General features: G+C 31.8%; 4 protein-coding genes and 2 long non-coding RNA genes across 8 annotated transcripts; 4 read left to right on the forward strand and 2 right to left on the reverse strand.

Annotated features, from left to right (window-relative positions):
- The first annotated feature begins 8,116 nt into the window (after positions 1–8,116).
- On the forward strand, positions 8,117–11,725 carry LOC145028390 (Major facilitator superfamily protein). Its single transcript, XM_078977071.1, has 5 exons — positions 8,117–8,295; positions 8,401–8,618; positions 9,024–9,159; positions 9,320–9,740; positions 10,721–11,725. The coding sequence occupies exons 1-5, from the start codon at positions 8,193–8,195 to the stop codon at positions 11,604–11,606; spliced, it is 1,764 nt and encodes a 587-aa protein (XP_078833197.1). The 5' UTR covers positions 8,117–8,192; the 3' UTR covers positions 11,607–11,725.
- Positions 11,726–16,268: 4,543 nt separating this feature from the next.
- LOC145029398 (uncharacterized) lies at positions 16,269–17,374 on the forward strand. Its single transcript, XR_013676510.1, has 2 exons — positions 16,269–17,060; positions 17,148–17,374. It is a non-coding gene; the product is annotated as an uncharacterized LOC145029398 (long non-coding RNA).
- An 8,628-nt stretch (positions 17,375–26,002) lies between these two features.
- Positions 26,003–27,290, forward strand: LOC145029399 (uncharacterized). Of its 3 annotated transcripts, none has more exons than XR_013676512.1 (5): positions 26,003–26,187; positions 26,372–26,548; positions 26,627–26,824; positions 26,885–26,972; positions 27,055–27,290. It is a non-coding gene; the product is annotated as an uncharacterized LOC145029399 (long non-coding RNA). The 3 variants fall into 3 exon arrangements; XR_013676511.1 differs by having other exon boundaries at positions 26,627–26,752; XR_013676513.1 differs by lacking the exon at positions 26,627–26,824 and having other exon boundaries at positions 26,006–26,187.
- A 9,304-nt stretch (positions 27,291–36,594) lies between these two features.
- On the reverse strand, positions 36,595–38,724 carry LBD15 (LOB domain-containing protein 15). Its single transcript, XM_078977072.1, has 3 exons — positions 38,293–38,724; positions 37,827–38,076; positions 36,595–37,233 (listed from the first exon to the last, which is right to left on the reverse strand). The coding sequence occupies exons 1-3, from the start codon at positions 38,304–38,306 to the stop codon at positions 36,820–36,822; spliced, it is 678 nt and encodes a 225-aa protein (XP_078833198.1). The 5' UTR covers positions 38,307–38,724; the 3' UTR covers positions 36,595–36,819.
- A 3,740-nt stretch (positions 38,725–42,464) lies between these two features.
- LOC145030456 (uncharacterized) lies at positions 42,465–45,646 on the forward strand. Its single transcript, XM_078978822.1, has 5 exons — positions 42,465–43,836; positions 43,997–44,672; positions 44,756–44,822; positions 44,898–45,127; positions 45,496–45,646. Exons 1-5 carry the CDS (start codon positions 42,465–42,467, stop codon positions 45,644–45,646), a joined length of 2,496 nt encoding a protein of 831 aa, XP_078834948.1.
- Positions 45,647–52,765: 7,119 nt separating this feature from the next.
- On the reverse strand, positions 52,766–53,263 carry LOC145030458 (zinc finger BED domain-containing protein DAYSLEEPER-like). The gene has a single exon (XM_078978823.1). The coding sequence runs from the start codon at positions 53,261–53,263 to the stop codon at positions 52,766–52,768; it is 498 nt and encodes a 165-aa protein (XP_078834949.1).
- Positions 53,264–72,089: the final 18,826 nt, after the last annotated feature.

The raw sequence follows: 72,089 nt of genomic DNA on the forward strand, positions 1-72,089 counted from the left end.
AGGGTTCACAGAGTTTGGGTGCACGGACCCACAGAGTTATAGCCTTGAGTGGCTAATATGTGTTATATGTGGTATTTTGGGGAACTCACTAAGCCTGGTGCTTACAGTGTTTGATGTTATTGTTTTAGGTACTAGTGACGATCGCGGGAAGGCGCCGACTTGATCCGTACACACACACGCTCGGAGTTTGATCTTAAGAATCTTGGGATTTTGTATTGTCTTGTTTGGATAATTAAATGGTTGTTTTTATGAATATCAATGGAGTTATGTTTTATAAAAATTGAAAATTTTGTTTTGAAATTTACGGTGTTACAGTGCTTTAGCTAGTAAAAGACTGTGTACTTAATACATTCAGTTCCCTGTTGTATTGAAATGCCCTCCATTTGGAATAAACCATTTATTCCTGAACCTCCATGTATTCGATAGCAGACCATAACAGATGAAAACAAACATTTCTCTTCTCCTTGGACAACACCCCCATGTATTAGCAAACTGAAGAAGGTCCCCAATGTTCTTAATTGAAATCGAATCCGTGTTAACACCACACCAACTCAAGACATTGTTCCTGATCATGGAAGCGAACGAACACTCTACCAGGACGTGATCTACACATTCAGGTATCCCAATACAAGAACCACATAAGATTGAATTGACCTGAATACCCCTGTTTGCCAAAGCCACAGCCGATGGAATTCTACCTTGAACAACCCTCCATATAAAGCATAACACCTTGAGTGGAACCACCTTACACCACTTTATTAATGAAATTCCCGGAGTACTACCTTGATGTTTGTTAATAATCCATCTTAGTGTACCTACCGTGTACATGCCATTAGATGTAACCTTACAGTTCCAATAGTCTGCTCCCTGCCTTAGTCGGATTGCTAATATATCTCTAGTAAGAGATTTGACAGTAGGTTTTAGCCCAAGATCAAGAGACCGAGATTTCCACTTCCATTGGTGATGTACAGTCAGCATATGAATTGATGGGTTTTGAGCAAAAGAACATTCCTATGTGCACATACAAAACCCTAAAGCTTTGGATCTAGGTTTCTCTATTGTACATGCAAATTTATCCAAAGATTGTAAACCCTAATCTAGCATACTATAAAAATCGAGATCTACAACTAATACAAGTTTGGGTTATTACCTTTTGATAGTAGCAAGAATCTTCAACTTCAAGAGCTTAGTATCATAATTGTAATACCTCTAATGGCTTACAAACACCAATGCAAGAAGATGATTAAGAAGAGAGGGAATGAAGGCACAATTTCGGCTCTTAGAACTCTAAGGTGTCTACGGTAGACAAAATATGAAGCCCTAGGGGTCCTTAAATAGCTGAGCTAATAGGGTTACAGTCAAAACCCTAATTGGATAGCTTAGGCCCTAAGCAGATCCAAGAACCTTCTGGAATAGGGCCCTTGGACGATTTGAAGGTGGGATTCCACCCTAATTTTGTCCACTCCCTTAATCCACACAAGATCCACAGCCCAAATTTAATTATCTTATAATTGGGAATTCCAGTCCCCTTTATTTAATTAATCTCTTTCAGCCACAAAATTAATTCTTAATTAATTCTTGACCAATATTCATTAAACAATATGATTTCTCTTTTAATATATTATAATATATTAATAAACCATAATATCCTCTCTCTCCATAAATCATCCTGTCCAGTTGCTTTGGAGAAGGCAACCCAAAAGGACCATGCAACAACCGGGTCAAGTACATACCAAATATAGTTATGGACTTAGACACTAATCCAATAGTCTCCCACTTGGATAAGTACTCTAATAACTATAAATGTAAGTACGACTTCATGATCCAATTAGCAATCGTAGCTCTCAAAAGCCGCTGTCGAACTCTGATCTTATCAGCAACCTGTCCTTTCGATAAGGTATCATATAACCCTCCGTTCTAGATATCGTACGGACAATTACAAGGAACATATTCATACTTATTGTCTAGCAGTTTGTTTCTTGATCTTAGATTTGTCTAACATAGAACTTAATTGAACACATCAACTTAGTCCAGACCGGGCCCGACACATAAGTCAAACCAAATCATCGAGGGGCCTAGATATCGCTTTTACCCTCTTAGGATAAAAGGAACAGATAAACTTCGACTTATATGCATTTACCGTTCACTCATCAAATCATGCACAACAACGCGTTTTATAACATCAAGTTATTGATGCGTTTACACATTATCAATGCACAACCAACTTGCAAACAATAAACCATATATCTTGGTTTAAAGACTATATGATATTATCGCCTTGCGATCACTCGTGATAAATTCCATCAAGTGATACCAGCAAGCGTGGGTTTAATCTAATGTTCAAATCTTATTTCATAAGCACTCATGAACATTGAAACAAACTTTTTCTATGTCTAATACACTTTAGACAGTTTACAAACCAATTCATGATAGTATTCATTCATACCTACTTCCAAAGTATAAGCGATTGTGGACTGTTCGAATAATCTAATTATTCAGGAAGTCAAAACATGCAAAGTGAAACAATAGGTAAACAATTAACATAAGTCAATAACTTTACTCATAAATAATACTCCTTTATTTAATCATCAAATGTTAATTACAATTTATCTATTACACGTTTTGAAACTATCTAATGTAAACTAATATCGTCCTTCAGCCTAATGCTCCTAGCGTGCTGCAAGTGCTTAACCCTACTCAGTCCCTTTTTAAAGGGATCTTCTGGGTTATCCTCTAACGATACCCTCTTCACTACGAGGAGTCCCTCTTCTACTAGATGTCTAATAAAGTGATATTTCCTATTGATATGTCGAGATCTGCCATAACCCCTCGGTTCCTTGGTCAAGGCAACCACTCCTTCATTATCGCAGAAAATATCCATAGGCTCCCTTATGGCTTGCATAACTCCAAGGTCTCCGATGAAGTTCTTCAACCATATCGCCTCTTTTGACACTTCGCTCGCCGCTATGTACTCTGATTCGCACGTTGAATCAGATACGATCTCATGCTTGGAACTTTTCCAAGTCACTGCTCCTCCATTCAGGGTAAAGAACCAGCTGGACTGAGAGAGGTAGTTGTCCCGGTCGGTTTGAAAATTGACGTCACTATACCCTCATACCCTTAAGTCATCACTCCTACCGAGGACTAGAAACCATTCATTAGTCCTCCAAAGGTACTTAAGAATATTCTTGACTGCGGTCCAATGTGCTCTGCCTGGGTTCCCTTGATATCTGCTGACCATGCTCAAAGCAAAGGCCATATCAGGGTGAGTACAAGTCATCAAGCCAACTGCAGAAGTGTAAGGTACTCGGCTCATCTCTCCTTTCTCAACTTCGGTACCAAGCCAGGACTTAATTTCCTTCAGGGTCGGGATGTCATTTCCTATGAGTAGTATGTCATCGACATTCAATACGAGGAAGCTAACTATACTCCCACTGGCTTTGACATATACACATGAATTATCCTCGCTTCGCATGAAGCCAAACTCTTTGAATTTCTTGTTGAAACAAAGATTCCATTTGCGAGATACTTGTTTCAATCCATAAATGGACTTCTCAAGCTTACACACTTTATTAGGATGATTCGCATCGACAAAACCCTCTGTATGACTCATGTAAACATCCTCAGCCAACTTCCCATTAAGGAAAGTGGTTTTGACATCCATCTGCCATATTTCATAATCATGAAACATAGCTATGGCTAGCATCACCCTAATAGACTTTATCTTCGCAACTAGTGAGAAGGTCTCATCATAGTCAACTATGGGAGTTTGAGTAAATACCTTCGCAACCAATCACGCCTTATAAGTGTGTACTTTACCATCCATGTCGGTCTTCTTCTTGAAGATCCAATTGCACCCGACCGTCTTACGACCTGACACATTTTCAACCAAATTCCAAACTTGGTTGTCATACATGGACTGAATCTCGCTGTACATAACCTCTTTCCATTTTGCAGACTCCGGGCCTGCCATGGCTTCCTTGTAGCTGTTAGGTTCATCAAAATTTATTAGTGTACTGTCACTAATAAACGTATCACCTTCACTTGTTATATGAAAACCATATAACACAGGTAGAACACTAACTCTACTGGAACATCTAAGAGGTAAGGACTCATCAATTGGTTCAACATGAGTTTCCTCCTCAAGTTGAGTGCCAATGTTTGAGGTTCCTTCATCGTTCGATTCATGGAGCTCTTCAAGATCAATTTTCCTCCTACTGTCCCTTTGGCTTATGAGTTCTCACGCTCGGAAAAACCCTCTCCTCGCAACGAAGACAACATTGTCGCTCGGTCTATAAAAGAGATATCTAAAGGACTTCCATGGGTAGCCGATGAAAATACACCTCTCTCTACGAGGTTCGAGCTTGTCGTGAGTCTCTCGTCATACGAAAGCCTCGCAGTTTCATATATTCCATTACAAGGCAATGCTTCAAAATAGAAAACACCATTAAGATAAGCATTAATAGAACCCTTTTTATTATCAAACGAAAATCTAAATCCTTTTCTATACAAACCACGAAAAGAAATTATGTTTCTTGCCATTTCCGGCGAATAGCAACAATTATTTAACTCTAGTCCTAACCCACTACTAAGCACTAAAGAGTAAACTCCAATCTTGATGATAGGCGACGATCTTTTGTTCCCCATGATCAAGTTTATCTTCCCATGCTCTACATCCATATTTATTCTTAGGCCCTGAAAATTAAAAAAAAATGTGAAAACCACATCCTATATCAAGAATCCAAGAAATAGCATGCGATGAGTTATTATATTGAATAGTATAAATACATGTGAAGTACGGCTTGATCTTCCCATACTTGATATCTTGCAAATATTTCGTACAACTTCGTTTCTAATGCCCATTCTCATGACAGTAGTAGCACTATGCATCCTTTGGAATGGAGGTGGGTGCATCGGGACCAACCTTGGTTCCACTTGAAGAGGTGCCATCATGCAAATTTCCCTTATGTTGGCTCTTGGGAGGAGCCTTCCTCTTCTTACCCTTCCCCTGACCAATAGCCAAGACGGGGGCAGCTGTAGCGGGAGTTGATGCAACAGATTTATCCTTGAGGTTTCTTTCAGCAGTCCACAACAAGCCTTGAAGCTTGCTCAAGCTGACCTCCTCCTTGTTCATGTGGTAGGTCATGTGAAACTGGTTGAAACAAGGTGGTAAGGAGTGAAGAATAATATCAATCGCCAACTCTTCATCGAAGTTAACATTTAACTTCAGCAGGCGGTCGACATATCTCTGCATTTTCTGCAGATGAGTAATGACAAACTCTCCACCCCTCATCTTGGTCGTGATCATCGAAGTGATGATCTCGTACCTCTCCTTCCAGGCACTTTGGTGGTACCTATCCAACAAATCCTGGTGCATCTCATATGGATAGTAGTCCTCATAGGACTTTTGGAGTTCTGCAATCATCATCGCGAGCATGATGCAATGGACTTTCGTAGCATCTCGCTTGTGGGCCTCGAAGGCAACGATCTCCTTGTGTCGTAGTGTTTACATTCAGCTCTTTCAACTCCTTGTCGAGGACATATTCCTTGTTCTCGTAGCGGGTAACCATTCGAATATTGTAGATCCAATCATTGAAATTGGTTCCATCAAAAATCACCCTCCCACATAGATGTAACCTTACAGTTCCAATGGTCTGCTCCTTGCCTTAGTCGGATGGTTGATATATCTCTAGGAAGAGCTTTGACAGTAGGTTCTAGCCCAAGATCAAGAGGTCGAGATTTCCACTTCCATTAGTGATGTACAATCAACGTATGAATTGATGGGTTTTGAGCAAAAGAATATTCCTATGTGCACATGCAAAACCCTAAAGCTTTGGATCTAGGTTTCTCTATTGTATATGAAAATTTATCCAAAGCTTGAAAACCATAATCTATCATACTATAAAAATCGAAATCTACAACTAATACAAGTTTGGATTATTACCTTTTGATAGTAGCAAGAATCTTCAACTTCAAGAGCTTAGTATCACAATTGTAATACCTCTAATGGCTTACAAACACCAAGGCAAGAAGATGATCAAGAAGAAAGGGAATGGAGGCATAATTTCGGCTCTTAGAACTCTAGGGTTTCTAGGGTAGCCGAAATATGAAGCCCTAGGGGTCCTTAAATAGCTGAGCTGATAGGGTTACGGTCAAAACCCTAATCGGATAGCTTAGGCCCTAAGCAGCTCCAAGAACCTTCTGGAATAGGGCCCTTGGATGATTTTGCGGTGGGCTTCCACCCTAATTTCATCCACAAGATCCACAGCCCAAAGTTAATTATCTTATAATTGGCAATTCCAATCCCCTTTATTTAATTAATCTCTTTCAGCCACAAAAGTAATTCTTAATTAATTCTTGACCAATATTAATTAAACAATAGGATTTCTCTTTTAATATATTATAATATATATTAATAAACTATAATATCCTCTCTCTCCATAGATCATCCTGTCCAGTTGCTTTGGTAAAGGCAACCCAAAAGGACCATGCAACACATGGGTCAAGTACATATCAAATATAGTTATGGACTTAGATACTAATCCAACATGAATAAGATCATAAGTAAGGTACTTTCTAACCGAATAAAGTCGGTAACTGGGGGTATCATTGGTGATGTCAGTCAGCGTATGTGGAGGGGCGGTGAATATTGGATAGTCCCCTTATGATTAATGAGGTTTGTTAATGGGCAAAGAGAACTCGGAGGAAAATCCTACTCTTGAAGGTAAACTTTGACAAAGCTTTAGATTCGTTGAATTGGCAATATCTAGACTCGGTCCATTAACAGATGGGCTTTGGGAATAAATGGCGGAGGTGGATTCAGGGGTGTTTAAATTCATCCAGGGCTTTAGTCCTCATTAATGGCTCTCCAACTAAAGAATTCTCAATAACTAAAGGAGTCCGATAAGGTGACCCTCTCTCGCCATATTTATTCATTATCGTTATGGAGGGATTAAGTGTAGCTATTAAATCTGCCTGTGATAAAGGGATTTTCAAAGGAATCCAAATTCCGGGCTACTGATCATCACTATCTCATTTATTCTATGTGGACGATGTGTTGTTCATTGGTGATTGGTCTCGAGATAAATATACTATTGTTAAATAATAAATGCCCTTTCCTCACCCTACCTCATCCCACCTACATCTTCTTCATCCATCATCCTCTTGCACGTATTGACCATGCCAACCTCTCTTTCATTGTTAAACCAATACCACTACCAATTTACACAACATATTCTCTCTCCTCTCACCTAATCTTGGATCCAAAATCCACTACCACCCCTTCTCATTCTTTCCCTAACACAAGAAATTCATGTACGTTATTAGTATCTGAAAATAAATGAAAGAACATTTGTAACATATTTAAACAAATTAAATAAGAATTTCTTAGGTTTGGTTGGTGTCATCGGTGACAGATGACTACTTTCTATAGCACTTTAATGGTGATCAACAAATAAATCAAAATTGCAACTTTGAAACTCGCTATAAGGTTAACTAAAGAAATTGATAAATTATATGGACCATTTCTTTTATTTTTTATTTTTAAATAAATTCAAACGACAATCAAACGATTATAATTTTTAGTGTTTGTATATATTTTCATCTACTCTATATACTTATTGAGTTGATTGGAATACAAGAAATTAAGCATGATATGACTTATGAGTAAACAAACTTTTTAAGCTAAGACTTTTTCTTGCAAAATACTTTTTGAGGAAGGAGATGGAGACTTGTTGACAAGTGTTGAGTTTTCCAGCAAGCAGAGGCATAGGCAAGAGTAAAAATGTTTCTTTCACTAATCTATTGATAAAGAAATGATAAAAAGGTTTAGTACAACACTTAGGTTGTAGGGTGGGGTGGGGATTAAACAAATTTTCAATATAAATAAATACATAATAAATAACAAATTAATGAGAAAAGAAATATACAGGTGCAATAAAGTCATTTTAAGTATGCAAGGGATCAAACGTGCAATAAAAACATATAAAAAGGATGGTGAACCAATTGCGGAAATTACCTTAAACCACAGGGACCATTTGTGTAATTTACACAAATAAGAATCTTGGATACAGTTACCCTGGACTCCAAACATCTTCAAAAAATCTATTAAAAAAAGACTGTTAGTAAGCAAACACAAAGGCCTATTTATAGCATCACTTAGCCTCTCGTTTTCTCTCATTTTTAACAAAAAAATGGAAGAAAAAGGATACACACAAGATGGCACAGTCGATCTTCGCAGGCAACCCGTGCTCTCTTCCAAAACTGGCAAATGGAAAGCTTGTGCCTTTTTAGTTGGTAATTCACCACACCCTTTTCTTGATTTCATTTTTTCATTTCAAGATTCTTCAAACCATACAACAACTACAAGACTATCTTTTTTATGTTTTTTTCTTTCAAAAGGGTATGAAGCGTTCGAAAGAATGGCATTTTATGGGGTGGCATCAAATCTTGTGGTGTATTTGACGACACAATTGCACGAAGACAATGTTTCATCTGTTAGAAATGTCAATAATTGGTCAGGTGCAGTCTGGATGACTCCCATCTTTGGTGCATACATTGCTGATTCTTATTTGGGTCGTTTCTGGACTTTCACCTTGTCGTCTCTCATCTATGTATTGGTACGTAAGTTTTTTTTCCCCCATTTTTTCAAGAAAAAGTAGTTTTTTTGTGAGGCTATGATTTTGATGCAAAGATTGCTTTTGGATGTGTGTTTTTGTCCATGAGTTTTCTTTGAATGAATATAAAGAAAAAAAAACTATTGGCTTATATTTCTTTTGACCAACTATAGTTAATTAAGTCCAATAATTTCCATCACTTGTCAATTCACTATACTTATATAATTCAAATATTATCAAGTTAATTACCATAAATCTATCGATGACGACAAAAGCTTCGATCTTAGTTATGGTTCCCACCATTAGTCTTTTAGGGTTGTAACAATTGTTCGATATGATATAATCGTTAAACTTTATATAATATATTATTGTTTTTAACTTTTAGCGGTTAAAAATTTGTCATTTTAGGGGATGGTGCTATTGACATTGGCAGTTTCGATCAAATTCTTAAAGCCAACATGCAGAAATGGAGTATGCAATAAAGCCACCACTTCTCAAATTGCATTTTTCTATTCATCTTTATACATCATTGCCATAGGTGCAGGTAGATATGCACTAACTTAAAGCTTTCTTTACATAATTTTTATAATGTTAAAACTATAAAATAAAAAATAAAAAATGTTCTCGTACGTTGTACGTTTTAAAATTATGTTTTTACGAACCATAGTACATACTCACTGAAAATCTTGGATTCATTGGTGTAGGTGGCACGAAACCCAATATCTCAACTTTTGGTGCTGACCAATTTGACGATTTTGACCCTAGTGAAAAGAGAATGAAAGTATCGTTTTTCAACTGGTGGATGTTTAGTAGTTTTACGGGTGCACTTGTTGCCACACTTGGTCTAGTTTACATTCAAGAAAACTTGGGTTGGGGTCTTGGTTATGGCATCCCAACCATTGGTCTCATTGTGTCACTTGTTATCTTCTATATTGGCACCCCTATGTACAGACATAAAGTTAGAAGGACCAAAAGTCCCGCCGGAGAAATTTTCCGGGTAGTAAGGGCGGCATTTGCTAATCGCCACCGCGAACCACCACGTGACCTGTCAGAGCTTCATGAGTTTGATATGGAACATTATGTCAATAGTGGGAAACGTCAAGTCTATCACACTCCAATTTTCAGGTACCCTACATTTTCTTTTTACTGTTTATATATTAGGTTATATAGTATTCTTGTGAGTATGACTAGTATGAAATACTGTTAACTAAAAGGATCACGAAAAGCCAACCTTTTAGCAACAAACTTTACTCAAAACGATGTGTCTTTATCCAACTTGTTGATTGGACCATAGCTAACCATAGCTAACCCTTTTAAAGCGACACACGCGAGGAAAGCTAGGCATGATGGGCACTCGTATTCAATACCATATATATGATATCACTTTATATCATAAAATAAATTTAATATAAAGTCAAACGAAAGGGTAGAAATGGAATTCTTTTATCCGATATATTCGATATATATTGATTTGTCAGTATTTCATTTTAAATGTTAGATGTCCTTTCATCCTGTGTGTATGCACGTGTATGTGCATAAAAACGTTTTTATTAAATTTGGTATGTCCATTAAAAAAAAAGAAAAATTGTTATGTGTTTTAAATATAACCACGGTATTATATGCTCAAAATCTCAAATTGAAATTCATGAACATTAAATGGGGTGGGGATTGGGGACGTACGACTCATTCTAGTTTGTCACAAGTTACAACTGTTGCTGAATTTAATTAAAGATTCATTAAATGGCCCATAGAAACTGGTTATAAAAGTTGGCCAATGTTATTTAATTTAAGTTTTGTGGGCCCATGTAACATATTAAATATGCACACATGCAAAAATATTAAACAAATATATGAAATCACCTTCATTGGGAGGTTCACTATGATTCAAAAACCTAGGGATATATATTCTTGTCGTATGAATTATTGATTCATTAATGAAGAATACAATAATGTTTATTTATTCTTTTTTGTATTTAATAAAACACTTTTTCCATCCAAAACTCGTAAGGTCGATGAAGTTTGATTTCTATGAAAGGTTAGAACTTAATTAAATACGACGATTTGGATGGTGATGGTTAATAATGCGTAACATAAAATGAAATTAGGTTCTTGGACAAAGGTGCACTTAAAGAAGATGGCCATGTCAACTCAAGGTGGCCCCCATGCACCATTACTCAAGTGGAAGGAGCTAAGCTTGTATTGGGGATGATCATGGTATGGCTTGTAACCTTGATTCCTAGCACTATTTGGGCACAAATCAACACCTTGTTTGTGAAACAAGGCACCACTTTGGATCGACATCTTGGATCAAATTTCCAGTTACCAGCAGCTTCGTTAGGAAGCTTTGTTACACTTTCTATGTTAATATCTGTGCCAATGTATGATCGATACTTTGTGCCTTTAATGCGCAAAAGAACCAAAAACCCTAGGGGAATCACCATGCTTCAAAGGCTTGGTATTGGATTCACAATTCAAATTCTAGCCATAGCTATTGCTTATCTAGTTGAAGTCAAAAGAATGAAATCTATCGAGTCCAATCACATTCTTGATCCTAAAGAAGTAATCCCCATGAGTATTTTCTGGTTAATGCCTCAATACGTTCTGTTAGGGGTCGCTGATGTGTTTAATGCGATTGGATTGTTGGAATTCTTCTACGACCAATCCCCTGAAGACATGCAAAGTCTTGGGACCACGTTTTTCACGAGTGGAATTGGCGTTGGCAACTTCTTGAATAGCTTCTTGGTGACAATGGTGGATAAGGTAACAAGTAGGGATGGAATGAAGAGTTGGATCGGGAAAAACTTAAATGATTCCCATTTGGATTATTACTATGGTTTCCTTTTGTTCATTTCAGTATTAAATTTGGGAGCTTTCTTGTGGGCATCGAAGAAATATGTTTATAAAAGGGAGTCAAATGTAGAAGCAAAAGATGAAAGTCTAGAGATGGAATGTAAAACATTGGAAGTAATTCCATTAGGGTTGCAAGTTTAAGAAGGTTTGGAACAACTTTCAGTAATGTTACATGTTACCCAATTTGTGGTAATGCATTAGTATAAAAGAAAGTAATTTTATGGCTTATTGTATAATTTCTAATAAAAGCCCTTTGTTCATATATTTTTAGCTCAATATTAGTCAAACTTATTTTGAATTTACTGACAGATGGTACCGACTTATTTTTAGTTTAATATTTGTTTTGTTTTATGATATTGATATAAAAGTAATCAAATAATCGAGCTTCGAAACATACACGGCTATATGAAAATTTTAGTTCAATCATCTTCAAGTGTATTTTTATATGAATTCACTTTTATAGTATATTAATTTTTGCAAAATTCACAAATAATGTATTCCAATAGTATCTTCGTAAGATCATTGATTACATTTAGAGGAACTAAACTCTATATTTTTTAATTTTAACTAAATATAAAACAATAAATTCAAAGGCCTAGTCATAAATTGGGATTTAATGGGCAATAACCACGTAAAAGAACGTCTCAAAGCCCAAAAACATGCGGGCCGTTAGTATAAAAGAGCGCCTACATTGGGCGGGCCAATTAGGTTTTCGTAACTTTTTGAATAATATACGTGCTTTTTCATTTGCATAAGTAAGAAAGCATAACAAAATCACAAAATAGATATGATAATAAAAATATAAAGACAAAGAGATTGTAACGTGAGTTAAGTGGTTCTAGGGTTGAACATGAGTCAAATTTTGGGTAAAACCAACCCCAACATGTTCATTTCAGGTTTTTGTTTATAGAACCCATTGGTTTGGTTTCTAAATTTTTAGGGGTTGGTTTTTCGATTTTCCAAGTTCAACACATAGATTCATGGGTTTGGGTTTTCACCCATTATCCAACAAATGTAAACAAACTAACATAATAACTAATATTCTTTTCCAATCATTTAAAACAATCAAGAACATCAAAATCAACTGCATAGTTCAAGAAAATGTTAAAACTACCAAGTTTTAAAGTTTACAATCAAAATATGAAAAATCAAAGTAAAATATAAATCGTCCATTAACAATTGGTGGATCCGGATTAGGTTGCTTACTTCTAATTTCAGCTTCGTCAATGGTTTTTTGAGATCCTTCCATCCACATTGAACAACTAAAGATTTAACATCAATTAAACATAGATTAACCAAATTCGATTTAACAATTAGCATCAATTAAACACAAATTAACCAAACTCGGAGTTAACATCAATAAAACACATATTAAGCACACTTAAATACAGATTCATCAAATTCAGATTAAACTTAGATTTAGCTTAATTAAACTTAGGTTTAGATTATTTAACATGTCATATTAAACTCAATTTCAAATTGAACATTTCTGAGTTAAACATGAATTTTCAAATTAAGAAAATACTAACTTAAGTAACTAGTAATTACTAAAAGAAGTTAAGATTAAGCTCAAAGCACATAAGTGCACCGATGGTTGTATTTTTGAAGTCATAAATAGATTTGAACTTTTGACAGAAACATAAAGTCATAAATTGTTATTAGAGTGTGTACTGTGTAGGATTAGAGATGCACTTACGTTGTGATGCCGATGGTCGAGATAAAATCGAAATGCATTGTGAATGTTGACCGTTGAGAAAAATAGGAAAGAGATGGAGATGTTGCATACAAGACTCACTTTAGTCTTTATGTGACAACCGAGACAAAAACATCATTAACCACCGGTAAGAATCGACGTAGACAAATAAATGTCATAGGGGGTGTCGGTCCCCTTCAACATTCCCCTTATGATGCTACTAAAATCCAGTGGATCCTTGTTGTATAGTTTCAGAGAGGTTAAAGGGTGGACCTAATCTTCACCAGGTTCACCATCATACCTGGTACGAATTTATTGAAGAATCAGTGCAAACCATCGGGGATAAGGAACATAAGTGGGTCGCTTATTTCCTTTGATCACTTTAGCAAATTGATAAAAGAAAAAATAAGCTAAGCAAAATCCATGGGCTTATTTTTTATGATAGAGAAAAGAATATGTTACTCAAATGTATTCAACTGATCAAGACTATAAATCTGGTGTGAGAAACACTCTCCAAGACACTTATCGAAGAATATTATGATTCACTTGCTTCGTGTTTTAAAACCCTAATTTGTTAAGAGCAACATGAAATTCCTCGTCGATTGGAAGAGCAAAATACTCTTCATGAAATAAAATGTTCACCATTAAAATGAAATGTTTACCATATCTAATTGTACCAATAATCATTCCTAGATCATAGTAGGTAGAGGTATAGTAGAACTCACAGACATGTTGTGGGAAAAAAGGATAAACAAAATAAACAAGAGTATAGCCAAGTGGGCCCGCAACAAGATAAAACACAAAGTCTTCGAAACCCTTGTCCTTCAACTATTTAGGGATTTCAATAGAGAAGGCCACATTTTTGGCAAAATGAAGATAGGAGTGACTGGAGTGCACAAAGCCTTAATTGCATTTGGGGTGGGAACATAAGTGTAGATAGTATCAGGAGTAACCATCAAGTTTAGAATTAGGGTTCTTGAGAGTAGAAATGGACGAGAGAAATTTTTGAAGGTAATTTGATTGAATTAGAGGCTTGTGATGTAACTTATTTGTTTTTATACTCCAATAAGTGCCGTTAAAAAGTAATCATTTGGAGAGAGAAGGATCTGTGCCAAATATCAGAGGTCCCAAACAATGACTCTTATCCCTAAATTTAATTAAGTTATTTTTAAGAGTTTCCCCAGAGATAACGATAATCATACCAAATAAGCATCCAGCAAGTGAGAATCTCCAACGTGACAAAAACAATAGAATAAGTACCAACATCAATGCAATGCACTAGTGGGTGCAATTTTGGTGTATCACTATTGTTTTGTTGCAATAGAGATCATTTACACAGTGTTATGAAGTCTCGTCAGTGGATGGTATAATATGCTAAATCATTTACTACTTCCATTAAAAAAAATATTGGGTGATAGATGTATGATGCGTTCAAAAAATTTCGATACGAAATATACCCATCATCATAAATATCAAATTTTCATCAGTGTACAGCCTTTACAGTGAGAAATCAAATTATTTGTTAAAAGAATTATAGGGTAAGAGTGGGTTGGTTAATGTAATATATCACAACATATGATATACCCATTGACATAAAATTTTGAACTTTTATCAGTGTATGGTATTATACAATGAATCATTTATTAGATTAGGTGTCTAAGCCCATAACTATTTTGGTATGTACTTGACCCGATTACGAGCATGGTCCTTTTGGATTGCCTTCACTATAGCAATTGATAGGATGAACTAAGGAGAAAGAGGATCAATATGATTTATTAAATATATTATGTGAATAATATATTAAAGGAAAAATCATATTGTTTAATTAATATAGTCAAGAATTAATTAAGAATTAGTTTTATGACTAAAGAGATTAATTAAATAAAGGGGACTGATATTGTAATTATAAGATAGTTGCATAAATGCGCTAATGGACTCCATAGAAGTTGGAGTGGACGAAATCTATAGGGAAACCCATTAGAATTCGTCCAAGGCTTCTAAGGAAGGAGTCTATGGTCTGCTTGGAGCTTAAGCAGTCAAATTAGGGTTTCCTTGTTTGATAACCCTAATAGCCTAACTATATAAGGAACCCCTAAGGCCCAAAAAACGTGTGGAAGTAATCCCTAAGGGTTCTTAGACATTTTTGGTGCTCCTCCTCCTTCTCCTAAGTTATCTTGTTGCTCATGGTGTTTGTGATTCCATTAGAGGTGCAACATTTGAGGCACTAAGCTTTCAAGAGTCAAGATCAAGGAGATTTGTGATTGTTATTGCTACATAACAATCAAGGTAAGATCTAAACCCTAATTCATATGTTAATTCGATTATTGTATACTAGATCTAAGGTTTATGAGCTTCGGATGATTATTGCATGTTAATTAGACGAACTAGATCCAAAGCTTTATGGTTTGCATGCACACCATAGGATTGATGTTTTGCTCAAAACCCATCAGTGGTATCAGAGCCTAGGTTATTTATTTGATGTATTTGATGCTTTTTTAATCATTCATTGCCTAAAAATCAAAGTTTTTGGTCCTCTGCCTGACCGACTCGGTGAGTCAGTTGATGTACTCGGCAAGTCTAGTCCCTGACTCGGCGAGTCCAAGGGTCAGACAGAGGATACTTTGGGATTCTTTTGCTGTTTTGGCTTGGGAAAGTTACCAAAAACGTTTTTAACACTTAAAATTCGATTTTTTATATTTGGTATTGATTATCCTAATCCAAATAGTAGATAATTGTCAAAATTGAGATAATTACTTGTTTTATAAGATAAATATTAATTATTTTTGGTTTTGATTTGAATTATCTTCCAAGTAATTGAACTAGGTCAAAATTAGATAATCACAAATTATTTGATTAATTGAATTATTTGTAATTTGATCTAGATAGTTTTGAAAAGTTTCAAAACTTTCCTTCGAGTTTTGGAATTTAAATTTTTGATTCAAAGTTTAATTTTGAAATTTTTTAAATTCTAAAACCCTAGTTGTTTGAAAAGTTCAAATTACACCCTTATGGTTTTATTAAGTTAATTAAATGTATAATTAAAAGAGATTTAATAAATCCATAATGATATGGTTTATATTTAATTAAATTAAAAGTATAATTTTATTAAATTAGACCACCTAGTATTTTAAAAGAGTAAAATACACCATTATACTATATATAAAATTAAAAGTCTAATATTATATATGTATGAGTAAAATGTATGTCTTACCGTTAGTAGGCCTCATTCAGGAAGCTGGTCTCTAAGGGGTGTTTAAGGAAATTACATATAAAATGGCGATTGAATGGGTATCCACTCTTACCCACCGCACTCTTGACTAGTGGAGGGTCGTTAGCCGAACGGGTAGAATAGGGTGCAACCTTCCATTATAAGTATAATGAAATACGAAGTAACTAAACACTTTTATAAATTCCCAAATCTTAGTAACTTTAGGAAAAATGTAGAATTGGTGCTAATCCATGAAATTGCACATTGCACATTTATTGATCGTTAGTGGAGCGTGTGTGGTTAACCGACACATTGATTCGGTGATTTGTAACATCGAGTGTACCAAACTAATTTGCATGGTTATCCACACCTTTTTTGTGATCCTCGGCATCCCAGTCACAAATGAAGGGCACAATCGAGATTTAAACATGCCATTGAAAAGTTCAGTGAATCTCAAAAGATCTAGGAGTTTCAATTCATTTAAAACTTAAATTTCTTTTTTTTTTCATGATGGAAATTGGTAAATCGTCATTTACCTACTTTCAAATGTTCTGCAATTTGGATTACAACATCCCTCTTCCAGAAGAATCCATATGTTTCTACTGCTATAAAAGGGGGCATTGGTTATGAAGCTGCCCTGACTACCTGAGAGATCCAAGAGATGGGAGAGTCAAGATGTATGACTCTGCTTCAGGTAACATCCACTATCTAACTCTATTAAGTTTTATATTTTAGATTCTTAATACATAATGTGATAAGATTGCATTTTGATGTGTTGTAGGATCGAAGAAAATAAAGGAAGCTTAAAGGAAGAAGTGAGCTGAGTCTGATCGCGAAGAAATGTATTTCGATCGCATGATTCGATGATCGGATTTTTGGAGATGCTACTTTTAGAGTTATGATAGATTGCTTAGGAATATGTACTAGTGTAGTTTTCATTTGAATTGCATTATAAGGACAAGTTTTTCCGCACATTTTATAAATAAAAATAAATTTTGGTTTTTGTCTTATTTATATATTTCCTTACAATGGCATGTATGAAAATTGATGTTTGTGTATTTCTATTTTTAGCAATGTTGAAATGGATGTGATTCTTAGTTATGTTATTTGTGGTAATGTTGAGAATGTACCAAATAAGGAAAAATTCTTGTCGCCTGAGTTTCAATTGGACAAAAACTTGGAATCATACAAGTTGTATTGTATTATGATTGAGAACCTTCATATTTGGAAAATTAAGACTAATTCCTTGACAAAGAATCAAGTGAAGGACTAGGAGAACTGGTATACAATGTTGTGCACTAGTCAAGTCCACCATAAAGAACAATAATATTATTCGTCATGATTTATTAAAAGTCTAGTAAATTTGGTTATGCTTACAAGATTAAGTATAATTCTGAATCACTGAAAAGTTTCAACGAATGGCAGAACGAATAAGAAGAATCAAATAGGCAGAAAGATAAAAGTTTCTCTAATTTGAAAAGATGGGAGAGTACTTTAGTATCGTGTTGTATGATCGTCTTGTTGATTATGAAACCATATCACAATTAATCCTATAAGGACACCTTAGTGCATTAGTATGGCTAAGAAGAGGAATCGGAAACAGTTGAAATGGTTAAATCAAAAGGGATGAGTCATACTTCATTCCAATATCAAGTCTTAGAGTCATACTCCAAGATTGTGACTTGAGTGACACATCTTAAGAAGTTTTTAACACACTAAGACAAAGACCACCTAAGACCACCTAACACCAATTGTGTATAGTGTTTATCTTGGATAAGACAAAGACCACCTAAGACCAATTGTGTATAGTGTTTATCTTGATAAGAATCTGCACTAACTCTTGAATATTTTTTTTGTCAAGAAATGTTTCTTGATAAGAGAATCTTATATGTCAAGAGGTCAGTAGGAGTCTAAATGATCTTGAAAATTTTCAAGAGCTAATCAAGAGTAAACCTATTATTAAACACTAGCACACGACTTGAGCTTTGTAACCTATCGTGTTAACATATTCTTGTTTTTGTGCCATTCCATTTTGGTCAACTATGCATGTGAGTTTTGTGAGTTCTAAATTGATTGCATACAGGCAAGACACCCTAATCAATGGAAAGTACATTGATAGGTATGGGTGATCTGCTCAATAACTTGGAAGCAATGATGGGACCCTTGATAGCAAGAAATTAAGAATGAACAAGTTTAGTCCATATGAGTTTAGATTTGTCACAAAAATTATCTTATGATTATGGTTATGACAAATTCATATGGATAGAAACACATACACCATAAAATCTAAGTGTCATAAGGTTTCTCTCCTTTATGAAAATGATATTGAGGAAATGCTTTCACTAGGGAGATTTTAAGGAGATAACGTTTGTGTAAATTGCATTCTCAAATTCAATTATGATTACGACATCCCTCTTCATAGTTCAAATTGTGAGGTTTGACAATTAGTATAAACATTTAAGACTTATTGGTATAAGTGCTGAAATTGTTTAGAAACACATATGAGTTATCTAAGGAAACGCTTTCAGACCCTTTGGAGGTATAAAGCTTATACCTTGTCTTCTTTTCACTTAGATCTTCTTCTAGGCTTGCATGTTGTCATTTTTTGACCATTTTCAAGGTCATTTTTGATATTTGAACTCTGGGTGATGTAAGGACTTCAGATCTGGGCACTATTGATCTCTAGAAGCTCAAAGTTGCCACCTTTATTCAGCTATGGCCCTATTGTATGATGTAGACCTCCATTTTTGCTTGGTATTGGTGTTTTAGCTCCATAATACCATGCATGCACGTAAAGTTAGCAACTTTACATGTAATGCTAGCCTAAGGAGTCCAGATCTATGAGTTGGAAGCATTGGAACTAATTAGAGTTGACTGTATGGATTTGTCATATGGGAGACTTGACGAGTTGTTTATGCGACTCAACGAGTCAAGTTGTGGCTCCCCAACCTTATCTAATTTTGAGTGAACCCATTGAGTTTATGAAGTGAGTCAGCTAGATGACGTGATTAAGACTAGGAAACTGAAGAAATCGACGAGTCTATGAAGGGACTCGACGAGTTGTCTCGTTTTATCCTAATTCTGTACAAGATATAACTTGACGAGTCTGTGAAGGGACTCGATGAGTTGGCTCAGTTTACAAAGAGATAGGATAGCATAGAACTCGACGAGTTAGGGGATAACTCGATGAGTTGGGTTGAGTGGGAGTTGACATTGACGTTGAGTTTAACCAAGGGTAAAATTTTCATTTTACCCTAAGAAGGATTATCAGATCTTGACTAAGTATTATTGTGATATTGATAGCTGGGGAGTCGTTGGAGCAGCTACCACATATTCCTCACCGCGAGATTTTGCAGACAGCTTTGCAAGGTGAGTTTTCTCCTGTAGGAACGGGTCTAAGGCACCAAGGACGACCTATTTAGATAGTAGTAGTTTTGGACTACGGTTCGATGTCGGGTAAGGCCTGATGTAGATTTATATGCTTTTTCGGATCTCGATCCGATACCGGGGTGGTCCCGAGGAATTCTTGTATGCTTGATGTCTTTATTATTCTTACATGTGTTTGTTATGTGTTAGGTGTTCCAGACTTAGGTTCGATTTTGGGGTAATCCTGAGGAATGTTTAGTTAATATGTTATGGTAGTATGATTCTGGACCCCGATCCGATGTCGCGATAGTTCCCTAGGATTATTAGTATGCTTCCGGATCTCGGTCCGATGCCAAGCGGGGCCCGAGAAGTGTTTACATGTTAGTATATGTGCTATGTTATATGTTACTTGATATATTCATATGTATGCCGAGATCTGCTCGATGCGGGGCTGGGCCCGATACCGAATAGGGTTCGATGCTGGAAAAGTCGATGCCGAGCTAGACTCGAAGTAGTAGGGGCGGGCCCCAAGATATGATTATATGTTATGTGTATGGTATGTGGTAGTTTGGGGGAGCTCACTAAGCTTCGTGCTTACAGTTTTCTGTTTTGGTTTCAGGTACTTCCATTAGCAAGGGGAAGGGCTCAAGATGATCGCATGACACACACCACAGTTTAGCATGGGATGTTTCAAACTTTGATATTTTTACATGATTTTGATACAGTATTTGATATGATGTTTTGAGATACACGATTTATGATTTTTATATATGATGATGGTTGAATTATGGTTTTTCATAAATGATTTAAAAACAAAATTTTTGGTCTTGGATTTTGGGATGTTACATTTTCCGCCTCATGCATAGATTTATAACCTATAAAACCCATCAAATTTGTGACTAGATGTGGTTTTAGAGTGATTGGATGAAGATGAAGAAGAAGAAGAAGAAGAAGAAGAAGAAGAAGACATTGTAACTACAAAAGACAAAGAACATGGTTTATCACAAAGGCTTTTAACTAAGAAAGTTCTCATCAATAGAACACACACAAAGCTCGGGCTTATGAATCAAAGAATGAAACGAACCCTGGATACATGATTTTATAGTAAAAGCTAAGAGATATGAATCCCCAAAAATCAAGGATTTCACCTAGTCTATGTAAATACATAGTATAAATCTGATATCCCTAAGATATCGAAACTGCTAACTAAGTATGCGTATATCCGTATATCCAAAACATTATAATATTGATGTTGGCCTTGTAGATTAAGTATTCACGTTGATGCTGGTGAGACATTGGCACTGATGAAAGTCAGCATGACCTGGTTTTACTTCATCAAATTCTAAGGTTCAACCTTATATAGGACCAGAAGGAAATTAAGGTTACCTAGTCGACGTTGTGGTGCCGACGAAAAGCTAATTGCCCGATATATATATATATATATATATATATATATATATATATATATATATATATATAGGGAGGGAGAGAGAGCGAGAGAGAGAGAATAGATCGATCAGATTTATCGACAATTCGTCTCTATAACCTCAAATAAAACGATGTTGTCACCTATTTTGCAGTTAAATAGATTCAAGAATATATATATACATATATATATATATATATATATATATATATATATATATGTGTGTGTGTGTGTGTGTGTGTGTATGTGTGTGTGTGTATATATATGTATTTTTTTTATGATATTGATGGGTTTTTAGGTTACAAAACAAAAGATTTAAGCAATGGAATCTTAAAACTGTTTTATAGGCACATACGACCTAGAGATTCATGACATTTTCTCATAATAGCAGCATACTATGAAAACTAATGTAACCTATGTATTACCGATAATTACAAAGATTAAAATACATACCTTTGAGTACTATTAGAAATACTCAACCTTTGATCCTTAAGTGTTCCTTGAAAAGCTAGCACCAATAGTGTGGATGCCTTTAATGGCTCACACTCGATATCCTAGAAACCTTAGGAATGATTTGGAGAGAGGATAAAGGAAGGAATTTTGATTTCTTGCTTGTGTATACTAAGGTTCGAAAATGGTTAACAAGGGTCCCTATTTATAGCTGCTGGATCTCTATGATAAACTCTAATTAGAATAATTAAATAATATAATTTAATCTATTCAAGGTAGTTATCTTTATAAGCTATTGGAGGTTTCCAAAATCCTTCTGGACCCCATCTAAAATCGTCCAATCCACGAAGGGTTCTAGAATGCCTGTCTTACTTAACAATTAAATAATTACAATTTACCCCTTTTGTACCTTTAATTAATTCTAATTAATCCGAAATTAATTTCCAATTGATTATGATTAATTCTAAATTAAATTTTAACAATTTGTAATTAATTTATTAATTATATAATAAATTAACAAATCACTTCCTCACTTTCCTAAAGTTGTTCCTAGCTATTTCTAGTTATTAAGGACAACCCAAAAAGAACTTTGTTTTAATTCCAAAAAGTTATACCGATTTAGTTATGACCTTAGACACCTAATCTAATAAATATGTCGTCCCTATCGCTTTTCAGAAACCTGCCAACCTTGTTTCGTTCCTGCCTAACTAAGAGAGACGATATGTCGTCACTATAGCTTAAGAAGTCAAAGTTTATTTCCTAACCCTATAACGACAACACGTCATCCCTATATGGTCCTCTATATTGACAATTTGTTTTATCCCTATAAGCTTCTTCTCTATAAAGTTTATTCTTATAGTTTTAACCAATTCATCCACTGATCTTCAAAGTCTCATTATCAGTTTATTGGGCATATAGTTTGTCATGACTTATGTAGGCAATCTTTCTTATTTTGTTGGGTATTTCGGTTACACGTAATAAAGTCGGGTTATTTATAACTCTATGAAAATATGCTCTTCATATTTATGAATGAGTAAACATGCTAAATTGCAACCCAAATCATACTCTTGTTGATACTTAATCAAAATTGGATGATACTTGCTCACTTGTTAGCGACCAACTCTATACCACAATCATGCATGTGGTCTTAAGTACTTAACATTTACTCGATTCGATTTCACTTATAAAGTGTAATAAATTTAGTTATAGATGTATGATCTAGGGGAACAAAACTTACATGCTCTAAATCGTTTCCTTTGATATGTATATGGGACAAAAAAAGCCTCCAGCTTTACCATTTGACCATTACATGTGTCATTTCCTACTCAAATGCTGATTGGAGGTATGTTCATGTTGCTCCACTAGTGGTTGGCTACTATGTGTTCTTCAGTGACAACTTAATATCTTAGTCTTCTAAATGGAAACCTATAATTTCTTGATAAAGCGTCCAAGTCGAGTAAAGAGTTTTTGCTTATGCAGTTGCATGCTAAAAGTTGTTGGTTACATAATCTCCTCTGTGAGCTATATTCCCGTCTCTGGAAAGCCAATATAGTCTATTATGATAACACTAATGAAATTTATTAACACTACTAGAAAATAGGGGGTTTTCCTATAGAAAATAGCTACGAAAAATTTTCATAGCTAATTAGCTACAAAATCGCTACAGATCAGCTACAGAATGAGACACCCTAATATAGTAATGGAATAGCTACGGAGACTATTCTGTAGCTAATTAGCTACAGATTATCTACGAAATGACTACAACATAGCGACATATACTAATCTGTAGCCATTCCGTAGCTAATTAATTACAGAATAGCTACGAGCTAGCAACAAAAGAAAATAGCTACAGAATAGCTATGAAATAACGACGAAGTTATAATTTCCATTATTATTATTATTACTCCCATTATTATTATTTTTCATTATTTGACTCTTAATTTTTTTAATCATTTTTCTTAAATATTTAAGACACGAACAATTAAAAATCATACTAATATTACTATTAATAATAATATTTATAAACATCATAATAATTGTAACAAATGTGTTTAACATACAAACAAACTGTTAAACGAAAAAAAAACTATATTTAACACATCAATAAGGTAAAATAATCTATGTATAATTTATAAATAATGAAAAATGATTATAAGAAAGGGAAATACGTATATTTGTATGTGTATGTATGTATTTATGTATGTATGTATGTGTATGTACGTGAATGTGGGTGCATATGTAAATGTACGTGTGTATGTGTATGTGTGTATAAATATGTATGTGTATGTGTGTATTTGAATCTGTATGTGTATGGTTATGTCTATGTATATGTGTATGCTTGTGTGTATTTGAATGTGTATGTAAGTACATATGCGTATGTGTGTGTATTTGAACATGTATGTGTATGTTTATGTTTATCTATGTGTGTATGTGTGTACATGTATGCGTATCAAAAATCGCAAATATTAATAAGTATTACAGTATTAAACCACTAAATTAGTAAGAGATCCCGAAGGTGCATACGACTTTATGAATAATATTAATAACTACAAGTTGGTGAATATACATATACATATACATATATATAATAATAATAATAATAATAATAATAATAATAATAATAATAATGTAAAATAAAAGTGTGAAAAAAACGAAGCGAGAAAAACAACGTTTGGTGTTCGAAAAATCGAAAATAAGAAAAATTTGTAGCTATAAGTTGGTGAAAATATAGATAATAGATCCCGTATGTGCATACGACTTTATGAACGATATTAATAGCTATAAGTTGGTGAAAACATAGATAATCATGTATAATAGAGGTGTGAGAAAATGTAGCAAAAAAAAAAAGACGTTTGGTGCCCTAAAAATCGAAAATAAGAAAACTCCGTAGCTAATTAGCTACATATTTTTCTTATTTTCGGTTTTTCAGACACCAAGCATCATTTTTTTCGCTTCGTTTTTTCACATATTTGTTATTCATGATTATCCATATTTTCACTAACTTACAACTATTAATATCGTTCATAAAGTCGTGTGTACCTTCGGGATCAAGTACTTGTTCCATAGTTTAACATTGTAATGCTTATACTTTTCACCAACTTGTGATGAATTATGTTTGTATATGTATATTTATATACATGAATGAGTTGTGGTATATGTATATGTGTATATATGTATGTATATGTGTTTGTAAGTATTTGTATGTGGATGTATTGATAAGCATTATAATGTTAAACCATTAAACGAATAATGGATCTCATATGTGTAAACGACTTTATGAATGATATTAATAGCTATAAGTTGGTGGAAATATAGATAATCATGTATAATAAAGATATGAAAATACAGATCATCATCATCGTCGTCGTCGTCGCCATTACCACTGCCACCAAAATAATTGTAATAATAATAATGGAAATAATAATAATAATAATAAAATAATAATAATTATTATTACTAATAATAATAATAATAATAATAATAATAATAATAATAAAGGAATTCAAGTCGGTATTGTATAAAAGCACTTATGGTAGCCTTTATATGTGGATGTGGTATGCTCGACCTGTTGGTTAAATCGTTAACATTGTACATATAGTATCCGAGTTCGAATCCTGATGTCCTCATTTTTTTGCGTTTTTTAGCCTCCGTTTTTTTAATCTCTCAAATATTGCTAGATTTTGTTTACCTGCTTCCTCCCCCCCCCCCCCCCCCCCCCCCCTAAATATTTTGAGGTTTCATTTCCCTCCTGAATCCGGCCACCTCCAATGTCGCACCTTTTCATCTTCAACCTTTTCGTCTTCAATCTCATCTGTAATCGACATCGCCATCACCGCTTTAGCATCCACCATTGGTCGACCTTGCTGTCACTGCTCCACGAAATGTATGCCTTGCAGTGAGTTTTCGATTTTTACTTCCTCAGTCGCATATCTCCAACGGTCGATTTTTACTGCTTGATTTCTTCTTTGCCGCTCGATTTCATCTCCAAGCTTTTTTATTTTGATATTTACTTCATGTATAAAACCGCAATGTGAGTTTTCGATTTCTAATGCTTGATTACTCCATTTTTTTTTTCGATTTCTACTGCTCTATTACTTCATGCTCGATTTTTTTTTCTTATGAAGTGTTTGTTTCATAAGTTCATAGAATCTTAATTTCTATTTATCAAAGTTGTGCTTCTTGTTCTACTTTGATTTGTATACCTCCATAATTTGGAGCAGTTACAAACATTTGTTTTGTTGCTTTCACTTTGGTCATATTCCTATTTGTTTTGTTGCTTCTTGTTCTACTTTGATTTGGATACCTCCATGATTTGGAGCAGTTACAGACATTTATTTTGTTGCTTTTGTTGCATTCACTTTGGCCCTATTCCTATTTGCCCTCTTTATCTTCGTTCTTGATTTTCTTCCGTTTTCACATCTTTTGCAAATTGTATCAACAACTTTTTTATGTGGTGTTTAATTTGATATTGTTGAGCAAATTCTTGTTGTTTATTCTCCTACAGGGTTTCATAGCTGACTTGTGTAATAGTTGTTGGTTGGTTGTCCTTCATGAAGCTTTTTGGTTTTGTATATTCTAGGTATGAGGTGGCTTCCTCCTTCCAAGTCATATTTTTCCTATTTTTCTCCTTATATTGCTTTGGTGAGATTTAATATTTATGAGTGTTGCTACATTCATTTCTGAAATAGATTTCTCACTTTTAATTTAGCGAATGAACATTTTCCATTTTAATTCTTACAAGATCTCTGTGGTTGTGATTGCAGTTGTTGATGGTGCTGTCAAAACACAATAGCTTTCCTTTGGTTCTCGTTCCATTATTTAGCGATCACCTTGAAATACAGGTTGTTGCAACGAGTTGTATTAAAGGTCCAACCAATCAGTCTTTCGAGAAGACTGAGGACGATATCAATGTTAACCTGGAATTATGAGGAAGAGGAAAGGTAAATCCAAACATGTAAAATTTTGATAAATCTTTTTTTTTGGAAATGGAACTTCCCTAACGAGGGTTTCCGGACCAGCTTTCGCGCACCGACTAATCCCCCACTGCAAACATAAAGCTTTGCCTCATGCACTGGAGTCACTGCAAACGAACCTCCATGGCCACAATGGCTGAGTGGTGCCAGGATTTGAACATGGATCAATAGGTTATCCACTATATCTTCCACATGCCTTACCAAATCACGACAACCCAAGTGGTTAAATCTTGTCATTTAGAAGTAAGAGCATTATTTTCCATTTAATCTTTTGCATCTAAATATGTTATGTTTGTTTTAAAGGTGGTGGTTATAAGCATTGATCCTTGTAGACAATATTTGATACGTGAAGATGAGGTTGGATTCAAGGCTATTAAACTAGAAAACCTGGGTGAGTAAGAGTAGAATTATCAATTATGTATTTTATGTTATACAATAAATTTGAATAACTTATAAATTTTTTGTTTTGTTAGACCCAAATGAGGAAGAGTATGCCTGGTATCACTGCATCAATGCACTGTAAGTGTTGTAAATAACAACATATTTTTAAGTTTGATCAAATTTTTTATTTTGTTGTATAGATGATGTTTATTGTAATATTTATTATTTGTTTTTTATTGTAATGTGTAAATAGCCCTTACATTTTGTTGTGTAGATGATGTTTTCGTAATGTGTTAATGTAATGAATTTTTATTTCATTTTAGCCAAATTAATTGTTTTTTATTTAAAAAAATTATTGTTTAAAAAAAATAGAAAGTAATTAGCTACGGATTAACTATAAAAAATCTATAGCTATTACTTCCGCATCTATTTCGTAACTATCCACTTCCGTAGCTATTTAGTTATGTAACTATTCCGTAGCTATCAAATTCCGTAGATATTCTGTAGGAAATCCGTAGCTATTTACTTCCGTAACTATTTCGTAACTATGGTAGCTACGAAAAATTCCGTAGCTAATCCGTAACTATAATTTAACCACAGGCTATTATGCTACAAACATTTTTCCGTAGTAATTCCATAGCTATTAAATCAGTTTTCTAGTAATGTAAACCAACAATCCGATTCAACATTAACGGACAAAGCACATTGATTTAAATACACTTTGTCCCCAACAAAGTTACAACCAACCAAATATGTGTCCTCTATGTTCCATCAACCCTCCAATATGCTGACCATATTCACCAAATGATCAACTTTTATCGTCTCTATTCTTGGATTTCTATTCACCACAAGGAAAAAGGCCCTTACCGGCGACAAAAGTCGCCGGTAAAAGTCCCAAATGTCGCCGGTAATGATAATAGCGGCGACGCGTCGCCGGTAATGAGTCGCCGGTACTGACTCGTCGCTATTGATCAATTTGTCGCCGCTAAAGATAATAGTCGCCGCTACTGACAATTGTCGCCGCTAATAATATTGTCGCCGGGAATGACATATGTCGCCGCTAATAGTGTCGCCGGCAAAAGTGTCGCCGGTAATGATAACTGTCGCCGGTAATTTGTTTTTCAATTTTTTTTTAAATAACGATTTTCGTTGCCGGTGATAATATCGCAGGTAAAAGTGTCGCTGGTAATAACAATATTCGATTAAATATCAAAACCAATAGTGTCGACGCTAATTACAAAACAAACATCCTATTAAATATCAAACATAATAGTGTCAAACAAACATCCTATTACAAACAAACATCCAATATACAATTAAATATCAAAAGTCATACTATCCGAGTAGCAAAACAACAAAATTTTTACATTCTACTAAGTAGCAAAACGAGACAACATATGCAAATAAAACCCATTCTTTACATACCCTCATCGCTGTTCCCATCGTTTCCTTGATTGTTTTGGGATTGAAAAAACGAATAAAGCTCATCCCTACATGCCGGGTCGGCGAGCATTGCACGAAGATTTTCCAACTACATAATTAATAACAATATATATAAAATTATAAGTTAGATCGTCAAACATAAACAAAGTACATTGCTATATTTTCCAACTACATAATTAATAACATAAACTATCAAAATACATTGTTATTTTTAAAGTAAGATAGAAAACCAAAGTACATTGCTATATTTTGCACTTGGGACAAAAACTAAATTACCAAACTTTTTAGCAAATAACCACCACAAAACCAAAACTACCAAATCAACATGCATTTTACGATGCTAAAGTAGATTGCTATTTTACCTGTGATGGTTGTGATGGTGGTTGTGATGGTTGCGAAGGCTGTGGAATCGTCGGGAGACCAGAAGGTTTGCGGCCAATGCCTCTAATGTGGCCACGTCGCTCTCCTAATACTTTCTCGAACGTAGCTCTTTCTTGAGTTGGCGTAAACTCACTTTCACCTTGAGTTTGTTCTAGCAGCTCTTCAACTAACCGATTCTGTAACTCCCAAAAGTGAGTAACAATTAAGTATAAATAAACATTTAAATATATGATAAAATTATAATTAAATACTTACATATTGTTGTTCCGATTCAGCAGTAACAAATACACCATTCTTATCGGTATGAGCTTTGCGAAATGTTTCCACTCTCTTAAGGTTCTGTTTAAGTTTAAAAATTAGATTATATTTTAAATAAATAATTACATGTATCGTATAGTACCTTCTTATAGCAAGTACTGCTATACGAGCTCGAACCCCCACGATTCACAATTGTTTGCTTTTCACGGATTTTTTTGTTCCTTTCTGAAGCAATTTTGTGTTCGTCAGTTTGAAAATACCCAACTGTCTTCTCCCAGTTATCAACAAGCATACCATCCGGAGGATTTGCCAATGCTCTCGGGATATCTTCATACCCTCCGACCATGTTGAAATATTCTTTTGCGTCGGCTTTACGCTCTCGAAAACCTCTTAACAAGGCTGCTTGAAAACTCTCTGTCAATAAAGTAGCTTGTGCATCCTGGTACATTTGATTGAGATCAAACTTTGTCTACAATAAAAAAAAAAAGTTAACCAAGTAAGAAACAATTATAGTTAAACCTATAAAATATATTTAAATAAATAATTACCGCTAAATGTTGTAATACAGTGTCCTTTATTTCAGGGGAAACTCTTTTCCAACTCCATTTGTCGAAAGGGACCATCTGCCACATTGTTTTCCCAACTTCTCGGGAAAACATGTCTCCCGCCTCTCCTACGGGATTAAATGTGATATCTCTATCAAATTGCATGGCTATTGGTTTCCCCTGGTTCTGCAAGATTGCTTTTTCAAGCTTTATATTTTTTGCTTTTCCTCGAGCTTTCCTTCGGGCACGTCCCTCAACTACAAATGTAATTAAAAATTATTAGAAACGACATTTAATTTATGATAATTGAACAAAAATAGTAAATAAAAATTCATGATAAGACTTACCGTCCTGCTCGTGCTGGCCAGGACCTCTACCACCTGGGAAAGGTGGGTCCTCAGCTCCGTCTCCCCCATGTCCACGACCCATGACAGCAGCCATGGTAAACATAAACAACAGCCACACTCTCATCATTTCCTGAAAAATTATAAGATATACAAATACAATTTTTATTATAGATACACATTACATAGAAATAAACATTTAGATAGGAATAAACATTTAGATAGGAATAAACATTTCCATTTAAACTAGAAATCCAAATACAGTTCATATTACAAACACATATTACAAATACATATTACATAAGAACTATTCTAATCAGAATCTTTCTCATATCCTTCAGTGTCTTCTTCGGTATCATATTCAGAATCGGTGTCATCGTAATCAGTATCGCAATCAGAAACATCATTGACTCTACCAGTTGGCGGAGGAACTTCAGATGCACTTTCTACATCAACAATGACTCTAGGAATGTTTTGAAAGTACATGCTGAAATCGATAAAAAGTGGAGCATCAGATGAAGAGATATTTTGAAGTACATCGACATCGTCTACATTTTCGTGTGAGACATTGTCAACATTTTGAACAAGGTCATCGTTCGATGGTAGATCCCAAATACTTCGATGATTAACATGCTCGACAACACACCGATGGTTATTGTTTGGCTCTCTGATGTAGAACACTTGTTTGGCTTGTGACGCATATATGAGTTGATCATCTTTGTATGCTTCGCGTCGTGTGTCGATACTGGTGAAACTATCACTAGAAATAACTCCTATTCGAGTATCAAACCACTTGCAACGAAATAGTACAGTTGAATAATCATGTGTATACCTCAACTATATAATCTCTTCTAACTGGCCATAATACTTCTCGCCTTTCTCACCCACCGCTAAAACCCCAGAGTTTTGTGTTGTACGTTGTGTGTCACGACTAAGTACCATAAACCTAACACCATTGGTATCGTTCACTTTCTTACTAATGTTAGAACCAAACCCATCCGGCAACTTAACCTCTTTTATAAATTGACAAAAGAGTTGTCGACTAGATTTCGTGAAAGAGTATCTTGCCTGGGGTCTATGAAACTTGTCACCATTTTTTTGCAACCATTCATTTCTCCGAATGTTTAGAATTCTCAAGTCCTCTCGTGCATTTGATGTGTCTTTGCTTTTATCGTTCATTAGGAGAGTACCTAACAAACTCTCATCCACATTTTTTTGGACATGCATGACATCTATGTTGTGTTTCAACTGTAGAGAAGACCAATACTCTAGTTCGAAGAAAATGCTTCGCTTCGACCAGTTCAACTCATAATCTTGCCGCTTTGGCTCCCCGCCTCCATGCTCAGGATGTTTACCCGGTTTACGAGTTAGTAGACGACCTAGTTGCTCTTGTATGTCATCATTATTAAAGTGTCTCGGAGCGGGTCTTGTCTCTTCCATCCCATTAAAGTCCAACCTCTTTCTTAACGGATCATTAGCATCTAGGAAACGACGATGACCGATGTATACGACTTTGTTTGTTGCACGGTACGAAGGAGTGTCTTCATTGCAAGTAGCACATGCTCTATACCCTTGCCCACTCCAACCCGATAAACTACTACGAGCTGGCCAATCGTTTATTGTCCACAACAACATAGCTCTCATCGTGAAGAATGTGTTTGTCGCTGCATCTTTAATACGTACGCCTGAGTTCCACAAATGTTTAAGCTCTTCCACCAACAGTCTAAGGAAAACATCCATATCCTTACCTGGAGCTTTCGGTCCTGGAATCAACAAAGTCAACATGAATGATGACTCTTTCATACAAAGCCAGGGTGGCAGATTGTATGTGGTGAGTATGACCGGCCATGTGCTATGTGGATTACACATGTTTCCAAATGGATTGAAACCGTCAGCTGAAAGACCTAGGCGTACGTTACGGGGTTCACTCGAGAAGTCGGGGTATTTTTTATCAAAATCTAGCCAATGTTCCCCATCAACAGGATGAATCATCACACCATCTTCTGAACGTCTGGTACTATGCCAAATCATATTTTTGGCAGTGTGCCTCGAACAATATAAACGTCGTAGTCTAGGGGTCACAGGAAAGTACCGTAACACCTTATGAGGTACTTTCTTACCCTTGGTGTTTTTATCGATCCATCGACTCTCTTTACAAACGGGACAAACTTGCAATGAATCATGTTCTTTCCAAAAGAAACAACAATCGTTTTTACACACATGTATCGACTCATACCCCAGGCCAATAGACTTTAGTTTCTTCTTGGCTAGATAATGTGAAAGGGGAACCTTGTTGCCTTTGGGAAATGCTAATTACAATAGCTCAAGGAGTTGATCAAATGAACTATCAGTCCATTTGTTGTTCACCTTGATATGCATTAACTTTGCTAGAAACTCAAGGGAAGAAAAGATGCAACCAGTATACAATTGAGTTTCCATTTCCTCCAACAACTGTGCAAAATCATCATCCACACCGCTACCCCTTGTATTCGAGGTTCCTTCATCGAGGTTGGTATCATTTTCTCTCGACTCCCACATCACATCGTCGATTAAATCGGCCATTTCGTTACTTGGCAAAACGACGGGAGGAATAAAAGATTCACCATGATAGATCCAAATTTTGTACGCCTTACTGAAACCATTTATAAATATATGGCGTTCAACTACAGTCGGGTACTTGAAGTAACGGTTATCACATTTTTCACACGCACATCTGATTTTACCATTACCATTAACGTGCAACTTCGACTTCTCAATAAAAGCTTTGAGTCCTGCTTGGAACTCGGGATGGTTTCGATATGGATTAGTAGTCCAGCTTTTATCAATAGACATGATGTTGCTGAAACATAATTTTGGGTTTAGAGTTTAGTATACAGAATTAGCATTGTTTTTTTTCAATCCACATTTTTTTACATCTAAAATAATACAAAAATTAAGTAATAAAGAAATGAAAATAATAAATTAAAAATTTTTATTTATGCATTTTTTTAATTAATTTTAATTAAAATTACTTGTAAGTTAGCTTGGGTAAAAACTAGAAGCTTTCTAGTTTTTGTATATAAGTTTTTAAACAATTTTATAGTTTTTTTTTGTGTTTTTTTTTCAATTTATAAAAATAATGTATTTTTTTTTCAATTATAGCATCCTACTTATAAGAAAACCACATACTTTTACATACGTATTATGTTGTTGTGTTGTATTTTTTACCGTCGAGATTAAAATGTATATAAGTTTTTAAAGATTTTTATAATTTTTTTTGTGTTTTTTTTTCCAATTATAAGTTAACTATATAACTTATTGGTTAATTAATTTGGAGTTAGCTTGGGTAAAAACTAGAAGCTTTCTAGTTTTTGTATATAAGTTTTTAAACAATTTTATAGTTTTTTTTTTGTGTTTTTTTTTTTTCAATTTATAAAAATAATGTATATTTTTTTCAATTATAGCATCCTACTTATAAGAAAACCACATACTTTTAAATACGTATTATGTTGTTGTGTTGTATTTTTTACCGTCGAGATTAAAATGTATATAAGTTTTTAAAGATTTTTATAATTTTTTTTGTGTTTTTTTTTTCCAATTATAAGTTAACTATATAACTTATTGGTTAATTAATTTGAAGTTAGCTTGGGTAAAAACTAGAAGCTTTCTAGTTTTTGTATATAAGTTTTTAAACAATTTTATAGTTTTTTTTGTGTTTTTTTTTCAATTTATAAAAATAATGTATTTTTTTTTTCAATTATAGCATCCTACTTATAAGAAAACCACATACTTTTACATACGTATTATGTTGTTGTGTTGTATTTTTTACCCTCGAGATTAAAATGTATATAAGTTTTTAAAGATTTTTATAATTTTTTTTGTGTTTTTTTTTCCAATTATAAGTTAACTATATAACTTATTGGTTAATTAATTTGGAGTTAGCTTGGGTAAAAACTAGAAGCTTTCTAGTTTTTGTATATAAGTTTTTAAACAATTTTATAGTTTTTTTTTGTGTTTTTTTTTTCAAATTATAAAAATAATGTATTTTTTTTTTATTTCAATTATAGCATCCTACTTATACCAAAACCACATAGTTTTACATAATACATAAGAAGGTGAAATTCACATACTTTTACATACATATACCACATATACATCAAATACAAATACACACAAAATAACATCCTATTTAAACCAAATACACATAATTTCACATATATATACATAATAACATCCTATTTATACCAAATACAAAAGTTTCATAATCATATATCACATTTACAACAAACATACATACATTCACATACACACAATAACATTCTACTTATAACAAATACATATAACTTCTACTAATATACCACATATACATCAAACACACATACATTGGAATATATATACCAAATTCACATATATTCAAACAAATACAAAATATACAATCCAATTTTCACATATGACAATTATCACATAATTTCACATATAAATACAACTTGAAGCTATACAACTAATTGCAATTAAATAACCACAAACAAAAAATTGAATAACTTGCTTCTAATCCAAAACAATACCACCAAAAACAAAAATATGAACAATTTATTATCATTCAATCACTACATAAAGCTACAAATCAAAATTCATACAAAATAAAAAAGAAATCATAAAAAAAAACTTACCTTTCTTCAACAAATGGAGGCACCTACAAATTGATCACAAAGCTTTAACCACTTGCTTGGAACAATGCTTCTAATCCAAAACAACACCACCAAAAATAAAGAACATGAGCAATTTATTATCATTCATACAACACAAAAATGAAATCATCAAAATAAAACTTACCTTTCTTCAAGAAATGGAGGTAGAAATTGATCCCAAAGCTTTAACCACACCTAGGGACACTTGCTTGGAACAATGAGGGGAGAAATTTGCTAGAAAGAAGGAGATTGAAGAAGAAATCGGAAAAATGGTGAAGGAACTCAAAGCAAACAGAAAGGGAAATGAAGAAGGTACTGTAATCTGCGTGCGTTTTTTTTTTATCTGGGATCATCAATAGCGGCGACACCTTTAGCGGCGACGCGAGGTCAATACCGGCGACAATTGTTAATAGCGGCGACAAACTGGAGGGAAGGGTACCGCGTCATTTTTAGCACACAATTAGCGGCGACTTTTTTAGAGTTTTAGCGGCGACATGCGTGTCGCCGGTATTAGGTTAGACCGGATAAGGCACCCCACCCGTTGGATTGGATATCTCATCGAATGGTTGAGATGCAATGTAGGGGGAAAGTGCGGATTCGGGTGACAACCGTTTAGCGGCGACTATTGGCTTTACCGGCGACTCTAGCTATAGTCGCCGGTAAAGCCAATAGTCGCCGCTAAAAGTGTCGCCGCTAAAGGATATATTTCTTGTAGTGATTGTAGTTTAAACGTTCAGTTTATTCCTACCTATCAAACTGTGGGGGCGTATTCAAGTTATTATATTATTATTAGTTTCATTAACCCAATTTATACCCATGTATAGTGTTATGTTTAGCTTAATGTACCATGTATATATTGTGAATGGTTTAATGAAATCAACATGGGAAATTATGGGCTCTAATAGTTTTAATAGTTTTAGGGTAAATGAACGTAGTACTTAGTTCAATTATTATATTTGTTTGCACATGATGATCAAATTCCTTTGAAGTAGAATACACTCATCATAGTTCATGGAATCAAGAAAATACTAGTAAATGTTGTTATCAAGACGAAATCGATAGTGATGCCATGCCAACCTCGACACACCCCTTTATAGTTCTTCTACATACATTCCCCTTTCCAGCAATTCATTTTAATATTTGCATCATTACTTCATAAATAACACATTAAAGATCCAGTAATCCTTGTCACTGCAGAACCTCAAAGGTCACTGAGTGGGCCGGCGTTTAACCTTTTAAACTCCATAATTAGATGAACTGTTCAACAGGTGACGTTTTGCATAAGCTTAATGTGATGTATCGACTTGGATGGTGATCAAATTAAAGTATTGTTTTGAATAAATAAGGATATAATGGAAAACTTGTTTGGTGAAAGATGATGTTTTTGGGGGTAGGAAAAAGTTGGCAATGTAGTCTGCAATTATATTCCTACAGAAATCAGAAAAAACGTTTGAATATAGACAAGTAAGATGCCACCATTTCAAGCAATCATGACCTTAGACCAAATTCAGTCACATCTCATAGCTTCTGAAAGAGAGAACACGTTAAAATAATGCAAACAGATGGAATTCGATACGTCGCAATCGTTAGGGTTTTCTGAAAGAGAGGAGACAATGCTCTAATGAAGACAAAACAGAAGATAGGGTAGATAGAGAAGAAAATTAAATTTATCTTTTGTTTTCATTTTTTTATAAGATCTTAATCAACATGAAAACAAATCAAGATTGTATCTTTATGATTCAAGTTGAAGGGTACACGTTATGTCATTCATTTATATGGACCGAGTGACGGAGCCAAAAAAAAAAAGGATATTCAAGAAGTCTCTTAATTTTACTATTTTTGATTAATGAAATTATTTAAATTTTGATATAACATCACTAACTATTAATTAAACGTTTCTGAACCCATTTGTATCCGATTTGTAGATTTTCGAGGCATATATAAAAGCAAAAGAAAATTAATTATAGAAGTCTACAGAATTAAAAATGACGATATACACAGAAATTAAGTCAGATTTATTATTTATAAAATGCGAAGTCATACGTTTAACAGAATCTAAAGATGATACAGATGGATTAATCTGTCATAAATATTTGATAATTAAATATACTCAACATCGTCTCACCAGTTTTTCACTAATGGAGAAGAATCTAGTCTTATTTGTCGTCAATCATATATTAAATTGAAGAGAAAAAAAAAAGCATAAAAAATTAAATCTATTAACCGAAATAGGAGACATTATCGTTGGTGATGGTGCTGTAATCTGTGGTGGTGGACGGTGGGGTGTACATGGAAGAAGAGGAGGAAGCAGGAGGAGGTGGAGGAGGAGGCGGCGGTGGTAGAGGTGATGGTGGAGGCGGCGGAGGTGGTGGTGGAGTTGTTACAGGGACAGCGCCAGTAGAAAACAAAGCTAAATGATGAGAAGGAATAATATGATGATCATGGTGGGTTTCAGTATACTTGTATCTTAGAATCTCAGCTCTTACTGCATTCAACTCAGCTTGTAGAGATTGTACTTGATGTTGTAAAGCAGAAATGGCACCCATGCATCCGTAAACCGGATCTCTTAGCCTTACATTTGCTTCGTAAACAAGACTATTGGCTGCATCGGCTCTTTGATTTTCCGGTACTTCCTAAATTAAATATCGTCACAAGATAAACATTCAAAACCAATATTAGATCTATATTAATTATTAATTAACCAGAAATTAAATATATATATTTTTTATCTTTTTCCTACCCACATAAAATGTGACAAGTGTTATATTTAAATAAACTTAAGGACGTTTTAAGGCACTTATTTCAAATATATAAGAAGATAATTTGGAAGAAAAGTAGAAGTATGTTTAATTTCTCATAATTAATAGCTTCCAAAATTATCATCACAATTTGAACAATATGTTGGCCATAAAAAGATATTTATTATCAAGAAATTAATATTAGCTTGAAACTGCCACATACGATTAAAACATAAACTAACATATGAAGACAACATATTTCACCAACTTAGAAATTAATCTCTTTGCACAACATTAATTCACACTCAGAAAGGTTACCATGACACATATTTAATCCTTTGAAAAAAAAATATTTAGTCGGTGTGTGGAATATATGGAAGTTAGTGCTACACATCTTAGAGAAATTAGGGTTTTAGTATAGAACAGTCGACTTGTATAAATATGTTACAAGTTAGTGATGCATAAAGATCAAGCTACATCGATCATACCATGAGCAACTTGGAGACATTGCTGGCTCCGAAAACTTTGTGAACAGATGCAAACTTTTGAGGTTCATGAGGGGAAAAATAAGGTGAAAACGGGCACTCTTGAGCACATCTACGGCGTAATAGCTTACACGCAGCACAAGGAGTGATGGTGTTTAGGGTTCCAGGAAGCCCTAACATATGTCTCCTTCCCAATTGATATGATGCATCGATGTCTCTCTTGATCTTCTTCCCTATCTCATCAAATCTCTCCCTACAAAAACATATGTATAACAAACCCAGAAAATATCATATTAATAAAAAAAAACCAATATACCATGACAATAAATGTGATTAGGGGTTCTTGTTCCTATCACATAAGCGTTTATCATGAAATTTGTAGATCAAAGGAAACAACTTTAAAGACTACCAGAAGAGCTATTGTTCAATATTCATATAAGAGAGCTTGTATAGAGAGTAAGAGCTAGACCTTTCTCTGGACATTCAGGCATGCTATCTGCAGATGTAGCTAGAGAGAGATATATGGGTAGAGAGAGAGAGAGAGAGAGGGAAGGAAGGAAGAAAGGAAAGAGGGAGAGAGATTGTGAAGGGGAGAAGGCTAGAAAGAAATACTAGTTTTTGAAGAGGGTGGGTTTAAGGGGTGCTTAAAAGGCAAGAAAACCAGAAAAAGGGAAAATTAATGGAGGTGTAAAACAATATATAAAAGCCAAAAACAACCAATACATAGTACTGCTAGCTGTTACTGATGTACGAATGATAGGATTCAGTCCCACATAGTATCATTCAACTCTCTGCAAACATATCAAGCTTCAGTCTGAGTTATATGGAGGAGCATCATGAATCATTCATCATATCAATGGCTACTGATCAAGAAACTGGTTTGTAGAGAGAGAAAGAGAAAGAAATAGTATGATATAGTAATAAGGTGATCAGATACTTTCATCACTGTCACATCAGTGCGAGCTGCCCCCCCCCCCCCCCCCCCCCCCTCTCTCTCTCTCTCGTTGCTCACGTGTGGATCGGAGCCATTTTATAATAAATTAACTGTTTTTTAACTTTATAATAACATAATTTAGCTTATCTTAGCTTCATTGACAAATTCCTTTTCTTTTCTTTTTTGGTTTTCTTTCATTGACCAAGAAGAATGAACGAATATGACCTTGTGTCGCTATTTATAGAATCCGTCCAATTCTAATTACATGGCATCGTAAGATCTCGATAATATGTCTCTTCTGATTCGAAAACCAACAATTGATAAACGACTCCCATACTTTAATTCCGTGCAGCTGACTTGATTCTATATGACATGGTATTTCAACCACGTCTAGCGATAGGTTTATTCAAGACACTTAAACCTTTAATTTACTCTTTTGCATTAAAAGATAGAATGAATAAACATGAGCATCAACTGGATACCAAGTTTCTTGTAAACTTCAAAGAGCACTTATTTTAATAATGAGTACATATTTTGGATCCAACCAAAATTAAATACTCCGTGTGGATTCCGCCATCGTTTTGACATCAATCATTCCTTTCCTCATTTACTATTGAGTAATATGAAATCCATACATTTTCAATAATAATCATTAAAAATGTATCCTCATTTACTATTGAGTAATATGAAATCCATACATTTTCAATAATAATCATTAAAAATGTATCTTAAAAAGTATATCATATGAAAAAACGTGTTTTATAATGTACACAACGATCTTTCTCCTCAAACAATAGAAAGTTGAAACAACATCCATTGTGACAAAATATGTATCTTTATTTCAAAGCTTACCCAATTACCCTTGAATATGATTCTCATTATAATTTTTTATTTTTTATTTTATTATTTTTTTTAGGGCAATGTAATCCACTCTCAAACTATTCCTTAATATCACCTATGTTCCCGATAAAACTTAAACCCTCGATCTCAAGAAAAAAAAAAAAAAAAAAAACAACAACATTTGATACAGTTGGGCTACAAAAACATGACACTTTTCTTTAGAAACTACACATGAAATTTTTTCGTGGTTATATTCACACAGAATATGAGAATACCGACCGGTAACACTACAAGAAAATCACCCTTTAGCAGAGACGCTATTACCGATGACGGAGGCCTTTAGTGGCGACTCTAGAGATTGTCGCTCCTAAAAGCCCATATCACCAGTAATAGCGTCGCCGCTAAAGGGTGATCACCCGAATCCGTGTTTTCCCCTTCCGTTAAATCTAAACTGTTCGATCAAATATTCAATCCAACGGTTGGGGTCCCTTATCCAAACTAACCTAATACCGGCGACATATGTGTCGCCGCTAAAGGTTGAAATTGTCGCCGCTAATAATTCATTAAAAAATGACGCGGTACCCTTCCCTTCAGATTGTCGCCGCTATTGATAAGTGTCGCCTGTAATACCCTATTTGTCGCCGCTAAAGGTGTCGATCGTAAAGCCTCTCGCAGATCAAAATACGTACGCAGTAGACTTCATTCTTCCATATTCTGCTTTCTGTTTACCTTTGCCCCTTCCAACTTCTTCCGAGTTCATCTTCAATTTGCTTGTTCCATCCCGATTTCTTCCACATTGTGTCTTATTAAGGATATTAAGGATGAAGGTGTGATTTGGGACTGATTTTTAACTCAATTTCTTGAAGAAAGGTAATTTGATTTGATAATTTCCTTGTTAATTTGTATGTTAACACTGAAAAAGTGTTGATTAAATTTCTAAGATTTGGTAATTTAATTTGTATCTTACCCTTGCAAATATTGTTGAAGAAATTTGTGACATCTTGGATGGCTCCCATGTTTTGTTGGAGGATATTTGACCTTACAAGCAAGGAAACATCATCTTTACTGTCGATTTGTAGCTTCATCGGGTGAATAACAGTTTTTCCGGCTACATATCCATTGATTTCCGCCACTACAGGTTTTATTATTTCATTCTTTTGTAAATTTGGTATTTGTATGTGAAAATTGTCATATGTGAAAATTGTGTGTATATTTAATATGTGATGTTTGTGGTATATGAGTATTTGGTAGAACTATATATATGATATGTGAAATTATATATATTTGTTATAAGTAGGATGTTATTGTGTGTATGTGAATGTATGCATGTTTGTTGTAAATGTGGTATATGATTGTGAAATTTTTGTATTTGGTATAAATAGGATCTTATTATCTATATATGTGAAATTATGTGTATTTGGTTTAAGTAGGATGCTATTTTGTGTGTATGTGAATGTATTTGCATTTGGTGTATATGTGGTATATGTATGTAAAAGTATATGAATTTCATGTTCTTATGTATTATGTAAAAGTTTATGGTTTTGGTATAAGTAGGATGTTATAGTTGGAAAAAAATTATTGTTATAATTGCAAAAAAAAAAAAAAACTAAAAAAAAAAAGTTATAAAATTTTTATGATCCTATACACATATTCATGTGTGTATTGGATATTTTTTGGGGGTTTGAACTTTGAATGATTATCCCTTTTTTAAATCATGTCATTTTAATTATTATGGTAAAGTGTTAAGAATCACGTTTTAATGTTTGAATAAATGTGAATATAATAAAATTATAATGATTATTTAAAAACCAAATTGTCAATATGTACTAAAACAAATATGATTTTTAGGAAAACGATAAAAATTACTTATCAAACATGTCTTAAATACTTTTAAGTCATATTTCTTCTTATTAATAATTTTATTAATAATAAAAAAATAAGAATAAAAAATTGCAAAATAATATTAGTAACAACTTTACACAATAAGATTATTATAACTGACAAAAATAAATCAGCACTCTAAAACCAAAAATTATTGCTACAAACTCTTTTTAGTAATTAATTTTTTAGTGATTAACTTTTCCAAAATCATCCAACCCTGAAATAACGTATTTATATATGTTATAAATAAAAAATATATTTTTTTTAATCTCGACGGTAAATTACAAATACTAGAAAGAACAACATATTTATAATGTTATAAATTATATATATATATATATATATATATATATATATATATATATATATATATATATATATCGACGGTAAATTTAAAATATATATATTTCAAGTTTCTACCCAAGCTGACCCCAAATTAACCAATAAGTTATATAGTTAACTTATAATATTCAAATTAACTTCTAATGTTATATTTCGATAGTTTGATATTTATATTTAATACTTACAACTTTTTCCTATATAAATTACAAGTAATTATAATTAAAATTAATTAAAAAAAAGCATAAATAAAAAATTTTAATTTAATTTTTAATTTTTTTTATTCTTTTAATTGTAAAAAATGTGGATTGGAAAAAAAAAACAATGCTAATTTTGTATACTAAACTCTAAACTCAAAATTATATTTCAGCAACATCATGTCTATTGATAAAAGTTGGACTACTAATTCATATTGAAACCATCTTGAGTCCCAAGCAGGACTCAAATCTTTTATCGAGAAGTCCAAGTCACACCTTGATAGTAATGGTAAAATCAGATGTGCGTGTGAAAAATTTGATAACCGTTACTTCAAGTACCCGACTGCAGTTGAACGCCATATATTTATAAATGGTTTCAGTAAGTCGTATAAAATTTGGATCTATCATGGTGAATCTTTTATTCCTTGACTCATCTTGCCAAGTAACAAAATGGTCCATTTAATCGACGATGTGATGTGGGAGTCGAGAGAAAATGATACCAACCTTGATGAAGTAACCTCAAATACAAGGGGTAGCAGTGTGGATGATGATTTTGCACAGTTGTTGGAAGAAATGGAAACTAAATTGTATCCTGGTTGCATCTTTTCTTCCCTTGAGTTTCTAGCAAAGTTAATGCATATCAAGGTGAACAACAAATGGACTGATAGTTCATTTGATCAACTCCTTGAGTTGTTGCAATTAGCATTTCCCAAAGGTAATAAGGTTCCCCTTTCACATTATCTAGCCAAAAAGAAACTAAAGTATATTGGCATGGGGTATGAGTCGATACATGTGTGTAAAAACGATTGTTGTCTCTTTTGGAAAGAACACGATTCAATGCAAGTTTGTCCCGTTTGTAAAGAGAGCCGATGGATCGATAAAAACACCATGGGTAAGAAAGTACCTCATAAGGTGTTACGGTACTTTCCTGTGACCCCTAGACTACGATCTTTATATTGTTCGAGGCACATTGCTAAAAATATGATTTGGCATAGTACCAAACGTTCAGAAGATGGCGAGATGCTTCATCCTGTTGACGGGGAACATTGGCAAGATTTTGATAAAAAATACCCCGACTTCTCGAGTGAAACCCGTAATGTACGCCTAGGTCTTTCAACTGACGGTTTCAATCCATTTGGAAACATGTGTAATCCACATAGCACATGGCCGATCATACTCACCACATACAATCTGCCACCCTGGCTTTGTATGAAAGAATCATCATTCATGTTGACTTTGTTGATTCTACGACCGAAAGCTCCTGGCAAGGATATGGATGTTTTCCTTAGGCCGTTGGTGGAAGAGCTTAAAGATTTGTGGAACTCAGGCGTACGTATTAAAGATGCGACAAGAAACACATTCTTCACGATGAGAGCTATGTTGTTGTGGACAATAAACGATTGGCCAGCTCATAGTAGTCTATCAGGTAGGAGTGGGCAAGGGTATAAAGCATGTGCTACTTGCAATGAAGACACTCCTTCGTACCGTGAAACAAACAAAGTCGTATATATCAGTCATCGTCGTTTCCTAGATGCTAATGATCCGTTAAGAAAGAGGTTTGACTTTAACGGGATGGAAGAGACAAGACTCGCTCCGAGACACTTTAGTAATGATGACATACAAGAGCAACTAGGTCGCCTACTAACTCCTAAACCGGGTAAACATCCTGAGCATGTAGGCGGAGAGCCAAAGCGACAAGATTACAAGTTAAACTGGTTGAAACGAAGCATTTTCTACGAACTCGAATATTGGTATTCTCCACAGTTGAAACACCACTTAGATCTCATGCATGTCCAGAAAAATGTGGACGAGAGTTTGTTAGGTACTCTTCTAATGAACGATAAAAGCAAAGACACATAAAATGCACGAGAGGATTTGAGAATTCTAAACATTGCAAAAAAATGGTGATAAGTTTCATAGACCCCAAGCAAGATACTCTTTCACGAAATCTAGTCGACAACTCTTTTGTCAATTTATAAAAGAGGTTAAACTGTTGGATGGGTTTGGTTCTAACATCAGTAAGAAAGTGAACGATATCAATACTAACATTATTGGGTTGAAATCGCATGACCACCACATTCTTATGCAACGTTTGAAACCGATTGGAGTAATAGGGTTCTTAGATAAAGATACGTATACACCTATTGTAGACCTTTGTACGTTTTTCAAGCAACTTTGTTCCAGAACATTGAAGGTGGAGGATATGAGGAAAGGAAAAGTAGACATTATTGCAATCTTGTGCAACATAGAACTGATTTATCCTCCAACGTTTTTTGACATAATGGTTCATTTACTTTTGCATTTACCTGATGAAGTGATTGCCGGAGGCCCGATATGTATGAGATGGATGTATCCCTTCGAAAGGTATATGAAAAGATTAAAAAACTATTTCAGGAACAAGGCGAAGCCGGAAGGTTCTATAGTTGAGGGTTATGTTGCTGAAAAAGCTTTATCATTTTGTTCGATGTACCTTCAAGATGTAAAGAATCGTCTGGAAAGAAATGAAGATGTTGTCATTGAAAAAACAAAGTTTTGGATGTTTGAGTCTAAATGTCGACCGACCAGTACAACTCAAATCAAAACTCTTAATTTAACGGAAATGCATAACATGGAATGGTTGGTATTGAATAGCTATGAAGAAGTCAGACAATATATCAAGTAATTAATCTTATCTCTAACTTTCATCCTTAATTTTTTTTTTTTTATCTTTTTAAATCTATATCTTTTGGTCATTAACATAGGAAATTCAAATCTAAGCATCCCCAAAGTGATGAAAAGAGAGAATTTTATAATTGGTTTCGTGAAAAGGTAATATAAATTAATAAACAAATTTGTTTCATTAATCTAACGAATACATAATACATATTAATTTATAATTACTAGGTTCATCAAATGAAAATAGTAAACTCTCCAGAATTCTACAAAGAGTTGTCGACTCTTGCAATGGGTCCGCAAATGAATGTTTATTCTTACACCGCATGCATAGTCAATGGTGTTAGGTTTATGGTACTTAGTCGTGACACGCAACGTACAACACAAAACTCTGGGGTTTTAGCGGTGGGTGAGAAAGGCGAGAAATATTATGGCCAGTTAGAAGAGATTATAGAGTTGAGGTATACACATAATTATTCAACTGTACTATTTCGTTGCAAGTGGTTTGATAATCGAACATGAGTTATTTCTAGTGATAATTTCACCAGTATCGACACACGACACGAAGCATACAAAGATGATCAACTCATATATGCTTCACAAGCCAAACAAGTGTTCTACATCAGAGAGCCAAACAATAACCATCAGTGTGTTGTCAAGCATGTTAATCATCGAAGTATTTGGGATCTACCATCGAACGATGACCTTGTTCAAAATGTTGACAATGCCTCACACGAAAATGTAGACAATGTCGATGTACTTCAGAATATCTCTTCATCCGATGCTGCACTTTTATCGAATTTATCATGTACTTTCAAAACATTCCTAGAGTCATTGTTGATGTAGAAAGTGCAACTGAAGTTCCTCCGCCAACTGGTAGATTCAATGATGTTTCTGATTGCGAGATTGATTACGATGAGACCGATTATGATTATGATACCGAAGAAGACACTAAAGGATATGAGGAAGATTCTGATTAGAATAGTTCTTATGTAATGTGTATTTGTAATATGTGTTTGTAATATGAACTTTATTTGGATTTCTAGTTTAAATAGAAATATGTATTCCTATGTAAATGTTTATTTCTATGTAATGTGTATCTGTAATAAAAATTGTATTTGTATATCTTATAATTTTTCAGGAAATGATGAGAATATGGATTTTATTTATGTATACCATGGATGCTGTCATGGGTCGTGGACACGAAGAATATGGCTTTTTGTTCAATTATTATAAATTAAAATCGTTTCTAATAATTTTTAATTATATTTGTAGTTGAGGAACGTGCCCGAAGGAAAGTTCGAGGCAAAGCGAAAAATATAAAACTTGAAAAAACAATCTTACGGAACCAGGGGAAACCAATTAGCATGCAATATGATAGGGATATAACATTTGATCCCATAGGAGAGCCGAAAGACATGTTTTCCCGAGAAGTTGGAAAAACAATGTGGCAGATGATTCCTTTTGACAAATGGACTTGGAAAAGAGTTTCCCCTTCAATACGGGACACCGTATTACAACATTTAGCGGTAATTATTTATTTAAATATATTTTATATGGTTAACTATAATTTTTTTTACTTGGTTAACCTTTTTTTGTAGACAGAGTTTGATTTGGATCAGATGTACTAGGATGTACAAGCTAATATGTTGATAGAGGGTTTTCAAGCAGCTTTGTTAAAAGGTTATTGAGAACATAAAGCTGATACAAAAGAATATTTTATGTTAGTTAGAGGGTATGATGATATCCCGAGAACATTAGCCAATCCTCCAGAGGGTATGCTAGTTGATAGCTGGACGAAGGCAGTTGAGTATTTCCAAACGACGAACACATAATTGATTCAGAAAGGAACAAAAAAGTCCGTGAAATGCAAACAAATGTGAATCGTGAGGGTTCGAGCTCGTATAGCAGTACTTGCTATAAGAAGGTACCGTACGATACATGTAATTATTTATTTAAAATATAATCTAATTTTTAAAGTTAAAAAGAACCTTATGAGAGTGGAAACGTTTCGCAAAGCTCATACCGATAAGAATGATGTATTTGTTACTGCTGAGGCGGAACAACAATATGTAAGTATTTAATTATAATTTTATCATATAATTAAATGTTTATTTATACTTAATTGTTACTCACTTTTGGTACTTACATAATCGGTTAGTTGAAGAGCTATTAGAACAAACTCAAGGTGAAAATGAGTTAACACCCGCTCAAGAAAGAGTTGCATTCAAGAAAGTATTAGGAGAGCGACGTGGCCATATTAGAGGCATTGGCCATAAACCTTTTGCTCTCCCGCCGATTCAACAACCTTCACAACCATCACAACAATCATCATAACCATCACAGGTACAACAATCTACTTTGGTTTTTATCCCAAGTGCAAGAAATAACAATGTACTTTGGTTTTCTATCTTTGTTTAAAAATAGCAATCTACGTTAGCACTGTAAAATGCATGTTGATTTGGTAATTTTGGTTTTGTGGTGATTATTTGCTAAAAAGTTTGGTAATTGGGTTTTTGTCCCAAGTGCAAGAAATAGCAATGTACTTTGGTTTTTCTATCTTTGTTTAAAAATAGCAATCTACTTTAGCATTGTAAAATGCATGTTGATTTGGTAATTTTGGTTTTGTGGTGATTATTTGCTAAAAAGTTTGGTAATTAGGTTTTTATCCCAAGTGTAAGAAATAGCAATGTACTTTGGTTTTCTATCTTTGTTTAAAAATAGCAATCTACGTTAGCATTGTAAAATGCATGTTGATTTGGTAATTTTGGTTTTGTGGTGATTATTTGCTAAAAAGTTTGGTAATTGGGTTTTTGTCTCAAGTGCAAGAAATAGCAATGTACTTTGGTTTTCTATCTTTGTTTAAAAATAGCAATCTTCTTTAGCATCGTAAAATGTATGTTGATTTGGTAAATTTGGTTTTGTGGTGATTATTTGTTAAAAAGTTTGGTAATTGAGTTTTTGTCCCAAGTGCAACAAATAGCAATGTACTTTGGTGTTCTATCTTTGTTTAAAAATAGCAATGCATTTTGATAGTTTTTGTTTATGTTTGACAATCTAACTTATACGTTTATATATGTTGTTATTAATTATGTAGTTGGAAAATCTTCGTGCAATGCTGAGCGACCCGACATGTAGGGATGAGCTTTATTCGTTTTTATTTGCATATGTTGTCACGCTTTAATTGCTACTTGGTAGATTGTAATCTTTTGGTTGTTTTTTGTAAGTATCGGACGACATTATTACTTTTTATATTTAATCGCATATTATGATTTTTGATATTTAATTGTAATCAGATGTTTGTTTTGTAATTAGCGTTAACACTATTATTTTTGATATTTAATTGAATGTTTGTTTAGTAATTAACGTCGACATTATTATTTTTGATATTTAATCGAATATTGTTATGTAATTACCGACGATATTATTACCGGCAACAAAAATCATTAATTAAAAAAAATTAAAAAATGAAAATTGTTATTACCGGCGACAAAGTTATTAGCTGCGACAAAGTGAACAATAGCGACGAAGCAGTAACGGCGACTCAATATCGGCGATATTTTGGACTTTGACCGGTAACTTTTGTCGCCGGTAATGACATTTTTCCTTGTGGTGTAAATACCCTAATTTAGTGATAGAATTTTCCACGGATTGCAATGAAAAAAAATCAATGGTTAATTATCCATGAATTTACGGAATACGTTTTTCGTTAAATAAATTCACTCGTGGGAATTCCGTAGGTAACGGGTGTGTTTGTGATGGAAATGAAATAAAGGGTGGAATACAAGATTTTTGAAGTAATATACTAAATGCAATAAAATAGCAATGCACTGTGACTCTCCTAAAGTCTGCTTTTTAACTCATAAAATAAAAGGTTAAATGCAAGAATTATGAAGGTATTCCATTTATTTGGATTGCATTTTTACATATGTAACAATTGCCACAAAGAAACAACGACGAATAATCGATTAAATTGAAGCGAATGAAAAAGTGTTAATCGACAAAAATGAATTTAAGACTATTTTCTCTATCAAATTTAGTGGCAAATTATTGTAGCTTTGTTATAAAATTACATGAAAAACATACTTAGAGATCACAAATCTTTTTTTTTTTTTGATTTTATATTATGAAAAATCATAGTTTTTTACTTTTTTATATAATTTCGTTGAAATTCTTTTTGAAAAAAAAACCGAAAAAAAAATCAAAATATTGCAGCTTTTTATATAAATTTGTTGAATTTTTTTCTTTTGAAAATAGACCAAAAAATAAGTTTTAAATTTTTTTCCAGTGATTTTATTAAAAAACGCTGTGATTTTTCATAATTGAAAGTAAAAAAAAATTGTGATATTTAAGTATTTTTTATGCATTTATTATGATTTTTTGTTTCCATATAACCTTCCACATATATATATATATATATATATATATATATATATATATATATATATATATATATATATATATATATATATATATATATATATATAGGGTTAGGTTAATGTGAGACAACCTAATTTTGAGACCGTAATACACATTTTCTATTTTTTTTTTTTAAATTTTTTTAGTTAATTCAAGTTCCGAAAATAATATTTTAAAAAAAAAACTTTTGGATTTTTCCATTTATTTTGCATTTTAAAATTATTTTTTAGAATATGTCAGTGTAATATTCTATTAGAATATTTCACGTATTTTTCAAAAAAAAAATATGGAATTTATTTTTATTTTTTTAATTTTTTTTTAGTTAATTCAAGTTTCGAAAATAATATTTAAAAAAAGAATTTTTAGATTTTTCCATTTATTCTGCATTTTAAAATTATATTTTAGAATATGTCAGTGTAATATTATATTAGAATATTTCACTTATTTTTCAAAAAAAACGGAATTTTTTTTTATTTAATTCAAGTACCGAAAATAATATTTAAAAAAGAATTTTTGGATTTTTTCATTTATTTTGCATTTTAAAATTATGTTTAGATTTGGTCTCACGGTCTCACAAAATTAGAATGGTTTCAAATGAACCTGAACCATATATATATATATATATATATATATATATATATATATATATATATATATAGAGAGAGAGAGAGAGAGAGAGATAGAGAGAGAGAGAGATAGATGGGGTTCAATAAATAACCATTATTAACAAGTACTAATGAACCAATCGTGAGTGTCATAAATTATAATAATCAACGGCCAAAGGAATGGATATACACTTGTATATTGGACACACTTACACTGGATTATACCAAATAACATTTTTCTTTTTTTTCTTTTTACCAAAAACCATGTTTTTTTCGTTTAAGTTTTTATGCCATGTTTTTTATGGAGAAAAAAACAATATATCACCGTTCACGTTTTTTCGTCGTCTTTCAAATATAAAAAAAACTTTATTTGTTTTTGAAAAAAACCCAGTTGTTTTTTTTTTCAATATTAAAATTTATTTTTATTAAAAAAACTAACCATATCAACAACATCAATTTTTTTGTCATCTATTAATTAAAATCAACACCGATTAAAAAAAAATTTGATCAGTTTAGATTCACACTGTGAATCTGAATTATCATATTTCAATTTTAACATCCACAATGTAAATCCGACTTACTATTTCAACTATTTGATCATTTACAAATTAATTTAATAATATTTACATATGAATCGTAACATATTTTCATGCAATTTTATAATATTTTAACTTTTTGATTGCTAATAAATTAGTTTAATAAAATTAACAAATGAATTTTTTTTACATTGTGAATATGAATTGTATATAATATAGTTTCAGAATTTACAATGTAAATCTGACTTACTATTATTTACACTGTGAATCTGAGTAGATTCACAATGTAAATCTGAGTAGATTCGCAATTTGAATCTGAGCAGATTCATAATTTGAATTTGAACTGAAAAATCATTTTTTTACATCAATATAAATTTATGTTTAAAGGATAACAAAAAAAAATGAATTTTGATATACTTATTAATTTTTTTTCGATAAAAAGTAGACCTTAAATTGTCAAAAAAACAAAGAAATAAAGTGGGTTTTTTTTTTGGAAAAAACATTTATTTTTTGTATATCAATATCGATCTCTATGAAAAAATGACGAAAAATCATAAACAATGGTATATTCGGTTTTTTTTTTTCGATAAAAAACATGTCTAAAAAAAATAAATGAAAAAAAGAAGCGAACTTTATTATAATCTGGTGCATGTGCATCTATTATAAAAATTTACAACTTCATTTTGCCGTTGATCACTTTAAATTCTGACGTTTTAGATTGATTCATTAATTAATAATGGTTCTCTATTTAACTTTTCCCGATATATATATATATATATATATATATATATATATATATATATATATATATATATATATATATATATATAAAAGGTTAGGTTGTTGTATTTTAACTATTTATATATTGTGTGGATGTATGGTTGATTGTTGACCATTCATTTTAGTTATATGAAAATGACTGATTAATAAATATTATTGATTTAAAAATAATTGAAAAATACTATTTAATTTGATTATAAAAGTATTTTAGTCAACTGAAATAAATTTAAAAAAGAAGAATTCCAAATTCTTGGAGATAATTATGTATTGATTTTTTTAATTAATTTAGTTTTAATTCTAACGTAATTTTTAATTATACATGATTTCATTATGTCAGATTGACTGTTTGTTAGAATAATATTGTATAAGAATGTCAGGTATATATTTCCAACATAATACATACTTTTATTAAATGAACTTCTTGAAAAAAAAAACAACATTCTTAAACCATTAGTTGAAAAATAGCAAGATATTTGTATATTCATGAACATCTGAATATAGATTGATACATACTCTTACATAATAATAGTCTTATACATTTTCATATAATTATACATATTCCAACAAAATGTAATAAAAATGAAATAAGTTTTTAAAAAACATAGCATGCTTAAATATACAATTCTTGAACGAATGCACTTGATTTTCTTCAGTGGTCCAAAGTTGACATTGATTTTAACCATGCTTATGAGAATGCCATTATATGGGACTAACATCAGACGAGAATTATATTATTTAAGAATATCATTCTGTGAGAACACATTTATCTTCATTGTCTAACATATGTAATGCTCATGTCTAGGGATGAGCAAAAGAACCGGTCGGAACCGAACCGGACCGGGGAACCGGCTTCGGCCAAAATGAAGAACCGAACTGGCCCGGCGGTTCTACCGGTTCCGGTTTCGGGTCCGGTTTTTGCCGGTTTTTCGAGTTTGGAACCGGCTAAATTTTGATGTATCCAACGACTAAATTACTTTGCGTTTTATTGGTTTTTCGGGTCCGATTTTTGCCGGTTTTTCGAGTGATTCCAACGACTAAATTACTTTGCGTTTTATTGGTTTTTTTTATGTAGAAGTGGATGTTTAAATACTAGTAAATAATCAAAATTATAATAATCAACATTTTAATAAATGATTCAACATTCAAGCAAATTAACCATGAATCTTTTATTTAAATTATTACAAGCAAATTAAACATGGATGTCGTCAAAGTTATGTTATTAAGTATCCAACATTCAACATTCAAAATACACTTTCGACATTCAAAATATACTTCCAAGTTTCACCAAAAAAAAAAAAAAAAAAAAAAAAGGGTCTAATATGTGGATTCCAACATTTCTTTGATATTTTGACTAATTCCCTGATCTTTTCCCCGTTAGCTTCAAGTTGTGTATAGCATCCACAATGTCTATATATAATACAAAAGAAAAATGTTATTACTTACTAAAATGTAACAAATACTAATAAGAAGTTAAAAATAAGATGTAACAAGTATTAGTGTATTACCGATAGCGAGGTCATCGTCAGCTAACACGTCGTGCACTTCGTCGTAGTCATATATAGGCAAGCTACTCTTTCTTAGCCAATCTTGAGTGCATATCAATGCCTCCACAATCACAACGAACAAATTAGTACGGTAGTCGGTAATTACTCGACGACCGTTACTAAATGTGGATTCGGATGCTACGGTGGAAATTTGCATCCCCAAAATATCTATTAATAAACAAATTAGTGTATAATACACGACACAAATTTATAAATTAATTTGAAGTTGTTAATCTTGCCATTCGAGCAACGATCGGGAACCGCACCGCATTATTTTTCCACCATGTGAGGATATCATATCCTTTGTCAAATCCGATTGGGTCATCGTTTAAGTATCGTTGCAATTGACTTTCTAACGAAGTCGAGGGGAAACTTCCCGAAGTCATATAGCTTCTAAAGAATTCGTTTTCGTCATCAAAATTAACAACTTCTTCGGGAGTTTCTTGTTGAGACGATGAGGTCATGTTTGACCTTTCCAAGTATGTCTTGAAAAACTTGTCCAATTTGCATTCGATATCAATAACCTTTGCATGTGCTTTGGATTCTATCTCATCAGCGAACATCTTTTTATCTTTGTTCTTGGCTTTAAGCATTTGGGTAAAAACAACTTTCATAAACTTTGACTTGCATTGAGGATCTAACAATGTCGCAAAGAAGACATAATCACTTATAGTATCATAGTCACCCCAATATTTGTCATATTTATTTTTCATATTTGGTACCATAAACATAAAATCCGGGTTGGTTTCATGTTTCCTAAGATGTTGCTCTATATCTAAGATGTTGCTCTATATCTAGGATCTCCCGCATCCTTCATGGCTTGTTTAAACGTCTTGATCCGTTCCGGGGAGGCTCTAATATATTTCACCGCATCTTGTAGGTTTTTTACATGATAAACTTCGTGTTTTAACCCCATTTTCACAACTAGGTTTATGATATGAGCCATACACCTAATGTGAAAATGTTTGTCATTCTCGTAAATACCCAGTAGTTCTTTCACAATGATGTTGATTGCCGCGTCATTTGTCTTGGCATTATCAACGGTCATCGTCATGACATTCTTCATCCCCACTCGTTTATGCAAATTAGCAACTCCCGGGCCATGTCTTCAGCTTTGTGAGTATCAATCTCTCTAAAGTTTGCTACCCTTTTGTGCATGACAAAATCTTCGGTAATGAAGTGGGCCGTGACAACCATATAATTTATCTTTTGACACGAGGATGTCCACGTGTCGGTTGTCAAGTGGATGGCTGTTTTAGGGTTGCTCAAATGTTTGTACAACTTCTGCCTCTCCATTAAATAGAATGACACAACATCACGAGAAATTTTATGCCTTGAAGGCAATTTCACCCTACCATTGAGGGCGTTTACAAATTCTATGAATGCCTCGTTTTCAATGAATTTAAATGGTAGTTCCCCGATTGTGAAAAGTCCTAGCAAGGCAAGTTGGATCCTAGTATCATCATGTTTCCATGTGTATACATGACCCTCACCATTAGGAGCTTTTGTAAATGACAACTTTTGTTGTTTGTCATCAACTTGTTTCGGTATGTTGTCTGGATTTAACTTACACTCATTAAAATGCTTGCTTATTGAAGTTGTCCCATTCCGGTTTGGATCTGCAGCTAGTAAATGTAAACAATAATTACACTCGGCCCACTTTCTTTCAATTCCATCATCCTCCTTTATCCATTCGATCTCGAAGTATTTCCAAACAGGAGCGATACAATTATCTCTACCCTCACCTCGTCTGGTTGGGTTAATCCGGTCCCTTAACTCCTTTTGAGTCTTTTTTTTTGTTTTTGGGTTTTGGTTTTATTGGGTATTTTTCTTGTGTTCGTTTTTGTGTTGGTGGTGGTTTTTTTGTTTGAGTTGATTTTTTTGGTTGTCTTTGTTTTTGTGTGGTTGCAAATTTTCGTTTTTTTTTTAAGGTTGTTGTTCTTGTGGCTCCTCTTATTGGTTTGATTCATCACTTGGTATAACATTCCATGCTAGTGTTTCTTCTATATAATCTTCTTCTGAATCTTCTCCACAATCCTATATTCTCAAAATAAAACATATAATAAGTCATATTACGTTTAAATGTTGAAAAAAAAAAATCAGATTTGACACCCTTCTTTGCGTGGCTTGTAACTCATTTAATTTTTAACCAAATCAAGCATTTTTATAATCTAAATTCAACTACAAATTCTAATCTACATGTAGGAAAAAGATTCAGGTCAAAATAAGTTATATTGAATGAGTTATGCACATTTGAACAGCAAAATCAAATCACGTTTTATTGCTGTTAGAAAAAAAAAATCAGATTTGACACCCTTCCTTGCGGGGATTGTAACTCATTCTATTTTTAACCAAATCAAGCGTTTTCATAGTCTAAATTCAACTACAAATCCTAATCTACATGTAGGAAAAAGATTCAGGTCAAAACAAGTTAAATTGAATGAATTATACACATTTGAACAACAAAATCAGATCACGTTTTATTGCTGTTACAAAAAAAAAAAAAAAAAAAAAGAATCATATTTGACACCCTTCCTTATGGGGCTTGTAACTCATTCAATTTTTAACCAAATCAAACGTTTTTATAGTCTAAATTCAACTACAAATCATAATCTACATGTAGGAAAAAGATTCAGGTCAAAACAAGTTAAATTGAACTAGTTATGCACAATTTAATATTTGGACAGATTGCTAAAGAAATAAATATTGCTAATGAGCTAAATGCTAATCTTACTTGGTCATCAAAGTCTTTTCCAATCCAATTAGCCGGATTACCATCTTCAATATTGGCATCATGAGCATCCGAGTTTCGGTATCTTGATGATGATACATTTGGTAGGCCATCCAAATCCTACAATGTCAATTTTACACATTAATTATATAACAAAAGTACTATACAAATTCGTAGTTTTGACAATCTTACATTCATACTATAAACAATAAACTAATCTAACAAAAATCTTGCATGTATGTCTACAAAGTACATTATTAAATGGAGCTTAAAACATGAAACATATATTATATGTACAACCTTTCATCCGTAAAGGAGTACTCCACTATGAGACTATGATCAAGAATCAAGATCTTTTAATTAAGTAGGGATAACAATGCATATATTTGGAATGGAGACAACAAAACCAAAGAAAAAAAACTTGCATGCATGCCATTATTTGGCGAATCATTAAAGCATTGAAGCAAATATTGAAATATATAATCTTAAAACATGAAATATAAATATATGCTCTTACTTGATCTTCATGAACATCCATAGTTTGAATCATTGAAGCAATTGAAGATGAAAATCAATGAATGATGATAAAGAATTGAAGATCGATTGAAACTTGGAGATGGAAACTTGTAATCGATGGAAACTTGGAGATGAAGAATTGAATGATGATGAAGTGATGCTGATTGCCGATTGTTGAAGAGAGTAGGGTTCGTGACTTGGGGAGTTGGGATTGTGGCCGTGACTCACAAGACCGATTGTGTTTTTTTTTTTTTTGGTTATGAGACCGATTGCGATTTGAGACTAGATGGGAAGAAGAGGTTTTTTTTTTTTTTTTTTTTTTTTTTTTTTTTTTTTTTTTTTTTATGTGTGTATCGCAAGCAGGAGGTGCCGAGGTGGGATCGATCGTGATTCGTGAACGTCATTACGTGACATGGTTTTCTAGCCGGGCCGGTTCCAATAGCCGGTTCTTTCCGGGTCCCGGTTCCAAATAATCACGAATTTATAGTATAGGTCCCGGCCCGACCGGTTCCATCGGGTGCCGGTTCCCCGGTCCTTTTGCTCTTCCCTAAATATATTACATGGTTTATGTGTACCTTTTTATTTGTTTATTTGTTACAAGCCATTATCATTTAAAATGCAAAAGTGGTGGGAAGTCGATTACAAAATCAAAAGCCATTATTTTTTCAAAATAAAGATCATTTACGTGTTCTACATAAAGATGCATTTGGAAAACAAATTTATTCACGTTAGTTTCTTGTTTTTTAAGTGAAATGGTGTGTAATTATAATAAATATTATCAAAATAATCAGGGGATATACTATATAAATAATTAATACTAATATTAACAATAATAATAAAAAAGTTGCTTAGAATGAAAGAAAATGAAAACATACGGTGGCTTCTTGTTTGACCCGTATCTTAAGGCAAATAAGTCGCCCCTTTGTTTGTTCTTTCCCAATCAAAGTGCCAACGTCACCATTCTTCTTATTAAAAAAAAAAAATTATTATTTAATTTATTTAATAAATAAAACCAAATATTCTTAATTTTTTTTTCTATTCTATGATGCTTATTTGCCACCTTCCAAAATTTTCTAATAAATATTAAAATATTTGATTACTAAATCTCAAAATATTAATTCTAAAAATTTCAAAATCCACCTTTTTTGGAAACAATATCAAGATTTGTTTAATATTTCAAACACAAATCATATCATATTTCAATAACCTTTTAAATCATTTATGATTTTATTCTCGTAAAATTATGATTATATTATTTTTCTTACCAACTATACAAATCAATCTTATACCACATTTGTTTTTGTCATATTTTATTTTATTTTTGTCTGTATAATATTTATAATAATACTAATTGTGGTTTTCACGAGTTATAATCTAGTATCTTTCTACACTAATAAAAGAATATATTTATTAGTATCACTTGTCATTTTCTTATAATTTACGTTTTTTTTTTTTCAAATGTCTATAAAAATAACACTTGTTATTTTCTCATCATTTTTTATTTTTTAAAAAGTATTGATGTCGATAATAAATTAGTTAATTATTTATTTGATCCTTAATTTTTAGGAAAATTTAAAATCATTTTGAATAAGTTTCGATTATGATTGTCGAGAATTAATTGTATTTTCATATTGTAGATCGTACAAAATGATGTTTAATTGATAATTTATTAAAAAAAACATGATTAATAATTATGAGTTTTTACTATAAAAAAAACTAATTACTTATATAATCGCAGTTTCCATGGTTCATAGACCAATCTTCTAATAAAAGAGTATAAAATTTATCATTTATCATTTTTTGATAATATTTTTTTATTTTATTTTTCTTCTATTCTTTAAAAATGACACACACATCTTTTTCTATGATTTTATATTAAAATTTATATCTCTAAGTCTCTTAAAATTAGCATTATTAATAGAGATTTTAAAATTTAAAATATTTGGTATTTAACTACGTGATCCTTAATAGAATAGATAATTTTATATTCCAATCATTTATTTCTCATTTTTTAGATTTTTAAAAATACACTTTTATAAATTTGCTTAAAATATTTTTTTTTTATAATTATTATATATATTGTTTTAACTTATCAACAGTGTATTACACGGGTTATAATATAATATCTTCTAATAAAAAAATATATATGTGCCACATTTTATTTTTTTTAATATTTAATTTCTTTTCTCTTACTTTATAAGAATGACACATTTATTTTTCTATATTTTTATATTTAAATTCAAATCTTCTTTTAAGATCCTTCAAACTAGTATTATTATTAGAAATTTTGAAATTCAAAATGTTTGGTAATAAAATATGCGATCCTTAGTAAAAAGAAATAATTAATTATAAAAAATCTTCTATTTCACTCATTTTGTTCTTTATGTTTAGATTTTTATAAATACCTTTTTATAAATTTATTTAAAATGTTTTCGTTCTATTTATTATCTATATTATTTTAATTTATCAACCATGTATTACACTAGTTATAACCTTGTTATACATACAAACACTAATGGTTAAAATAACAATTTTATATATATATATATATATATATATATATATATATATATATATATATATATATATATATATATATATATATATATATATATGGAAAAATGAATATGTGGTTGTTGGGTAACTAAAATTGGTATAGAACCATTAAAAACGCCATCGTTTTGTAGCAAATCATTTAATACGTCCATTTTTTTTCTAAATACTTGAATTATTCTAAATTGTTTTCATGTTTATATGATACAAGATCTCAAATTCTATTAATACGATTTCTTTTTTCTCTCTGACTCTAATTTCGTTAATACTTTTCGACGCTTTGGGGAAACTAATTAAAAACTTAATCTACTTCATTGTTGCAAGGCGTCGTCTCCATTGCTAGTACGTTCTCATATATATTTCTTTATTTTCCTTCATCACAACCCCAATCACTAGTTTCATTGGCATTTAAGCAACTTGATTATTTTATTTTGTTTTTTGTAAGCGGGTATCACCTTTAGGTATTCATTCCGTGTTCAATATTGATGTTTGATTTTATTTAACATTTAATAATCTATATTATTTTTTGGTATTGTTATAGGATTCGATCTACTTTCTTTTACATGTAATTCAAATTTGAAGTTTTTTTTTGCCATAATTTGTTGGTATGTATCACAATTAGCTAAATCGTGTACTTTTCAATTTTAAAGTTTGAGTTTTTGTAACATTTAATAATCTATATCATTTCTTGGTGTTGCTATAGAATTCGATATACAAAAGTACTACAATTTTGCTGCTAAAGTTCTCAAGAACCATTTTAATTCAGTGCAATATTTGGATGTTGTCCCAAGTAAATCCAATTTGAAAGACTGATGGTTGTTGGGATGCCTTCGAGATTCAAACCCATGAGGGCTTAATCCTCTGGACAAATGTTTAAGAAACTAGGAAGTAGAACAAGAATGTCCTAAAAAATCACACCGATTGAGAGATTTGCATAAATTTTGAGATAAAACTGTTTTGGGCTAATTTTATACAACGATATAACCCAACATCCCAAATAGCCAAGCAGATAAAACTTTTCTGACTTGGTTAGGTCAATTACTTCATATATCGAGATGAATATTGTTTAACGAGATGGAAGTAAAAAATCTCCATATGGAGAATCCTAGGCCAAATTCAGTTGCATAAACACTTTACGTCCACTACTCCATTAAGACAACCAATTTAGGGCAGAGCTGGGAAGAACACGATGATCTTGGAAACATAATTTTACGGAAAAAAAAAAAAAAAAACTGTCAAGATCCAACACGAAGAATGATTATCTAAAAAAAAAATAAGTTGAAATAGAATGAATGAGGAGTTTGGAGAAAAACACAATGATGGATAAGGAATGAAACCAGTATCAGAGAAGAGGGAAGAGAAGCAAATTTTGAGAAGTTGATTTGGATGGAACAAATATGTGATTCGTAACAAGAAAAAAACATATTTAATTGATTTTTTCCCAATAAAGATGTAGTTTTGGGAGTTCCACACCTAAACTTACATACCCAACAATCATATATTCCATAACCCATATATATATATATATATATATATATATATATATATATATATATATATATATATATATATATATATATATATATATATATATATATACTAGCCGTGTACCCGCACAAAGCGGCGGGCGGCAAATAATTTGATCTCTTTAGAGTTAAAACCATTTTGCGTTCACTTCGATAAATGAATATTAAATGACATCTATTTTTCAAGAGTATTACCATACCATATTAAGGGGGTGTTTGGTTAAGCTTTTTTTAAAACAACTTATTAGCTTCCACATCACTATAAGTTAAAAAAATGTTTGGATTAAAATAACTTATTCCCGTGGGGAACCTCTAATACGTCATTTTTTCATAAGTTACCCCACACTTACTTATTAACTTATAAGCAATAAGCTTTTTTGTCAAACAAGCCCTAAATGGTTATTACTTCCATTTATACATAACCAAACCACTTGTACTGTTTATCGTCATCTTTTTTTTTTTTTTTTTTTTCGTTTTCCTTAATTACTTTATTAATTTAATGTCCTACTAAGTAAAATGCTAAAATATATAAATAATAGTTTATAAAAATAAACTTTTAGAATATCAGGTGTTGTGATTCAAAAGTCGATAAATAGGCCTTTTGAGAAGGCCAAAATACTCAGGTGTCAACTTGTTCGTTGTGATTTTAAAACAAGTTTGGTCACATATTAAAACATTTTCAACGATGGTATGTAATTCAAGGATTCATATTGATTTAGGTTCTCAAAACCTTAAAATATTGAACAAAATCTATATAGAACCTTATAATAAGGATAATAATCACCGTAATCAGGAAGTCCATGTGATGAAACTTGATATTTTAAGGACCAATGATGAAAAAGGTTTCATTTTTAGACTAAACAAGATGAAAAATATACAAACTACCTTAATCATGTCAAATCTTGTGTTTAACTGTTCTTTATTGCAAAAGTAAGATGCCAAAATATACAAACTAATGATAATACAATGCTCTAACTGGCCCTCTTGGTTGAGTTCTTTGAACCTGCAAAACCAACACATTAAATAAACATAGTAAAAACCTTTTTAAGAACAAACATGATATAATAAAGCCTTCATCCAATATATTTATAAGATAAAAATACAAAAAGTTAAAAATGATGAACTTAATTACAAGTAAAGATTAAAATAAAAACCTATTAAGAGAGAGTCATCTGCAGGAGTGATATTTGAATCAACATTTATTTTCTGATGGTTTCAAATGTTAAATTATCCGAAATTCAGGGAAAAAGATAGAATTTGTTGAGAAATATAATGATTCAAAACACAGGTTAAAATTTAATATTATTTTATTGATAATTTTGTACTATTAGCTTAATGATTTGAACGTCTTAAAAAAATAATATTATTATATTCAATCTATTTTTAGAAATAGTGAGATTTCTTTTATAAGATAGTAAATATATATATATATATATATATATATATATATATATATATATATATATATATATATATATAATATGACTATAAATTCTGCCAATTAAAATGCACACCATATTGTAAGTTTAGACATTTTTCATATATATATATATATATATATATATATATATATATATATATATATATATATATATATATATATATATATATATATGGGTCTTATTCGGTTTGGTTTTTCGGTTTTTGGTTAAAATGGTTCGGTTTATTAGTTTTTTTTACATTTGAATTCTAACCATAACCAAACAAAATAAATTTCGGTTTATTTTGTTATGGTTTATTCAGTTCGGTTTAAGAGTAAACCTGAATAAAATTCAGCACGTAAAAATAAATATTAAACTAAAAGAAAAAAAAAACTTACTAAAATATTACCAAAAAAAGAAATTATATTATATATAAAATATTATATTTAAGTTATGGAGATAGGTACATGTAATTTTAATCGTATATGAAAATGAAAGAAATGACTAAAGATCATTTGGTTATTGTGTTTTTACTTTTTAATACAAAATATAAAATAATTATAACTTTAAAATAGTTAACAACGAAAAAAAGTCATGAAAATCTTAGTAGCTAATCAATATATATATATATATATATATATATATATATATATATATATATATAATAATAATAATAATAATAATAATAATAATAATAATATCATTATTCGGTTAACCAAACCAGATAACCCGAACCAAATAAACCAAACACAATTTGGTTCGGTTTGGTTATTTATGACACCCCTATATCTATATATATATATATATATATATATATATATATATATATATATATATATATATATATATAGAGAGAGAGAGAGAGAGAGAGAGAGAGGTGGATTCAATTAAACAATAAAAAAGGTTGAGATTGGAGAATCATTCTCAGCCACTCATTTAATATAAGCATAAAAGACACGGTGGTAAACTTGTAAATATTGTAATAACATTCAATCTCAAATATGTAACTATAGAGAATTCGATAACAGTTCGTTCATCATCAAAAAATTTCCTCCAACCTTCAATAATCATCCAGATTTCTTCAATTAAACCGGAATTTCTTCGCTGTTAACGAAATTGAAATCGATGTTCTGGACTCGCAGTCACAGTCGACATTGAAGGACTCAGAATCGGTACTCGCAGGTTCCAATTAGATTTTCGGAAATCATAATCAAAATGAGAAATCGATCAGACATAGGATGTCGCATCTAAAGTCGAAATCAGAAGTATATGATGATTTGGAATTGATAATTTGATGTTTTTAACATTTTTAAAATAGTTAACTTGTTTGCACTCCAACTGTTTGATGAAATGCATAAACTAAATTACCACGTTATATTCACATATGAATATGTTTTCTCACCTGAATCAGTATATAATTATTAAAAACACAAAACAAATATGCAAGTCTTTATGTTATTCATATGTGAATAACATATAAAAATTATATATATTTGTCAAAATACCTTCAAATAATCATAAGTGAATATACCTTGTCATATTCATATGTGAATATACTGTGTAATATTCATAAGTAAATATATCATCTAATATTCATAAGTGAATATACTATGTAATATCCACATTTAATATACCATGTAATATTATGTAATATTCACATATAAAATATTATTTAATACTCATAAGTGAATATATTATATAATATTCACAAGTGAATATACTATGTTAATATTCACAAGTGAAAGCATCGTCCAATATTAAAATATGAATATACTATGTTTATTATATGTTATATTTATATATGAATGATACTTAAATTGTAAAAAAAAAAAAAAAAATCATACTTTTTATTCATAAGTGGATAACGAATATACTGTAATAAAATCTGATACATTTTTATTCACTTATGAATAACGATAGCTGAAAATATAAAAAAAAATATTTTATCTTAAAACTATATCAATATGGATGTCTATTTGTAGAGAATAAAAAATCATTAATTTTGGTATATTTAAAATCATTTTTTGATAAAAATACCTTATAAAAATTTAAAATAAAAATGAAAAAATGAAAAAAAAAAAAAAAACTATGTTTTTGTATATATATATTAAGGTAATGATTAGCATAGTTTAAGAAAATATGTTTTGTTGGAAAACACATGTGCGTTCCTTTCTCATTTCGGTCGTTACATTGGAGGCTTTTGCGTCAAAAAAAAATGATTGACTGAGAGTGATTCCCCCATTCTCAATCTTTTTTTTTTCTCAATTGAACCCTCCTATATATATATATATATATATATATATATATATATATATATATATATATATATATATACTAGCAGTGTACTCGCGCAAAGCGGCGGGGTGTGTAAATTCTTTCGGTGATATGTTTCCTCTATAAAAATGTTATGTTACAAAAGAAAGTACATGTCGAAGACAAACAAATCAAACTATGGTGTTATTTGGAAGATGAAGTCATTTTTTGTTCCTGAACGGTGGACTTTATAGCAGAGGAAGGAACAAAGAGGTATATGCGATTGGAGGGATATTTGAATCAACATGCTAAATTTAAGAATATCTAAAAGGGTTCAAAATTTGAATGAATCCGGGATTTGAGGGAACCATATCAAATTGCTGAGAAATATAAGGAAATTTGATGATAAATATTTGAATTCAAAATTTGTTTAAAATTTAATATTATTTTATTAATAGTTACTTGTACTATCAGTTTTATCATTTGGACGTCTTAAAAAAATATTATTATTATAATCAATCTATTTTTAGAAATAGTTAGATTTCTTTTATAAAATAGTAAGATATACATATTGACAACTAGGTGTGAGACCAATGTATTACATAAGTTTAATTAAAAAAAACAAATATAAAATTTTAACAATTTGAAAAGTTTGAATTTATAAGAAAAATGAGAAAATTTTGAATTATTAAAATTAATGAGATTTTAATGTATTGAATACATTACATATATAAACTCTTTCTAATAAATAATTTACATATATATTACCTTACACATGGAATTTTGAATTTAATAAAATGAAAAATACAATAAAATGACAAGTGAAAAATAGAAAATTTAAAAAATCTAGAAAATGCCATGTGTTCAAATAAATAAGAAGAGGACAAGTGGCAAAAAAAACCTTCATTTATTAAGAAGGACTTAAAACTATATCAATATGGATGTCTATTTGTAGAGAATAAAAAATCATTAATTTTGGTATATTTAAAATCATTTTTTGATAAAAATACCTTATAAAAATTTTAAAAAAAAATGAAAAAATAAAAAAACTATGTTTTTGTATATATACTAAGGTAATGATTAGCATAGTTTAAGGAAATATGTTTTGTTGGAAAACACATGTGCGTTCCTATCACATTTTGGTTGTTACATTGGAGGCTTTTGCGTCAAAAATAAATGATTGACTGAGAGTGATTCCCCCATTCTCAATCTTTTTTTTTTCTCAATTGAACACTCCTATATATATATATATATATATATATATATATATATATATATATATATATATATATATATATATATATATATATATACTAGCAGTGTACTCGCGCAAAATGGCAGGGTGTGTAAATTCTTTCGGTGATATGTTTCCTCTATAAAAATGTTATGTTACAAAAGAAAGTATATGTCGAAGACAAACTAATCAAACTATGGTGTTATTTGGGAGATGAAGTCATTTTTTGTTCCTGAACGGTGGACTTTATAGCAGAGGAAGGAACAAAGAGGTATATGCGATTGGAGGGATATTTGAATCAACATGCTAAATTTAAGGATATCTAAAAGCGTTCAAAATTTGAATGAATCCGGGATTAGAGGGAAGCATATCAAATTGTTGAGAAATATAAGGAGATTTGATGATAAATATTTGAATTCAAAATTTGTTTAAAATTTAATATTATTTTATTAATAGTTACTTGTACTATCAGTTTCATCATTTGAACGTTTTAAAAAAATATTATTATTATAATTAATCTATTTTTAGAAACAGTTAGATTTCTTTTATAAAATAGTAATATATATATATATATATATATATATATATATATATATATATATATATATATATATATATATATATATATATTGACAACTAGGTGTGAGACTCATATATTACATGTGTTTAATTAAAAAAAAACAAATATAAAATTTTAACAATTTGAAAAGTTTGAATTTATAAGAAAAATAAGAAAAATTTGAATTATTAAAATTAATGAGATTTTAATGTATTGAATACATTACATATATAAACTCTTTCAAATAAATAATCTCCCTATTCTAATAAAAGAATAGGTTTAATCTCATATTGACAAGTGTCATTCAATTAGAACCCCCTCATTAATGTTATATATCATTTATCATACCACTTGTCAATCTATTAATTATTCATTTCAAATTTCAAATTTTAAATTTCTCACTCTAATTTTATTAAATTAATAATTTATTCTTCATTTTAAATTTCAAACTTCTCATTTTAATTATATTAAATTAATAGCATTAGATTAAAAACTAATTAAAATAAAATCAATATAAATTATAAAGTGATATAACTCCACATATTTATTTAAATCAACGATTATAATTTTATATAATTAAAAAAATATCTCTTAAGAAATAATTTATTTAAAATAATTTATTAATGATTTTGATTTTTTAATACGAAAATTTAATTAATTTTATAATCGTGGTTATCACGGGTTATAAACTAGTTTACATATATATTACCTTATACATGGAATTTTAATTTAATAAAATGAAAAATACAATAAAATGACAAGTGGAAAATAAAAAATTTAAAAAATCTAGAAAATACTATATATCCAAATAAATAAGAAGAGAACAAGTGGAAAAAAACCTTCATTTACATTAAAAATGATTAAAATGCACACCATATTGTAATGTTTGATATACACCTTTTTACAACCAAAAGCCGCACATGCTTTTTTTTCGTTTTTTTTTTTTCTTTTGACTCATATTAATTTTCTGCCTCTCAACTTACGTTCGCTTTAGGGTGTGTTTTCTCTTTTCTTTCTTTTTTTTTTTTTTTTTTTTTCTTTTTTAAAAAACACTTAATTGGTAATTGGACTCCTTAAAAGAACATGTAAATCTCTCTCGTTCTTACTCTTTTTTTTTTTCAAATATTTTCTAAGCATCCACTCATCTTATATACAAGGTTTTCCAAATCATCAGCAAGCATCAAGCAACAAAAAAATACACGATAATCTTGGTATATAAATCAAATAAATGTACCGAGTCTTTAGCTACGGCGCAATTTTGATGGGTGTCGAATACATGAAACAATAAATCATATTTGTATTTATATGATTTAAAAATAATAATAATAATAATAATAATAATAATAATAATAATAATAATAATAGTGGCAAACATGATGACCATGAGCACTTGGTTTTAATCAATAAACAAATCAAAATGGTCATGATTTTATTCAAATGCATAAAAAGTAAATATTATGAGGATTTTGAAAACGAGTAAAACTAAAATGAAATACGGTTAAAGAAATACTAGAAAAAAAACAATCTGGTTTCAAGTTCGATTCACCTAATTAATGCAAATTAATGATGAATCAATGTCAAACTAAATTCTAGTCAAAGTTGTTACTTAGAAGATACTAACAAGCTCTAGCATCCTCCATTCATCAAATTGTTTAATCAAAACAAGCTCTTCGAATTAAACATAACCTAACAAACATACTTTAAAAAAGCTCTTAGAAATGGATTGAAAAATCGTATTACGTTTTGTGTGAATATTCTCAACAACATCCAATACTTCTCAGAAGCTCGGAAATGTGAAAACGTGCAATCTTACTTTACACCGAAGTTAATCCCACCACATAATCAATTAGATGTGTGTCACTTAGCATCAATTCATAAAATAATTATAGATTTTATAGATCGAATAACGAGAATGAACTAACCTTAATTCAAGCGGCCAACATGAAGCGGGTTAAGAATCAAACGTTGGGTTATAGCAAAACTAAAATGGTTAGAAAGAATAACAACGTAACATCAAATTATATAATTAACTATATAAAAAGAAAGTTCAAACCACAAAACCGGATGCATTAATTTAATTAAAAATAATAAAAATAAACTACAAATAACTTAATCGACGTTCGTATTATAAACATGTAATTGTTGGAAAATCATGATCATAAGTTGTGATTGTACAATACTTTCTTAAACACTTTTTAGGTTGATCGGACTCATTAATGAGCTTATCGAATAATGAATCCTCTATGTCTAGCACTTGATTACAAGCTTTTAAACCAAGTAACAAGATCATCCAATTAAATGAAGTTCTTCAATCGGAACTAATTCACTACATAAAAATCAATCAATTAAATGAAGTTCTTCAACTAGAACTAATTCACTACATAATTACTAAACAAGCTCTCTATAATTATGTGAAAATTACATTAATGTTCAAACAAATATACCAACCACAAGTGATTTTCTCTTAAACTTTGAAAACTAACAATTGTACAAATTGATTTCTTAACGTCAATCAACATCTTACGAAGTCAATAACATTATTTGCTATTTAATTTAATTAAATGGTCGATTACGTAACCAAACAATCAACATAACAATTCAATCATACAAACCCTAGTTGAGGTGATCAAGTTCAAAAAGAATCAAGATAATGAATTTTATTTTTAACAGAAATCATATGGATAAAAAGGAAACAAGAAACATAATCAACAACTTCACTAGCAAATCCAAAGTCATTTAGCCGTTTAAGACGGCTATACCACTGGAAACTACAAAACAATCAAAAAAAAAATCTTATAAATAAAAAATAGAAGATTGTTTTGATGCCAAAAACTAAAAGAAACCTTCAGTCGATCAGTTGCTTTCTTTTTTTTCTTCTTCGTGCCTCAAGATGAACTCATCCCCAAAAATATATGAGTGCCTCCCTTTTTAATAACCGATCACTCTCATTTTTTCTTTGCATCTAAATTCTCACGTGGCCTTATCAAACAAGACTAGTGGACTATTAAGTGGTAACTTGGGCTGCTGCAATAAGATGTGGCCTGCTGGAATAAAATGTTGGGCTGCCAAGTGACAATAATCACACAAATGGGCTGTTGGAATTTTAATTTTGGACAGATTTCCCTGTTACCGTTCACAAGGCCCAAACGTCCATCAAACTTTGTCCAAATCCGATCTCCACCGTTCAAATTAAATATCTATGGGTTAGGTAGACCCATGTAAAATTTTAGCTCGATCAAACTACATTTACCCCTTGATCCAATCACTTTACGAAGGTAACGCATTGCTGCCAAATTTCTAAGCAATCACTTAAATCACTTTGTTTATTGTTTTGTCGTGGATGTTGGTACAAGACTTCAAATGCAGTTGCAAAGCTTTCCATGTGATTTCTATCAGCACACAAAGATTTCATTACTCATTACTTGCTTACATAAATCTGCACAAATTAATCTCAAACAAGTAAAATTGTCCAAACAAACAATGTAATAAAACATATGAAATGCATGCTAAATAATAAATATACACAATATGTCGCGAAAAGGATTAAAAAAATATACTTAAATGATACATGAAAATCAACATAACATCAATACTTTATGACTTTTATCGATGATTACTCAAAGAAGACCTGGGTGTACTTTCTAAAGACGAATGACGAAGATCAAGTGTTTGGGTGGTTCAAAGTTTGGATGTAACATCCCAAAAATATAGTTCAAAATTTTCGTTTTTAAAATCATTAATTAATCCAGAATTACTAAAAATCATTATTCGAATCATAAACCATGATATCTCAAATGTCAAAATAGTGTATCCATATCAATCACATGCCAAATAAATCAGAGTAAAATATTCCAGACTAAAAGTTGTGGTGTGTGTCATATAGTCATCCTGAGCTCTTCCCTTTTCTAGTGGAAGTACTTGAAACCAAAACTGAAAACTGTAAGCACGAAGCTTAGTGAGTCTCCCAAACTACCACATACCATACATATAATCACATAATAGCATACATTGGGCATCGCCACTACATCGATCCCCACCCGGCATCGGACGAATCCAGCATTATGTCACGCCCGGCATCGGACCGAAGTTTGGTATACATATAACATATCAACAAGCATATAACATAAACACATAACATATAAGCTAAATCCTTCCTCGGGCTTGCCCCAACATCGGACTGAAGTCCGTAACATATGACACATAACATATAACTAAACATTCCTCGGGCTTGCCCCGACATCAGACTGAAGTCCGAAACATATAAACAAACACATGCAACAATAAAGTAAGCTGAATATCGAACACAAAGAACAATATTAGCTAATAAAATAACTACTAAAAATTAATCTAAAAACAATAACTGAAAAGGGTTTTTTTATATGATTTTTCAAGTTTAACTTAACTATTCAATTAACTAAAAACTAGCAAACAACTTAACTAAGATGATTTTTATCAGCATTATGAAGACACTTTTGTTTGGCTTTGAATCCCCCTTTTTCATATGGTTAGTTTCTAAACATAGATTAATTCATTGGTTACCGATATAAATATAATTAGTTTCTAAACACTTTTGTTTGGCTTTGAAAAATATCTAAGATTATTATCTATGATCAAGACAAATAACCAAACACACTTATGATCAAATTATGTTCTTAAAACAGATAAAGTCATTACCTTTATTACCCAATCTAAGATTTGGTAAATCCTAGCTCCAATAATTTATGATCATACACTACTAAGTAATCAAGTTCATGCAATCAAAGTGGCCATTCAACTACACTTAGCTTGAATCAAAGCAACAAAGATTAGAACTGTAACATGCTAGATATGATAAATCAAATACAAGCTAAGTCAACTTTATAAAATCCATGAAAAGAAAGAAACTAACACGTAGTGTTAGGGTTCATCCAGACTAAACGAAAGCCTAATGATTTAGCTACTCATGGTAGAAAATAATCACAAAACAAATTTAAGCTAGACATGTTCAATCTAATGCAAACTGAATGTGTAACGTGAATTCTTGCTAAGAATCTTCAAATCTATATTCTTCAATCGATCTCCCCTTCCAAAGTTTTTTTTTTTTTTTTTTGTTCTATGGCTTCTAAAATCAACTAGATCTGAAGCATATGTCTCCCCATCCTTTTCTTGTCGATCTAGTAAAGGATATATATAGTTTTCTTATAAACCTTCTCACATCGTGAGCTTTATAGTCTTACGTCGTGAGATCAATCAAAAATCCGTGTTTAAGAAGGAAACTGCTTTTTCACGTAGCAATCTTCTAGAACTTTCATTCTCATGATGTGAATGGTCATAATTCACGTGGTGAGCTTCTATCTTGTGCATATCATCGAGATTCTTCCATACACAACACTTTGGTACTCTGAAGCCACATTGTGGGAAGTGTATTTTCATAGGTTCTCCCTTTTAAGCTCCATTAAGCTCTCAACTTCAGCTCCAATCCTTCCAGGTTCTAGCTTTTGTTGTTTTTGGTCCTTTTTCTTCAAGAGTGTCCTTTTTGGTTGCAAAATGTAATTTAACAATAAGTGTCAAAATCTTTTCATTTAACCAAAATAAAGCTTAAAATGTATTAAAATAATGCCTAAACATATGTATAAATATGACAATATCAAAATACCCCTTACTCGTCTTTTGCTTGCCCTCAAACACAACTTATCTTTTAATGCATCATATAGAACCTTGCCCACCAATATCACACAAGACAATCCGAATTAAACCGACTAACTATGCATTACCTTAATTCATGTATTTATGTCTAAATCCTAATTACCTCCCAACCCTAATGTAACGCCCGTAGATCAGGGCTAGTCAATTTAGAGACAATGAGCATCAAAAATTACTTTTTGATAGAAGATTATTTGGAATGAATAATCTTAACGAAGTTGTAGTGGTCGTGACAAGGATTCCGGATATATAAAGAATGATGAAATCCGAGTTATAACGAAGAAGTTACGACCTGTCGAAGTTTCGTGACAGAACCGGCACGACACAGCGCGACATAAATAGTGAATATATGATAGAGCAATATTTGGCCTTAGCGGTCTAAACAAAAGTTGTAAAATACATTAAACCGAGAGCGTGCATTAAAAGAACTTCTAAATTTGACTTCATATGATGAAGTTATGATTTTTCAAAGTTTCAGCTTAGCAGTATGCAGCCCGAAGTTCGAATATGAGATCGAGTGGTTTCTGGTCGAAAAATCTAATCAAGAATCAAAGATCTCGTTAATAATAGTTTAACGGTATAAAGACAGACGAAAATGGACGTTGGATGAAGAATTTATGATTTAGTAGCAGATTTTTCCTATCCCGGCCTACTAAAAATAATATAAAAATAATAATGTAAAAATTAGTCAATGGAGTCTAAACGAGAGTCTTAGAGCATAATCTCACCTACGCGTGGATATAAAGAACATCGAAAACGGAGCTCGTATGCGAAAGATATTAATTTCTGAAGTTCGGGGTGCGGACACCAATACTGTGTCAGAGTTCACGATGTGAAAAGGGGTTCATGACGTGAACTTAGTAATGTGACCCTTCTGAGCCTGTCAGAACCAAGTTGCGACTACACACCTGATGAGGTCCAAGGTCACGACGTGAAATGATGGTTCACGACTTGAAAACTGAATTCTCAGCCCTATAAATAGAAACCGAAGGCAGCCAATTTTGGTTGCTAATTACTCAACCTCTCTCCTACTCTACTCATCTTTAAGCCTTCTTTTAACCCCC

Source organism: Lactuca saligna, chromosome 2 (genome assembly GCF_052625555.1).
Source record: "Lactuca saligna cultivar CGN05327 chromosome 2, ASM5262555v1, whole genome shotgun sequence".
Taxonomy (NCBI): domain Eukaryota; kingdom Viridiplantae; phylum Streptophyta; class Magnoliopsida; order Asterales; family Asteraceae; genus Lactuca; species Lactuca saligna.

Coding starts and splice junctions, on each gene's coding strand:
- LBD15 (XM_078977072.1), bottom strand. Junction 37,234..37,826: donor ATGTCTCCAAGTTGCTCATG/GTATGATCGATG, acceptor TATTTAATTTAG/GAAGTACCGGAAAATCAAAG.
- LOC145030458 (XM_078978823.1), bottom strand. CDS start 53,263: ATGAAAAATAAATATGACAAATATTGGGGTGACTATGATACTATAAGT.
- LOC145030456 (XM_078978822.1), top strand. CDS start 42,465: ATGGTCCATTTAATCGACGATGTGATGTGGGAGTCGAGAGAAAATGAT. Junction 43,837..43,996: donor TGTGGACGAGAGTTTGTTAG/GTACTCTTCTAA, acceptor AATTTATAAAAG/AGGTTAAACTGTTGGATGGG. Junction 44,823..44,897: donor ATAATTGGTTTCGTGAAAAG/GTAATATAAATT, acceptor TATAATTACTAG/GTTCATCAAATGAAAATAGT.
- LOC145028390 (XM_078977071.1), top strand. CDS start 8,193: ATGGAAGAAAAAGGATACACACAAGATGGCACAGTCGATCTTCGCAGG. Junction 8,296..8,400: donor AGCTTGTGCCTTTTTAGTTG/GTAATTCACCAC, acceptor TTCTTTCAAAAG/GGTATGAAGCGTTCGAAAGA. Junction 9,160..9,319: donor CATCATTGCCATAGGTGCAG/GTAGATATGCAC, acceptor TCATTGGTGTAG/GTGGCACGAAACCCAATATC.